This window comes from Aotus nancymaae, unplaced genomic scaffold (genome assembly GCF_030222135.1).
Source record: "Aotus nancymaae isolate 86718 unplaced genomic scaffold, 86718_ANA_hifiasm-v0.15.2.pri h1tg000020l, whole genome shotgun sequence".
Classification (NCBI taxonomy): Eukaryota; Metazoa; Chordata; class Mammalia; order Primates; family Aotidae; genus Aotus; species Aotus nancymaae.
This window is the reverse complement of record NW_026988432.1, coordinates 18,540,808-18,612,896: the sequence shown is the minus strand read 5'-3', so window position 1 is coordinate 18,612,896 and position 72,089 is coordinate 18,540,808. Positions and strand designations below refer to the sequence as shown.

At 43.4% G+C, this 72,089-nt stretch overlaps 1 protein-coding gene and 1 pseudogene across 1 annotated transcript; both read left to right on the top strand.

The window, feature by feature from the left end:
• Positions 1–38,806: 38,806 nt before the first annotated feature.
• On the top strand, positions 38,807–58,337 carry SEC11C (SEC11 homolog C, signal peptidase complex subunit). Its single transcript, XM_012446462.2, has 6 exons — positions 38,807–38,956; positions 48,213–48,322; positions 51,406–51,555; positions 54,568–54,687; positions 57,157–57,214; positions 58,132–58,337. Exons 1-6 carry the CDS (start codon positions 38,870–38,872, stop codon positions 58,183–58,185), a joined length of 579 nt encoding a protein of 192 aa, XP_012301885.1. The 5' UTR covers positions 38,807–38,869; the 3' UTR covers positions 58,186–58,337.
• Positions 58,338–68,825: 10,488 nt separating this feature from the next.
• Positions 68,826–69,585, top strand: LOC135276021 (signal recognition particle 19 kDa protein-like; annotated as a pseudogene).
• The last annotated feature ends 2,504 nt before the right edge of the window (positions 69,586–72,089 follow it).

Genomic DNA, 72,089 nt, shown 5'->3' with positions numbered 1-72,089 from the left:
TCATTTCAGAAAACTTGGAGAGCCTAATGGAAACAAATGGAAAAGAAATGAGCCAAAGAAAAGAAAATCATGCACTATTCTACTACCCAAAGGGGAGAGGAAAAGATGGCCGTTAATATCTTTGGTGTGTATATTTCCAGGAGTTTTCTCTATGCACACATTTTTTTCCCCAAACAATTTTAATATCTTATAAAATTGGATTCCAGGGTCACTTTATTACTTCATTTCTAAATATATCCATTTGCCAATGGTTTATTTTGATACCACAAGACAAATGATAACTCTGAAAACATGACAGGGGAAGTTTTTTCTTTGGTATTAAAAAATAAAATACATGCCTATGAGTTCACATAAAAAAGAAAGACTCCCTTAATGATAAAATGCATATAAGAAAATTAAAGCTGATGTCTAAAAAAGTCCTTTAGTATAGTTTAGTAGAAGTATGTGCTCCAATACAAGTACTTCGTATTCCCCAACTCAACAATTAGAGATGTGTGTTTACTTTACATATAATCCAGTCGGCCTGGCAGCTGGCTGTGTGATGTGAGCTGAGCTGTGCTTGCCACATGTGAAGTCAGGATTGCAGAATTCATCTGCTCTTGTTCGCTCTGCTCCTCCCAAGTCTGGTGCAGTCTGGCTCTGAAAGAATGCAGCTTGCCAGTGTTTCTTTCTTTGGCCATCTAGCTTACTCACAGTATTTCAATATCATACTTGGTTAAAGTACAAAAATGTTCTCTCTGGGCTGGGTACCATGACTCACACCTGTAATCCCAGCACTTTGGGAGGCCGAGGCAGGAGGATCACCTGATGTCGGGTGTTCGAGACCAGCCTGGATAACATGAAGAAACCCTGTCTCTACAAAAAATTACAATAAAATTAACTAGGCATGGTGGTGTTCACCTGTAGTCCCAGCTACTCAGGGAGACTGAGGCAGGAGAATCGCTTGAACTTGGGATCACACCATTGCACTCCAGCCTGGGTGACAGAGCAAGACTCGGTCTTGAAAAAAAAAAATAAAGGAAGTAAGAGGGGAATTTGGTTAAAACCCCAAGGTTGACTCCTGAATACATACCTTGTTTTTTCAGTGAGAAAATACATTCCTGGAAGGTGAAATATTTTTCTCCTTAAATTACATGCTCTTTAACCCCTTTCAACACTTAGAATCTACCTAACTCATTAAGTGGCACAGCTTCATTCGACTTGTCCTTTATCTTTCGTCCCTATACAGCAATGTCTTTTGTGTTCGTTTCTTAGAGCTACAGTAAAAAGTACCAAAAAGTGGGTGGGTTAAACAATAGACACGTAATGTCTCACAGGTGTGGCGGTCAGAAGTCCGAGATCAAACTGTTGACAGGAGTGGCTTCTTCTGTGGGCTGGGAGAGCAAACCGGTTCCATGTTCTCCCCCGGCATCCAGGGTTTGCAGGCAATCTTCAGTGCTCCGCGGCTTGCAGAAGCTCTGCTCCGATCTCTGCCTTCATCTTTATGTGGTATGTTCCCACTATCTGTGTCCACATTGTCCCTATTTATAAGGACACTTGTCATATTTGAATAGAAGCCTACCCTACACCAGTATGACCTCATGTTAACTAATTACATTTGCAATGACCCTATTTCCAAGTAAGGTTGCAATCCCAAGGTATGGGGGAGTAAGGGCTTCAAAATATGAATTTGAGGGGAACACAATTCAATCCACACACCTTTCAAAACTTTAAGTTTCTTTTTCTTTTCCAGTCATGGTCTTGCTCTGTCACCCAGACTGGAGTGCAGTGGTGTGATTTTGGCTCACTGCAGCCTCAACCTCCTAGGTTCAAGCGATCCACCCAGCTCAGCCTCCCAAGTAGCTGGGACCACAGGTGCACACCACCACATGTGGCTAATTTTGTTTATTTTTTGTAGGGATGAGGTCTCATTACATTGCCCCATTTGGTCTTGAACTTCTGGGCTCAAGCGATCTGCTCATCTTGGCCTTCCAAAGTGCTGGGATTACAGGCATGAGCCACTGCACCTGGCCTAAAATTTTAGGTTTCTAATAAAGCACTTCTAGGGGCTCTTTGAGACATTATTTACTACTGTGAAAGAGGAGGTATACGAAAGAAACTCTCGTAAAACACAGCGGAATTGCTGTCTACAAGATAGCTGCCTCTCAAGGCATTACAACGCAAAATTGCCCGGGGCAAACACCATTCCCTTTGCTATGCGAGATGACACCACCATTTTGGGCATGGGAACTGAGGGCACGTCCATCCTTGAGGTCTATTATTTTTGCAAAGAGTTTCAAAACAGGCAGAAGAAACAGCTGCTCTGGTGTGAATTTGCTTTCTCCCTCTGACTCCACCTCCAATTACCTGCTCAAAGACACCAGAAGGAAAGCACTTTGCTCTTCCTCTCACATACATGGAGCTTGTCTTCCTTTCAGATCAACTAAGTGGCAGTTTGCAGGAGGGCTCTGCAGAGGGAGTCGCTCTTGTTTGGCCTCACAATCTCTCTTAGTCTTATGCAGATTTCTCACACAGCCTGTTGTTCCTGTGGTCTTTGAAGGCACACGGGCCTGCAGCTGAATGGCACTGGGCAGGCCTGTGGCGTGAAATAACCGGAAGGCCACGGAAGGGCAGCTTTTACAGCCACCCCTCAACAAAGGCCAAATGTGATTCAGCCTGATGCACTGCAGGTGAGTCGGAGGACCACACACAAAGGACGAGCTGCCACTCCGTTGTGTTTTTGATGGGAAGGATTGGTGTGTGACTTGTCTTTTCAGGGTAGTGACATTTCCTTTTGCTTGTCCTGTTCAGCATATCATGGGGACTATGAACTTACTGTTCTTGCCACTGACATTCCCCTTTCTAGAAATCCAATCAGATAACTATACAGGTCTAAGGAGAGATGATGAGGAGATGACGGGGCTCCATGGATGGTAGAGAGGCCACATTCGGAGTAAGGCTGGACATTCACTTGGGCACAGGAGGCTGCTTCCAATACCACTCACGTGGCCTGACTGAACACCAAGGAATGCAGGGACCAAAGTGAAGAGTGGTGTCCCCAGACTGCCTTCATCCCAACTTTGCCCTGTCTTCATGTCCAGGCAGGTACAGCCACCCATCTCCTCTTTCTATTGTCTTCCTGAGACAGAGGTATGGAAAAGACCCTCTGATGGGCTAAATGTTTGCCTTAAGGTCGAGGGCTTCTTGTTTTTTGCTTTTTGTTTTCACGGTCATTTTTCTTTTCAACAACAGTGGACATGCCATTGCCCTGGCGCTGTGGCCAGCCTTCTCCCCTGGTTTCTTGACTTGTTTCTCTTGGCTCTTTAGAGAAGTCTGGCTGGCATCCTGCTTGTCTGGGATTCCTACTGTGTTTCAGTTTCCTGATTGTCCTGCCTTCCTCTCCAGCATTCATGTTCTTCTGTAGGTTCTGTCTCTTAACTGCCTGCTTGGCTTCCTTCACACCCGCTCACCTCATTGGAGTCCTGGTTGCTAATCTGGTTTTCACCATCCCATCCCTCAGAAGAGTCATTCTGGAATGTTTATACTGACTGGGAATATTGAAGCTAGGTACAGGGACCAGTGCTGATGTCAGACCTGGGCAGAGGGACTGAAGGAGAGCAGGGCATGAGTATGGAAGGGCCTGGGTCAGGAGCAGAGTGCCAGCCGTCAATGGTAAAATCTGAACCAAATAAATGACAAACTCCCAAGAAAACCCAAGAACAGAGATAGCTGCGGCTGGTGTGGATGTAAGTAAGAAACCACGTGTATTGAATCTGCCTGAAGTTAGTGGATTCTGAAGGGCCAGGGTGGTGTTTGAAGCCTAGCTTCTGGCATGCTGACCTCTTAAGCGATAATGTGCCTCTAATTCTGAACCATTCCATGAGCTTCTGAAGTCTGCATCTGCCTTGGCTTTCTCTTCCCAGGGCTCTTTCTAGGCCAGCCTTACCTTGGTAATCACTGAAAAAGGCAATGGATTTGTATTACCTGAGTTTGGCCTGACCCATGCAAAATAATTCAGCTAAATTGTGTTAGAACTGGATTTCCTCTTCCTAGTAGAGCACCTTTGGGGTTACGTGGATGCTTTGAGCAGGAAATCTTTGAATCACAAAACTTTATTAACATGGTAGCTCCCTGGGGCTTCTGCAAACAACTTTCGAGGAGTAGGTGTCACCTGAATGTGTCACCCAGCTCTTAGGTACATCTATCAAACATCTACCTTTACAATGCAGTCACAGTAAATGGATAGCATTATTGAAGTTTTCCTGAGATAATGGAGAAGAAGAAATTAATCAAATTCCCCATTACAGCATCTCAGTTCTTTCCTCCTAAGTCCCTCTCCTCATCTTTCCTCCTTCTATTTCATGTAGAGCATCTATGAATTCTCTTTTGCCCCAAGCAACTCCCGTTTTTGCTTCCTAACTTGCCTCTTGAGGGTCCTAATTTGCCCATACTTGCTTTCAGCTCCAACTAGGAATTGCTAGAGGCAGAGCACAGCTGACCTCAGCTGGACCCCCTGTCCTGGCTCCTTCAACCCTTGTTCTGTGAGCCACTGCTGCATAACCCAGCAGCCCTCTGAGCTTCTCTCTGCTCCAAGTGGTGTCTGCTGGGACAGGGAGGTCCAGGGTGGCTTCTTCACCCCAGGTCCGGTGCCCCAGCAAGCATGGCTCAAGTGGCTAGGGATGGCTGGAATGACTCTCTTGAGGTCATGTCTCTGGGACCTCAGGTCTTACCATTGCCTGGGTTCCTTGGTTCTTCTGCAGGTGGTCTCAAGCCTTGTGCTCTCCATGGTGGCCTCTCCAGCAGGGAGGGTCCAGAGTCTAACGTGGAAATGCAGGGCTCCCAGGTACACAGAAGTGGAGGCTGCCAAGTCCTCTTAAGGCTTAGGCTCAGAACTACACAGCATCCTTTCTGCCACTTTGTTGGTTCAAGCTGACTAGTCACAGGCCTAGCTGAGACTGAAGTGGAGGGAACCAAGCAAGGTGTGAATCAGGAGGTATAAACCCAGCAGCCCACCACACCCAGGCCCCACTGCTGAGCAGTGAAATCCCTATGCCTTGTGTTTCATTCAGATTCTGACTTCTTTTGATTTTGTTCTGTTTCTTTTTGCTCAATTTCCTGTTCTCTATTTCCTGATACTTACAGCTAAATTAAACCAGAAATCCCAAAACTTTGTTTAGTTTATGGGTATAGTGCAGACTCAGAAGACTTTTGATCTTTCTTAACACATTTATATTGATTTTGTGGTGGAATAAGGTATGATGAATGATATCGGCTTTATGGGTCTCCTCCTAGCCTGTAAATCCGTGTGAAGCAATGGATCAGTGGCTGCTGGGATCAATACAACATGGAATTGACAAATAGTGGAGAAGTGGTGTGCATGTGGAGTGGATCCTTGTCATATTTCTGATCACAGAGCCTGGCAAGGCAGAATGTTCCATTCTTGTTCACAGTATACACTTCACAGAGGCCTTTTACATAAATTCTTTTGCTTGCTCTTCCATAGAGCAGAGAGGGCTGGTAGAGTTACCCCACTTCACACAGGAGGACCCTGGAGGTCAAAGTCCCCTGCTGGTTAGAACCAGAGATGGCTGTGACTGGCTCCTGCTCTTCTCATCTTGTGTAGGACTCTGCAGTCCTGGAGTCAGTCCTGGAGTCAGTCCTGGTTGTTAATCTAGTTTTGATCATCCCATCCCTCAGAAGAGTCATTCTGGAATGTTTTACTGAGCAGGAATATTGAAGCTAGGGACAGGGACAAGTGCTGATGTCAGAAAAGTGCTGCTTTTCTCAGAGCAATATTTCTTAGATCAGTGGTTTGTTTTGTTTGTGTTTAAGCAGCAGAACTTTTTCTAAAAACAGAAGTAGAATCCAGTAAGTGAAACCATCATGAGCCAAACTGGTCTAGCTACCACAGGGTAACAATCTTGGAGTCTTGGGATTGTTTGAAGAAATATCACGTCTTTCATATGCTAGGTGCTGTGCAAAATTACCAAATTTACTCCTCAGATGGGCATCATTTCCTGATTTTAAAGAACCAAGGAGACTGGGCACAGTGGCTCATGTCTGTAATCCCAGCACTTTGGGAGGCTGAGGCAGGCGGATCACTTGAGGTCGGAAGTTTGAGACCAGCTTGACTAACATGGAGAAACCTCATTTGTACTAAAAATACAAAATTAGCTGGGTGTGGTGGCAGGTGCCTGTAATCCCAGCTACTCTGGAGGCTGAGGCAGGAGAATTGCTTGAACCCGGAAGGCGGAGGTTGTGGTGAGCCGAGATTGTACCATTGCACTCCAGCCTGGGCAACAAGAGTGAAACTCTGTTTCAAAAAGAAAAAACAAAAACAAAGAAAAACCCACCAAGGATATGAGAGGTTGAGAAACCTGTCCAGATCACTCACCTGGTTTTCCAAGGTGTATTAGTCTTTTTTTGCACTGCTAATAAAGACATATCCCAGACTGAGCAATTTACAAAAGAAAGAGGTTTAATTGACTCAGTTCCACATGGCTGGGAAGGGCTCACAATCATGGCTGAAGATGAAAGAAGAGCAAAGCGACGTCTTACATGGCAGCCAGCAAAGAGAATGAGAATCAAGTGAAAGGGGTTTCCCCTTATAAAACCATCAGATAGGCTGGGCTCAGTGGCTCACACCTGTAATCCCAGCATTTTGAGAGGCGGAGGCAGGTGGATTACCTGAGGTTGGGAGTTCGAGACCAGCCTGGCCAACATGGTGAAATCTGTCTCTACTAAAAATACAAAAAATTAGCTGGGTATGGTGGTGGCTGCCTGTAATCCCAGATACTCAGGAGGTGGAAGCAGGAGAATCGCTTGAACCTTGGAGGTGGAGGTTGCAGTGAGCCGAGATTGCACCACTGCACTCCAGCCTGGGCACGACAGAGGGAGACTCCATCTCAAAAAAGAAAAAATAAAAAACATCGTATCTTGTGAGACTTATTCACTACCACAAGAACAGTGCAGGGGAAACTGTACCCATAATTCAATGATCTCCCACCAGGTCCCTCCCACAACATGTGGGAATCAGATGAGATTTGGGTGGGGACAGAGCCAAACCCTATGACAAAGCGACTTGTGTTTCCCTCAAAGTTCAGATGTTGACAGCTAACCCCCAATACCTCAACATTTGACCATATTTAGAAATAGGGTCATGGCAGATGAACTTAGTTACGATAAGTTCATACTGGAGTAGGGCGGACCCTACTTCAACACAGCTGACGTCCTTATAAAAGGAAAATCTGGACACAGAGACTGCATAGATGCAGGGAGAACATGATGTGAAGATGAAGGCAGAGATGGGGGGATGCAGCAGAAGCCAAGGAATGCCAAGATCACCAGCCACTCACCGGCAGCCAGGGGAGAGGCAAGGAACAGAATCTCCCTCACAGGCCTTGGCAGGAGCCGACTCTGCTGACACCTTGATCTCAGACTTACAGTATCCAGAACTGGGAGATAACCCATTTCTGTTGTTTAAGCCCCCAATTTGTGGCACTTGGTTACAGCAGCCTGGGCAGATGAATACACCTGGTACAGACAGCCAGGAGGCAAATCCAGGCCAGGCTGCAAGGTCCCTCTGCAGACTTCAAGGCCAAGGTGCGCCATCCGCGTGCTGGGCAGGAAAGACAGAGTCCCCAGCAGTGCATCAAAAACATGTATCTGAGTGTTCGAGAAGAAGGGCTGGGAGTGAGCGGGGGCGCTGTGGGTTAATGGACGCTCAGGGCTTTGTTTTCCGTACCTTCTGTTTTCCTGGCACAGGCAGTGAGAAGCAGCAGGGAAAAGACAAACAGTTGCTGCCAGGTTTGATGAGAGACGCCCAGAAGCGCCATGGGCATGTGGGAAGGGACTTCTCAAGGAAGCATGCCCCAGACACACTCCACACGGTCTCTGAACAAACAGGTAATTGCAAATATGGTTTTGTCCTGTCTTCTACCACCTGGACTTCGTTTGCTGTTTGCAAAGGCTGGTCCCTATTAACCTGCGTGCTTCCATTCAGACACGCTCTTCTGGCTAATAGCACTTCAGCAGGCTTCCTGGAGACAAACAGATCTAGAATATTGTTGCTTTATTTGCCAGGTAAATAGCAGGAAGGCTGTGTGAGTACAAAGGCCTCCTAACGGCCTCCTAACTGGCAAGGCAAATAAAGTGATGGAAAATATATTATTTTGCAAATTAAAATAAAGTTCAACTGATCAGAGGCACTGAGGAAGATCTACTCATCAAATACTGAGAGTGTGTGTGGATTTAGATCCTTGCTTCAAGGTCAGGTAACCTTTAATCATTCAAAGGAAGATGCCCAAGTCAGTCAAAAGACGTAGGGAAGAGTGTAAGCAAGGCTACTGTCTTAGAATAAAAGAAAAGTATTTTCTAATAAATTTGACCTTATCCTCGTCCCGGGCAGACAGCAGGATGCATGATTTAAAATGTAGATGGTTGTTTTTATATGTAGCTCATTTGGTAAAAACAAAACAATAACAACATGCCCTCAAACCAGTTCCTGAAAGCAGAATATTTGGGGGGATAGGAGGGAGGGGATAGTAAATGAATAGATATTTTCATTTTCAAAATTCCATTTTAAAATTGCTCATCTGGGTGGGAGACTTTTTACTGCATATACTTTTGTACATTTTGAATTTGAATTTGGGAATATAGACCTACTTAGAAAGCAAAGCAAATGCCATTACAATTATTATTTTTTTTTTAAATTGCCTACTTTTCCAAAATATACCACTGGCTTCCTGCCCCAAACACACCCGCTCCAGGGTTCCTTCCCACCCAAGCTCCCTCTTGTTCTTGTCATTCATGTGCACAAGGGGAGTTCCCTTTCTTGTCTATGCTGACTTATGCTAGGTTTCAATTGATTTTGGTATCAGCTGTTTGCTGAACAATTGCAAAAGTCTCGATCCTAGATTAGATGGTTTGATGAAGAGGCGAGACAAGACACAGCCCTTGATAACCACCGCCTTCAAGGATGCGGAGAAAAGGGAACTCCTACACTGTTGGTGAGAATGTAAATTACTACAACCGCTATGGAGGACAGTTTGGAGTTTCCTGAAAACACTAAAAAGAGAGCGACCATATGACCCAGCCACCCTACTCCCAGTCCTATACCCCCGCAAAAGGAAATCAGTATTTTGGAGAGATATCTGCCCTCCTATGTTTGTTGCAGCACTGTTCCCAATAGCTAAGATTTGGAAGCAATCTAGGTTTCCATCAACAGATGAATGAAGAAAGTGTGGTAAATATACACGATGGAGTACGATTGAGACATAAAAAGGAATGAGATCCTATCGTTTGCAATAACACGCAGGGAAACGGAGATCATTATGTTAAGTGAAATAAGCCAGGCACAGAAAGACAAACATCTCATGTTCTCACTTATGTGTGGGATCTAAAAATCAAAACAGTATTACTCATGAACATGGAGAGTAGAAGGATGGTAACCAGAGGCCGACAAGGCTAGTCTGGGGCAGGTGAGGTAGGAGGGGCTGGCTAATGATTACAAAAAAATAGAAAGCATTAATAAGGCCTACTACTTGAGAACACAACAGGTGACTATAGTCAATAATAATTGTACCTTTTGAAAGAACTAAAGGAGTGCAATTGGATTGCTTGTAATACAAACAATAAATGCTTGAGGGGGTGGATATCCCATTCTCCACGATGTAACTATTATGCATTGCATGCCTGCATCAAAACATCTCGTGTACCTCCTGAAAATATACACTTACTATGTACCCAATGTTAAAAATAAAAAACTTTTTTTTTTTTTTTGGGGGGGGCGGAGTTTCACTCTTGTTACCCAGGCTGGAGTGCAATGGCGTGATCTCGGCTCACCGCAACCTCTGCCTCCTGGGTTCAAGCAATTCTCTTACCTCAGCTTCCTGAGTAGCTGGGACTACAGGTGTGCACCACCATGCCCAGCTAATTTTTTTGTGCTTTTAGTAGAGACGGGGTTTTACCATGTTGACCAGGTTGGTCTCAATCTCTTGATATCTTGATCCACCCGCCTCGGCCTCCCAAAGTGCTGGAATTATAGGCATGAGCCACCGCGCCTGGCCCAAGTTTTTTGTTTTTTGTTTTTTTAAAGACACAGCCCCTGCCTGCAGGATTTATTGAGGCAAGAGTCAGACCTGAAAATACAAGAAATATATGGTTGTCTAGTAGGCAATTAACCTTCCCCAAAGAGCTTTAGCACTTTGGCCTCTGCTCCAGAGGGGTGATTTCTAAGCCCTTGGAATGTCACGCCTGTTAAGAGCCTGTTTCTCTGGGGATTTTGAGTGGCACCAAATGGCCTAACAATATGATTTATGGGGGGCCTTGGGTCATACAGTATCAGCTTGAGCTTGGGAAGGGCTAGAAACTGAGTTCAGCCACATGGCAGCCACAAACATCCACAGGATGGAGACCCAGTCAGATCTCCAGACGCCAAGGCTTGGGTGAGCTGCTTTGGTTGGCAACACTCAACACTGTCACCGTCACACATAGTTGCTGAGAAAGTCAGTACTCCATGACTTCACTGGAGGTAGAAACTGCATGGTTGGAACCTCCCTGGCCTCTGCCCCAGGGGTTCTTTTTCTTGGCTGATTTTAGTCTGTGTCTTTTCATTGCGATTTTAGCCTGTGTCCTTTGCCTGTGAAAGCTGTTACCATGACTGTAATTGATATCAGAAGTGAGGTTCATTCATCTTGGGGTTCCCTGAACTCTGCAGTTCGTGTCAACTAAGTACCAAAGATTCAAAGAGTCTTAGGGGTTTGGTAATTACTCTTTAGTCAACGCGTATTGAGTACTTATTACACGCCAGGCACTTTAACACCTTGTCTCTTTCAAGCCTCATAACAAACTCTGAGGAAGATGTTATTGAAATCTTACAGATTAGGGTTTTGAGACTCTCAGAGATTAAGAATGCCATCCAAGGCCACACGATGGACAGGGCCAAGCTTCAGCTGGTGTGAGTGCTTGTTCCACTGCAGCCATTGCCCGTGCTGTAATTTCACTGGGGAAAACCTTAGTCTCCACCCTCCAGGGTCTGACTCAGTGTGGCGAGATGGGTGAATACGCACAGAATCAATACAAAGCACTAAGTTCTGTGGAGGATAGAATGGACACTTATCTTTTTGTCTGACCAGCAACCCCCATCCTTCCTCTAAGAACAGCTTCCCTGAGTCTTTCTCCTTTCCTGTTCCAACCTGTGGGTCCAACAGGAGCTCCTGCGTCCTTGCACCCCTGGTCCTGGAACAGGCTTGGACTCCTGACCCAGACTGGGCCAATGGTAAAACCCTGGCCATGACTGATGGTCTAGAGGTGAGCATCTGACCCAAGCCAGGTCTATCAGAGCTTTCCCTGGGATGGTAGAACTTGAAATAGAAACAGGGCCCCTCTCTCTTTCTGGTGTTGGAGTCAGAAAACATAAAACTTGAGAGCTCATAGCAGACAGATCTGTGCCGTGTGGAGGTAGCTGGTCTGTCCTGAGAGGGATGGAAAAGGAGAAGAGAGGGGAGGCTGGCGGAAGGGCAGGGAGTGGAAGGGAGGAAAATCAATAGCTTATCATTCCCTAGCTTCAGTTTTTTTCTGAGGTCCAGCCCCATCCCACCTGTAGCTAGTGTTCTAGGGACACATGTCCTTCAATTCTGGGTGACATCTCAGGGGTCTGCTAAAAAAAGCTCCCTGTTTCTTAAGTGTGTTGAAGTTAGGTTGCTTTTCTGTCATTTGCAATCGACCATTCTGGGGAGTCAAGGGAGGCTTTCTGTGTAGGTGACAATGAAAGAACAGCTATGAATAAGAGTCAGCCTAAAACACACACTGAAGGACATGGGAGCTCGGCCTGGAAGAGAGTGGTGGGGAGGAGTGCTTCAAAAGGAATTATTTGCTGGCTAAATAAAAACTATCATATACTTCTATAATTTTCTAGGACAAAGATGGCAGAAAATTGTTGAATTGTGAGTCTAGAAATTCTGCTAACTGGCCTGGCTCCACAGAAGTTTCCTAGACCTTCTTGAGGTTGCTTGTAAAGCTTAAGGGTCACTATGGGATATTTATTTGTTGGGTCAAAGCATCAGAGACTTTGAGCATCCCAGACTAAAGGACAAAAGTAGAAATACCATTGTTTTCTGAAGAGGCCACTCCAACCTCTGCAGCCTAAACAATGAAGAAATGAGAAAGGCAACTTCAAAAAATCTCATGTAGCAGGCAGGTCCAGAGACATGGCAAACTGTACAGTTATAACGTGTGACTCGGTGATGTCACGAGGACCCAGATTCTTAGGTTCTTGCCATCCTTGGCAGATTTTATAATGGTTCCCGAATGTTTACTGTCCCCTTTTGTGTTATGCCACCCCCTCTGTTCACTCAAGCTTAGCCATGTGATTTACCTGGGCTAGTGGAATGTGTAAAGGACATAATCCAGGTCAAACAGAAGCTTTAAGTGCCATATTTAAAGGTTGTATGTCTCTTTTCCTCTGCTAAGATGAGCAGGGCCCCCATAAGAGCTGTCTCCATAGACTGGCCTCAGAACAGAGACCCAGGCAAAGCCCATCCATGATGGATGTGCAGCATGAGTAAGCAATAAGCCCCTCGTGTTGTAAGCCACTGAGATTTGCCCTTCGGTATTAGCTTCAATCTCCGATTGGGCACGAGATAGCTACAATGATTCCAGAATCAACTCCTGGCATGACGACACCCAGAACAGGAAGAAAGACCTACTCTTCCCAGGGGGTTTCTCTAAAAACAAGGGATGTTGCAAGGAGACCCACACAGATGTTACCTCATCTTATTTGCTGCATGGGGGAGGTGGAAGGACATCTAGATTCCATTGGTACCAGCAGGGGCAGTGGCGGGATTCACCCCAGGTAGGAGGTTGGTATTGCCCGGTGCCTGCCCAGGGCTGAGGCTTGTGGCCAGCACACTCCCCCAGCAGGGCTCCCTTGAGTAACATGAAGGTCCCCTGTGCCCAGGAGGATTGCTCAACCACTGAACTTCTACTATTACCATTAACAGTAACAAAACATAATCAATAACCTGCAAAACTGCATTCCTAACTCCTTTCTGTCTGAAATCATATTCCTATCTAAGTTCAGGGAAAAAAAATCAGGACGTGTGTGACGAGTTAAATATTATGTATCTATGTATGCATTCTGGTCACTGAAGAAATAAAGGATAGTGTAAAACATACACCCAACCCTCAGAAGCAATTTCAGGCTGGTTAGGGAGAGAAAAGAATCACAAAGGACAAAGCAAGCCTGTGTGACCATCTCCTGTAGTGTAGACAGAGGATGCAGGAACTCTGAGCACAAGTGGCTTTTTCTTTTTTGAAGAAGTTTGTCACCTAGGCTGCAACCTCCGCCAATCTTGGTTCACTGCAACCTCCACCTCCCAGGTTCTAGCAATTCTCCTGCCTCAGCCTCCTGAGTAGCTGGTACTATAGGTGTGCACCACTACACCTGGCTAATTTTTGTATTTTTAGCAGAGACAAGGGTTTCACCATATTGGCCAGGCTGGTCTTGAACTCCTGACCTCGTGATCTGCCCGCCTTGGCCTCCCAAAGTGCTAGGATTACAGGCATGAGCCACTGCACCCAGCCCATGTGTGGCTTTTTTCTCCCATCCACAAGAGGGCAAGGAGGGACGAAGGAGCCAGCAGAGAGTCTGCTCAGCTGCGCTGTTCCTAGCATGCGGCAGGTACACAGCAAGTGTTTACCCAAGGGAAGCAAGGGGGCATCCAGGAAACCCTCATGCGCCCTCACTCTGAGCCTCTGCTGGTTTCCATACTGATGGACCTTAAAACGGATTTGTGTGTGTGAAATTTATCATGCTTACAAGAGGGTGTATAATGTACTTTTATAGCTCAAAGAAAAATAAATAACCATGTACCTGCCACCCATTTTAAGAAATAAAACATTTCCAAGCCCCTTGGGTCTCCTTGGGATCCCCACTGCAATCATTCTATTTGCTTTCTTCATAGGTAACCACTGTCCTGAATCTGAATTGTCTAAACTAATTTTCTTTTCTTTTCTTTTCTTTTTTTTTTTTTGAGATAAAGTCTTGCTCTGTCGCCCAGGCTGGAGTACAGTGGCATGACCTTGGCTCACTGCAACCTCTGTCTCCTGGGTTCAGGCGATTCTTCTGCCTCAGCCTACTGAGTAGCTGGGATTATGGGCGCCTGCCACCATGCTTGGCTAATTTTTGTAATTTTAGTACAGACAGGGGTTCACCATGTTGGCCAGGCTGGTCTCGAATTCCTGACCTCAAGTAACCTGACTGCCTTGGCCTCCCAAAGTGCTGGAATTACACGTGTGAGCCACTGCGCCTGACCACCATCACTCATTTTCATTCACTTCAGAGTTTTACCATAAATGCCTGTATCCCTAAGCTTTTGCTTATTTAGATTTGCCTGTTTTTAAACTTACATAAACTTAATCATACTGCAACCTGCTTTTGACCTAATATTATGCTTTTGAGGTATATCCATACAGATGGGAGTAAAATGTTTTTTATATTTAATATTTCATTGCTTGAATGCATCACAATTTATCCATTTTACTGTGGATGAGCATTTTGGTGGTTTGCGGTTTTGTTAGTAGAATAATGCTGCTATAAACATTCTTGTGTGTGTCTCCAGATGTGGATGTGTAAGAGTTTATCTAGAGTATATACCTGGGGCAGGTGGGTGCTTCACAGGTTGGTGCATCTCCAATTGTACAGTCTCACTCTGTCGCCCAGGCGGGAGTGCAGTGGTGTGATCTCAGCTCACTGCAACCTCTGCCTCCCAGGTTCAAGTGATTCTCATGCCTCCGCCTCCCTAGTAGCTAGGATTATAGGCGTGCACCACCCCCCTCAGCTAATTTCTGTATTTTTAGTAGAGACGGGGTTTTGCCATGTTGGCCAGGCTGGTCTTGAACTCCTAACCTCAAGTGATCTGCCCCCCTTGGTCTCTCAAAGTGATGGAACTACAGGCCTCATTTTTCTTTTTTTTTAAACTTTTCATATGAAAAATAAACTAGCCCAGCTAGTTTAACCATTTGGTAAACAATCCATTGATTTCCACTGAGTGGGTGCTAGCTCTGTTTGGTTCCCATATTTGTGTGAGTCTTTTTTGCACCTTTATTCTATTCTGTTTGTCTACTTGCTTTCCCTGCTGGTATTCCCACACCATCTGTATTTCTACTGCTTTGTAGATTATTTTATCTGATTCTTCTTCAGAAGTGTCTTAGCTATTCTTGACCTTTTATCCTTCCATATAAATTTTAGAAGTCAAACCTGTTGGAATTTTGACTTGAATTCCATACAGCAGATAGACAAATTTAAAGAGAACAGATATCTTTTCAAGAGGGAGTCTTCTATCTGTAACTTTGGCATATATTTTCATTTATTTAGGTCTTCTTTAAAGGTTTAAAGAAAAGTTTTTAGCATGTCATAGAGATCATTGATATTATGTATTAATTTTTAGATATAACATATCTAGATTATTGTAACAATTTTAAAATTTTCTATTTTTATTTAAAAATGTATTTTTAATTTTCCATATATCTGTCTCAGAATTATGTTTTTATTATTTATCTATAACCCCATAATATTATAGTCAAAGAATGTGATCTGTATGATATTGCTATGTTGAAAACTTTTGACACTTACTTTATAACCATGGATACAACCAGTTTTTCTAAAAGTTTCACATATGCTTGAAACTGTGCACGTTCTTCACTCCTTAGGTTTATTATTCCACATCTCTCCATTAGATTAAGATTGTGGATTTAATTTTTCTAGTCATATTGATATTACTGGCTGCTTGACTGATGAATTTTTTTTTTTTTTGAGATGGAGTCTCGCTCTGTTGCCAGGTTGGAGTGCAGTGGCACCATCTTGGCTCACTGCAAACTTCACCTCCCGGGTTCAAGCGATTCTCTTGCCTCTCCTGCCTCAGCCTCCCAAGTAGCTGGGACTACAGGCATGCACCACCATGCTCAGCTTTTGCAATTTTAGTAGAGATGGGGTTTCACCATGTTGGCCAGGATGGTCTCGATCTCCTGACCTCATGATTTGCCTGCCTTGGCATTCCAATGTGCTGGGATTACAGAGAGACGAGAGACGAGAGAGAGAGAGAGAGAGAGAGAGAGAGAGAGAGAGAGAGAGAGAGAGAGAGAGGTTGTAGAAATCAGTAGAAACGCCCCTTTGTGCCTAATCAGCTTTGAGTTAGGTTTCTATCACTTGTAACCTAAATATTTCTGACAAATTCTGATCTTAAGGACTATCCAAAGATTATGTAAATTTGTCAAGCTAAAAGCACTATGCAAATGTACAACAAAATTGTTATTGTTAAATGATCCTGCATTCAGGGGCAAGGCAGATGTAGAGACGCTTGACCTGGAATATATAGTTGTAGTGTCTGAAACACTCTCATAGACATGGAAGTGGACCGGAAGTAATCCAGAAATGGACCAAAATAGCCCCAGTGAGCACATTTGCTAGTGAGGTTGAGGCGTGAAGTTATGAAAATCCCTGAACTTGTTTGGACCGTGTTTCTTGTGTGAAACTGTTGATGGAGAATGGGTTCCTGCTGCAAATGCAAAGCGTGTGCAGCTGGGAAGCTCCTCTTGGCAAATTCAAAGTCATTATTAATTACTTCTAATCAAGATCTAATAAGAAAATTTGCAGCCGGGCGCGGTGGCTCAAGCCTGTAATCCCAGCACTTTGGGAGGCCGAGGCGGGTGGATCACGAGGTCAAGAGATCGAGACCATCCTGGTCAACATGGTGAAACCCCATCTCTACTAATACAAAAAATTAGCTGGGCATGGTGGCGCGTGCCTGTAATCCCAGCTACTCAGGAGGCGGAGGCAGGAGAATAGCCTGAACCCAGGAGGCGGAGGTTGCGGTGAGCCGAGATCGCGCCATTGCACTCCAGCCTGGGTAACAAGAGCGAAACTCCGTCTCGAAAAAAAAAAAAAAAAAAAAAGAAAGAAAATTTGCTTCAGAGAAAAGGACAGCTGTTAACTGGAGAAGACAACTAAATCTCACAGCATTTGTGTGTGTGGGGGGGCGGGGGAGTGGTTGCTTTACACGTTATTGAAATTAGCTAAGAAGAGAAGGAAAGCCGGTTTGATTATTGAGAACTGACTACGAACTGCAGGTAAAAATGCAGATAGAAATGCTGATGGCTCTCCCCTTTGAGTAGGGCAGGGAGGGTGAGCAGCATGAGGTCCAGGAAGGTGTGGACATTAGGAGGTCTGTTACTGAGTCTCCTGGGCTGAGTTACTCATCGGCAAAAAGCCATCCCTACATCAGGCATTTCAACATTGGGAGAAACATCTGATGTAGGTGACAGAGGGATGGAGGAAGCAAACCCCCATGGCATGTGCGCACCTGTGCAACAATCCTGCAAGATCTGCACATGTACCCCAGAACTTAAAGTACAATTTAAAAAAAGCCATCCTTAGGGCAGATCCCAGTTTGGTTTGGGGAGACTTTGGATGGATATTGGAGGCTCCCAGGGAAGCGCAGCTTTGTGGGGCACACAGTGTTCTCCTCCTGCTGTGGAAAATCAGGTGACAATCTGTCAGCTGATCTGTGACCCTCGCCAGCACTCTCTGGGATCCTGTTCAATTTTAACAAACACACAACCCTGATGTGCTGGCACTTCTGGCAAAAACATATTTTGGCAAAGGCAAAATTGCTAATGAAATTAAGTAACGTTCTATGTAGCATCTGTTCTGACCAATTTGCCAGCTTCTAAGTAAATTGGCACTTGAGGATGGTCCCAGCCATCAGCCTCAGATGCTTCTTACCTGGCTTCAGAGAGCCCCTGTGGGGAGAAGGGGTCAGGGAGGGACGAAGGGAAGAATGTTGCAGCCATCATTTCCTTCCATGATTGAAGCCCACACTGCCTTTCCCTTCTCACTGTTTCCATCTGGCTCTACCTTTACCATTGTAAGGAGGTTTTGAATTGGTTAAGACGATATTTATCAATATAGCAAGTGACAGAAAGCTCATTTAGTCCAGCTTAAACCAAAGGGAGACTATCATGAGGATGCCAGGGGGTCTCACTGAACAGGACAGGAATGCGGTTATGCCAGAATCTTTGGAACATGGAATTCAGCAGGGTCAGGGCAGGCATCCCTTCTCCCTCTTTCTACAAACATGTTGTCTCAACTTCTCTGGTTCATGGAGGAAACATGACAGCAGGTAGTGTAGCCTCAACTACCGAGGGAAAGACCCTCTGCCCCACATCCATCGATTCTGGGGAAAGGTTCACTGTGCAAGCTGAGTCAGGTCCCCCCAACCCAGACTGGGCATTGAGGTCATGGGAATAGGTGCTGTGTTCAGTCCAGCTGTGGTCAGGCATCTATGTGGCTGGGGCTGGCCATATCCTATTGGAATATGAGGCTGCTTCTGCAGCCATGTGGGTAGTGAGTGGAGGGGTAAATTCCAAAAAAAAAAAAGAGATGCATGGTAACACAGCCCTTTAGCTGTCCACTACACCACCTGACTGGCCACGTGGCCTAAGTCCCTACATCTCCATTCTACTCTACTTGCCAATGAATTGCTCTTCCTGAAGCCCATTCACCTCATGTGACTCCTGCTCAGAACGTTCTATGCCTCCCACGGCTTTGACAGTTAGGTCTCAGAGACCTAGGGTCTCTGACTGTGAGGTGCTTTAGAGCCCATCTCAACCTACTCTTTATCAGATGCATGAATTTCTTCTATTAGTTTCCCAGAAGTCTCTGCTTGTATACATCCAGGGACCAGGAACTCACTACCACTACAGGAAACCCTGTTCCATTTTCCAACTGCTAATGGTTAGATCTGTTTTCTAAGTGACATCTTTCACTCATTGATCCTGGTTCTTCCTTCTGGGGTCTAATGTCTGATGTCCCCTAGTTTACAACCTGAAAGTCTCCTTTTCTTTTTACTATATACATTTCTTGTGTATGTGTGTGTGGTTTTGTTTTGTTTTGTTTTTACAGAGTCTTGCTCTGTTGCTCAGCCTGGAGTGCAGTGTGGCATGACCTCAGCTCACTGCAACCTCCACCTCATGGCTTCCAGCAATACTTGTGCCTCAGCCTCCCAAGGCGCTGGGACTACAGGTATGTACCACCACTCCAAGCTAATTTTGTATTTTTGGTAGAGATGGGATTTTGCCATGTTGGCCAGACTGGTCTTGAACTCCTGGCCTCAAGTTGATTCACCTGCCTCAGCCTCCCACAGTTCTGGGATTAAAGGTGTGAGTCACTGTGCCCAGTTCCCATAAACATTTCTAATGTGCCATTACATTCTAATCCTCTCTGTTTTAAAAGCTCCTCTCGTGATGTGCTGTAGTTTGTCAAAGATCCTCTTAAAGTGTTTGTTCAGTACCGAAAACCATGTTCCAGGAAGACCTCCTCAGCCCAGAGAAGAATGGATCCATAGCTGCAGACATTCTGAAGCTGATATTTGCACTAACGACTCCCACTTTGGGCAATTTCATTGCACTCATGAGCACATTCAATTTCAGTCCATGGGAAGTCCCTCAGTTCCTGTGATTTAGTCTAGTGTTGAGCACGGGTCAGTTTCTGTCCCACTTCTTCCTGTCACAGCTGTCTTGTTCAGCCTTGTTGCAGAATCCAGAGCCATCTGACCAAAAGCAGGAAAAGCCCCTGCCCCATTGGTCTGGTGCTGGTTGACCCAATGTCTCAGTCTGAGAATTGCCTTTCGCCCTGTATTTAAGACCCATTCCTATCTCACACTCTACAGACATTTAGCAACTCGATCCTTGTGGGAATCAGCTGAAAATCCTGGCCCCCATATTAATGCATTTATGCTGGAGGTTGCAATGTTTTGAATTTTTGCATGAGTGAAAAACCAGACCTTGGTGACAACCTTGAGCAGTAGGGTGTAAGTACAGCTCCCATGTTTAGCATTCCAATGATGGAACACTAGGCATAAGTGGGTTTTAATATCCTAAAGCTCTGCTAGGTGGATGAGTTGCTTCCCTGCTGAGACATTTCCTGCAGATAATGAGCCTGCTTCCTGAACTTCCCCCATACCTGTTCCTGGCTCTCCCCTAGCTCTGTTGTCTGTCTGGTTACTCTGTTCTTAAGTGTTGGCCCCTGCAACTAAGGCTTGATTACACACACCCACTGTCTTCTCTTCTGCTACATAGGACACTGAGCTTTGCCTGTACTGTCTCCCATGACCTGCCATGGAGACTGAGAAGCCCTAAGCTGTCTTGCTCCAGTGGGTTGTTGTAAATTCAGATCCTAAATCTTCCCAAGTACCCTCATGTCTTTAAAAGTTTGTCAAAAGGAATTCGTTATGAAATCAGGAACATTTTAAAAAAATGCTTTTAGTGCACAGGTTAGGGTGTGTGTGGTAGATTATAAAAATGCACACAATTCTTCATTGTTCTAATAATGACGAAGAGTCTGTTTTCCTATCCCTTGAGTCTGGGTTGCCTTGTGACTTTCTTTCCTTCTTATTCCCATTGCTCCCTGTGCCCTGCCACCCTAACCCCCCTCAACCTTCTGAAGCAGTGATAGCTTTTTTTTTTTTTTTTTTTTTTTGAGACAGAGTCTCGCTCTGTCACCCAGGCTGGAGTGCAATGGTGCAACCTTGGCTCACTGCAACCTCTGCCTCCCGGGTTCAAGCGATTCTCTTGCCTCAGCCTCCCAAGTAACTGGGATTATACAGGCATATGCCACCACACCTGGTAATTTTTTGTATTTTAGTAGAGACAGGGTTTCACCGTGTTGCCCAGGCTGGTCTTGAACTCCTGAGATCAGGCAATCCACCTGCCTTGGCCTCCCAAAGTGCTAGGATTACAGGCATGAGCCACCATGCCCGGCCAGTGATAGCTTTCTATATGCTGTTATGGCCAATAACACAGAGTCAAATTATTACAGGCACTTTAAAAAACAGCTTCATTGAAATATAATTCACATAACACACAATTCACCCATTTAAAAAGTAAAAGTGTGATGCCCTTACCAGATAGTAAATCTGCTGAGATATTGATCTTGGATTTCTCAGCCTCCAGAAATGTAAGAAATAAACTCCTGTCCTTTTTAAGTTGCCCAGTCCAAGGTATTTTGTTACAGCAGCATGTACAGATTAAGATATGAGCCTACAGTTTAGCTTTTTGCTGTTAACAGGAATATTTTTTTCAAGAGCACCCTTTGGCTTGAACTTCCCCACATTCTGTTTCAAATAAAGTCGGTTCTCCTGGAGAATATTTTGGAGCTCTCTGTTTTCACATGCCACCTCGTTCCACTTGTCAGAATCTCTGACCTGCTATCCAGGGAACTGAGCAGGAGTAGTAGCCTCTGGTCTTCTTGGCTTATCTCTCTCAGCATGGAACCACTGCCTTGGGAGTGAGCTGGGACAAAGGTGACCAGCTCCAAGATGGGCTTGTGTACCTGGGGTACAGGCTCCATCCCATGAATGGGAGCTTGACAAAGGAAGGATGAAGTTATATTAACCTCTTGGTTACACTCATCAGAAATTTAGCCATTCAACTTGTAGTCGGAGAGGATGAGAAATGTTGATGGCCAGTCCTTCCTTGTGAGGTATGGCAACCTCTGATTGAATAAGAAGATGGAGCTCCATTTTCTTGGCCATACCCACTTGGAATGGAACTTCCATCGAGCTGAGCTAGGGTAGGGTGAAGGAGGGGTTGGGGTTCACATGCCATAAACTCTTACTCTTCTTAGTGACTTTAATAGATTTTCTTGAGTAAACGTTTCTTCATTTGTTGTGTGCCCTTTTGACAATTTTCAGACACTTTAAATGGTTTGTTTCAATAAATTTCACCAGTTTTTCTTTTTTCACTGGGGACTGCATCCATGGAGTTCCTCATGCTACCATATGGGAAGGGGACCAAGTTATTACAGACTCTTAAACTCCCAGGAGAGACCATAGTCTTGAAAGTCTGGACTTTTAAGAACTGGAACCTATAAAAGAGAAACGGCTTTTTTCTTTTTGGTCCAAAACCTTGGGTTTGAAAAGCAAGTGCTGAGGGGTCTTGAGGAGTGCTGGCTCTCTTTCAGTACATCTCTGTTTTCATTCCCTTTAGACTTACTATTGTGCAGTGAAAATTTGTATGTATGTGTTTGCGTTTAACACATTACACCTTGAATGTAATTATTTATACATGTCTCAGTTCCTTCCTTAATTTGTAAATTTTTTGGGGGGCAAACTTTGTTAGGTTTTGTAAACCCTAGAGCTCTTGGTAAGTGCTTATAGGATGAATTACATACCTGCATAAATGATGCAAATAAACACATCCCTGAATGACCTTCTGGTTTCTCCTATGTCCCTACCATCATCTCAACTTTGGGCAATGCAACCTCACTGAAATTCACCATTCTGTCTGTCTTTCTGTATGTGACTAATGTCTTTTTACTGCTCTGGTCATTTATCCATCTTTTGCAGACGGTCCTAAATGACATCTTTATACTCCGGGCTCTTTTCCTTCTCAGGGCCTTAGCAGTTGCTGATCCCTGTGCCCAGAATGCTCTTTCCCCAGGGCGGGGAATGGCTGGCTCTTTCTCATTACTTATAACAGTATAAATGTCTATAATTACTTTTTGTCTGCTAGTTTACTGTCCTTTTCCATACTAAAGCATCATATAAGCAAGGACCTTGACATGTGTACAGTTGAATCGCCAGGTTCTATAAAAATATAAGTACTAAGAATTTATAAACATATGTTTTTTAGTGAGTTTAGTGAGTTTTCTCAAAGAGAAGCAAATCTTTAATTTACCTTTTTTTTTTTTGAGACAGAGTTTCACTCTTTTTGCCCAGGCTGGAGTGCAATGGCATGATCTCAGCTCACTGCAACCTCCACCTCCCAGGTTCAAGCAGTTCTCCTGCCTCAGTCTCCTGAGTAGCTGGGATTACAGGCACCCACCATCACATTCAGCTAATTTTTGTATTTTTAGTAGAGACGGGGGATTTACCACGTTGGCCAGGTTTGTCTTGACCTCCTGATCTCACATGATCCACCCACCTCAGCCTCCCAAAGTGCTGGGATTAGAGGCATGAGCCACCACGCCTAGTTGCAAACCTTTAATTTAAAACTTAGATTTTTTTTTTTAAACAGAGTCTTACTCTGTCACCCAGGCCGAAGTATGGTGGCATGAATGTGGCTCACTACAGCCTTGACTTCTGGTGCTCAAGTGATATTTCTACCTCAGCCTCCCAAGTACTGGGGCCACAGGTGCACACCACCATACTTGGCTAATTTTTAAATTTTGTAGAGATGGGGGTCTCACTTTGTTGCCCAGGCTGGTCTTGAACTTCTGGCCTCAAGCAATCCTCCCACCTTAGCCTCCTGAATTGCTGAGACTACAGGCATGAACCACCACACTCAGCCTAAAACTTAGAATTGATATTTAACCAAGTCAAGTGATCCAGTCATAGAATTACCATACTGTCATATGTAGTATTGATAGTTTTGCTCCATTTCTCCACGTGTCCATTCTGCCATGTGAACCCCAGGATAGGGGTTCTATTCTTGCCCCAGTATAGACAGCCAGACATGAGTTACCTACTTTGGTGAAAAAAAAAAAGGTCTCTATAGTGTCTGAAACTAAGGTGGTGAATTCTTGACTTCTAAGCCTAAAATCACCATGGGGACGTAAGATCAAAAAGAATCAAATGGGGACAACATCTGGAATAATCCATTTTTCCTTCAAATCCCTTCAAAACTCTCTAGACTAAGGCACAGGGAGGGGTGTTAGAGGAGAATCTGGAGAGATTACAAGGGTGGTCTTTACTATGTCCCCTTTTCAGCTTAGTCCTGAAGATGCAGCAATGTATAAAGAGACCTGTCCTTTCTAGGATTGATAATTCCATAGTTAAAGTGTGTCACCTGTACCTCTGTGTGTCAGCAGCCTTGCCAGTGTCTCCTGAGCCACAGTGGCGTGAGGTAACAGAATAGAGCTGGGCTCAGGAAGTTAGCCAAGAAAGGCTCCAAAGAGAGAGGACTCAAAGAAACCTGGGGCTTCAGGTCCGACAGCTGCTGGTGCACGTGGGTGTGAGGACCACAGCCACAGCATGACCTCAGGCACTTCCATGGGGACAGTGCGGACAGGAGCCAAGGACTTGGAGGGTGTCACTGTGGAAGAGGTCACACTTGAGGCCCAGCTAAGACATGCTACCCTTCAAGGGATGCTAGAACCGGAGTGAGACAGATCAAGAGGGAGAAGCAAATACAAACAGCTGTCCCTGGAGGCCACAGTCCACCTCCCTTAACATCACCTGCCATGTGGGGAGAAAAAAATGTGGGGATAGGAGAGGATCTTAAAATAATCTTAAATTACTGAGATTATTGAGACCCAGTTTTAAAACTGAAAATGATGATATTCAGTTGTTGCCAACCAGGTCAAGGGGGCTGTAATATAATTTTTTTTTTTTTTTTTTTTAAGACAGAGTCTCCCTCTGTCACCTAGGCTGCAGTGCAGTGGTGCGATCTCGGCTCACTGCAACCTCTGCCTCCCCAGTTCAAGTGATTCTGGTGCCTCAGTCTCCCAAGTAGATGGGATTACAAGCGCCTGCCACCATGCCTAGCTAATTTATATATTTTTAGTAGAGACAGGGTTTTACCATGTTGGCCAGGCTTGTTTTGAACGCCTGGCCTCAAGTGATTCACCTGCCTTAGTCTCCCAAAGTGCTGGGAGTACAGGCATGAGCCAACATGCCCGGCCAACTTTTCTAAATTATAGGAAAATAAAGTTAGGTTTTTGCCTCCCAGAGGCCATGATTGCAAAATTTATACTTGCCACAGAACATGAGAGGCCACAACTTGGTTTTTACAGCTGAGAAAACTAAGGCCCAAGGAGTAAGATGGGTGGTTCGAGGTGACACTGCTATGTGTGGGCACAGCCAGGAGGACAGTCTGGATCTCCTGGTTCTGGTTCCAGGCTGCTCAGCGTCACACGGTGTTGCCTTCCTGCATCTATCAAACTTACGCAGAAAGTATTTCACTGATATATCAAGTATAAGAAAATGTCTCCCTAGCATTTAAAAGAATAGAGCGTTCAGTTAAACTTAGGAGCCAAATTTAAAAAGTTCTTGACTGTTTCATGGTAGTTAAGTAGCATGGGACATAAAATCAAGTTGAGCATCTTTTGCTGATGAACGTTAGCTTCCTTTCTGTCCTTTTGTCTCTCTCCCTTTCTCTAATTATTCCTGACACTTTTCTTAGCATAAAATTCCTCATGGGTGGTTGTAGTATCTACAAGGAAGAGTGAGGCAACCGGAACAGTCAGCTGGGGTAGAAGAGGGTGGTAATTTGAGAAACAGCCTATTTTGACAAGAGCACTTAGGCAGCAGAGGGGGAGATGGATTGAGGAGGAGGAAAAAGGCAGCCCAAATTTCCACCCTCTGATTATGACATCTCTAGGGAACAGAGCAGTTCTTCTGAGGCATAACCTTCCACAGACGCAAACGATGGAGAAGGCAGGGAGTGACTCAGAGAGTCGGTGTCTGGCCCCATTAACCAGCTGCTTCTGACTCAGATCTGAGATAATACAACTCATTCCTACCCAGACAGCTTGCAGTGTTTTTGCTAGGACTGACCAAATTCTCAGTCATTCATCATATGTCTTTCTGTTTGTGCTTCATTTAAGAATGAGTTCTACCTCTCTCCATTGAGAACAAATAGAACAGGATCCCTGAGTTTCTGCAGCATTCGTGACTTGGAGCTGCTGCTGGTCTCCCCACCATCAGTCTGTAGGCAATAACTTGAACTCACAAACTGGAAGCCTCACCAGAGGCTGGGTTTGCTCATGCAGCCCCCGGTGGCTTCTAAGGGCAGGAAAAACTGAGGCGAGGCTGTGCAGTGCAGCAGGTGACAGTTTGGATTTGGCAGACCTGTATTCAGTCTGGCACTGTCATCTCTTAGCTCTGTGATGTCAGCCATGTTGCTTATCATCCCTGCTAACTACTATCCATTTTCTACTACCTATTTTCTATAAAATAGGAATACTATACTATAAATAAAATAGATACGATACTATCTGGTATACTACAAAATAGATACTATACTATGTAGTGTACTATAAAACAGCCACAATACTATAAAAATAGAACACTACCCATTTCTACTACCTATTTCCTAGAAAATAGTTTTTTTGTAAGAATGAAATTGACAGTAAATATAAAGATGTACTTAACGGATATAAAATAAACATATAGGAAATGTTAGCTGGCATTGCTTCTGTAGCAATTACACCCCCCCCACTCACAAGGGCTACCCTGGCATGCTAAGCGTGTGTACCTTTGATGATGGCCTACCTAGTTCACCTGTTACACTGTCACAGATGTCACACTGCACAGTTACAGCTTTAACTGGATCCAAGGACAATGTCTTATTCACCTCTGGATTCCATTATTTTGAATGTAGTTCCTTAAAGCCTAGTCTAACAACTTAAGTTTCCCCTGCCTTCTAGATTTAGTTATTTCATGTGACATTGAAAAGTCATTGTTCTCTCTGAGCCTTAGCTCACCATCAGTTAGGTGAAAAAGTTTTACCCATGTGATTTCTAAGGTACCTTCTAACTTTGACATACCTTGACTGTCTAAAATCTTTTTTTTTTTTTTTTTGAGATGGAGTCTTGCTCTGTTGCCCAGGCTGGAGTGCAGTGGCATGATCTTGGCTCACTGCAACCTCCATCTCCTGGGTTCGAGTGATTCTCCTGCCTCAGCCTCCCAAGTAGCTGGGATTACAGACATGTGGCATCATGCCTGGCTAATTTTTGTATTTTTAGTAGAGACAGGGTTTCACCATGTTGGCCAGACTGGTCTCGAACTTCTGACCTCAAGTAATCTGCCCATCTTGGCCTCCCAAAGTGCTGGGATTACAGACGTGAGCCACTGCACCTGGCTAAAATCTTATTGTGTGGGATTAGAATTTAGTTTGGCCTTTCTGGAGGAAAATTAAAAATTTAAATGTTAATGCCTTTTGGCTAAGGGATCCAATATCTAGGAATTTTATCTTACAAAAGACTAAGGCCCCTGCCTCACATACTCCCTCCCCTCCGCCCCCCGCCACCACACACACCATGATATTGTTTCAATCGCAAAAAGTAGAAACAAATTAATAAGAAGAGGGAGGGGCTAGGGCTGGAAGAACACACTTCACACTTCCAACACTGAGAAGTAACTGGGATTGTATTGGGAGTGCAGTGGGATGAAGGGAGATTTCATTTGTGTGTAATTTGGGTTTTCTATGGGAACATCCATGTGTTACTTGCGTGACTGTATGAAAACAATCCACCCAGCTTATTAAGTCAGATATTGTGTTTGGTGGTTGGAGCAGCTTCTCCAATGATTAGTTTACACCAGTCAGGGTCCAGTCAAGAGACGAAGATCACACCAGTAATTTAAACGAAGAAAACATAGTATGTTAATAACTGGCAAGTAATAACAGTGGATTAACTACTAAGGGGGTAAAGAGAACTCTAAAGAGTACAGGATTAGCAGATACAGGGAGTAGCCACAACTTACAGGGCTGAGGCAGTGTACCCAAGAAAAGAACAAACTCAAAAGAGGCTCTGCCCCTGATGTCTGAGATTAGATTTTGAAGCTGTGGCTCAGAGAAGTTCTCTGAGGTGTGATGGACTGGGAGAGCAGGCAGGAAATTGCTTGTGGAGGTGCCAGTGAGATGCACGGGAAGGCCATCTGGGGCACTGGTGAAACTCAAAGGGCAGCCAATCTCTGTTTGGCCATTGCAACTTGCTGGAGGGTGAGCAGCATTGGGAATCATGCATGACACTGGTATCTACACACCACAGGAAGAGGGCAAGAGGGTGCATGAAAGCCTGTCCTCCTCTGGTGTCCCCACAGTGCTCTCTATTGGCAAAGCTTAGCATTGTGTCAGATGGCAAAGGAGGAATGTTCACAGGGTTCAGCTCTGTTATCACAAAGCAGGGCAAGGCAGGGTAGACTTGGATAGAGGCCATAAATTGTTCAAAGGCACAGGTTGCTCATTTAGCTAATCAGCTTCCATCTCCTGTACACATCTGAACTTCTGGACAACAATTAAACAGCTCTGTATGTCCAACGAACAAGGAGCAGCTAACCTTTGAATAAGTGAAAAAGTTCTCACTTTCTCCAAAATGAAGACATATGCGGTCCCAGTCATTGTATCCTTGCTGGCTCTATTAGTTATTTTTTAAATTCAGTCACAGTTCCACTGAATATTCTGTTACCTGAAGACTAAACTGTAAAGTTAACCCCTAAGAACTTGCATATAAACGGATAAGAGGTAGGAAGAACAACAAAATGGTTATAACCTGCAAATTAATGTGTACATATAATAGGCAAAGAAAAAATATGCACCTCTAATATAGCCCTCATTTTGTTAACTGGCCACAAGGTTAAGGTGACGATTTTCTTCTACCACGACCCATTCTATAGTTCCCTTATTTTCAGTGTGACAACTTGGCTGATGAGAATTGTCTATATTGGTGAAGTAATCAAAAACGTTGTTTCTCAAAGGTCTGAGTCCTCAATAGTTCTGTCTTTTAAAAAAGTTTTGGTTGCTGTAGCCTTTTCTATTGATCATGAAATAACTAAAAGACATCCTAGAGTACCCACTGGGTTTCAGACAGAGCCCTCCTTGGCCCCATTTTGTAATAGCAATCTGATTTTCGTTTGGTAATCAGAATCGATTATTCCAGTCATTTTTTCTGCTTTCTGATTCAGTGTATAAGGAGCCATTGCTGTCTCCCTAGCAGGAGCATTCTCCCTTGGGGAATGAGATTTCTAGACTAGGGGAGCTTAAAGTTGCCAAGATGGGAAGCAAATTTTTCAGCATATGTTACTGGGTATAATAGTGAGAGGAACCAATTTCACCTCCACTGTTTTATTTCTGGACTCATGTATTCTGGCGCCACATAATGGTTATCAATTGAAAGCATATACTGCATTCTATAAAACTAAAACTTTTAGTATTATTTCCAAATTGGTATCATTATCAAAGCTTCAGGGAGCCCTCCTAGTTTTCAATCAGGCCAGCTGCTAATTAGTGATGAGGTATGTAGTCAAGGCAGTTTATTCCATAGGCATGAACCAACACTGAATATGTTCTTTGCTGTGAAATTAGTTCCTTGATCAGAAGCAATAGTGATGCTGCATGTAATGCCATGACGACAGGCAAGAAATGCTGAGTCCACAGATGGTGGTGCTAGCAGAAGCATTCAATACAGAGAAGGCATATCCATATTTGGACATGTGTCTATTTCAGTGAGAACAAATCTTTTCCCTCTCTATGATAGAAAATATCCACCAACACCTGTGACTGGCTGTCTGACTGGTCCAACCAAAATATTTTGCCATTTTGGGGCTCAATGTCAGTCTCTGCTATCTGCAGAGTAGGCAATCAGCAGTGACATTATTCAGGTCAGCCTTGGAGAACAGAAGGCCATATTTTGGCCCATACATAACCTCTATCTTGACACGATGTCCAATTTAGCTACAGGCATATTGAGCAAGTACTGGGATGGTGGGGGAAAGAGGCTGATTGATATCCATGGAGAATATAATATTGTCCATATGGTTATTAAAAGCCTCCTTTGTATGATATGCACTAGATAAGCATTCACTTGGGACACAAATATCTTCACAATTTGTATCCATTTTGAGAGATTTGTCACATACCTCTTCCAAAGATATCCTTGTCACCAACTTTCCAATCCAGTTTCTTCCACATCCCTGAAGATCCAGTCAAATCATTAGCAAGTGTCTACAGATCACTGTAGACCCATGCTTCTGGCCCTCTCTCAATCCAGTGTATTACTTGAAGTTTCGCCTACTGAGATGATTTTCCTTCAGGGTGTCCTTTGGAATCACCTCTATGTGGGGCTGTTAGGCGGCACAACTATCCACTTTCAGGTGGTACCAGCATATCATGCAGACCCCATTGTAAACCAGGCTTGAGTTTTTCCTTTCTCAGTTAATTGCAGATGGGAAAATTCCCAGAAGGTGACTGAAGGTAATGACTAGAGAGGAAGCAATGCAGTAGTATTGAAGGAGTCTGAGCCATCTGCTTATTCAAATTATTCATTCCTTCTGGATCTGCCTAAGCTTGGTCTCTTATGTGCCATCTCCACTTGGTGGCAAATTGCTGCAGCATACATCCATCCTAATGACTAGGTGGGTCATAAAATACTCAGTACATGATAAGAAGCTTGGGCTGCATGGTCACCTGAGGTCCCACATTTGGATTTTCAGTCCCTCCAAGGACCAATGGCAATACAGAAGCTGTTTCTCAAAAAGAGAAGAGTTATCTATAGAGGAGGACGTAGATTTCCTCCAAAAATCCTAAAAATCTGTTCTGCGATTTTTCTTTGGCAGTTGCTAGAGTTTTCATATAACTTTCTTATTTGTCATCCACACTTTGAGTTATTATTTTATCTGTTGGATAAGGAGGTCTAGGTGGTATAGCAACTTTCACAGGAGCTGGATTTGGTGCAGAGCCTTCTCCTTTATGGTCCCTTCTTAAAACAGAACCTTCGCTTTTTATGCTCCCCTCTTAAATTTGGTGCAGAGCCTTCTCCTTTATGGTCCCTTCTTAAAACAGAACCTTCACTTTTTATGCTCCCCTCTTAAAACTGGCAGCCGTGTGGGTCACTGGCAGCCTATGAGTCACAGATGGGTTAAAGTAACACACTCAAAGTGGTCTATGTTGTTTCCGAATTCCAAAAAGACCTACCAACTGTTGTGCATCTTTATTTGTGGTAGTTGTTTAGAGATGTAACAACTCATCTTTCACCTGGGCAGTAATATCTCAAAATTATACAGACCATTGAACCACTAGAAACATCACTAAGATGGCAGATGTAAAATTTTTGTTTTTTTTTCTCACTCCTTCTCGTTTGCATATTTCTTATTAAGGCATCTAGTGTACTTTCTAGTTCCAATCCATCAGCTCCAATCAGTGTAATTTTATCAATGTAGTAGAAAAATGTGATGTTTTTCAGAGTGTCAAGATGATAAAGATTTCTGTAAATATATTATGGCAGATGGCAGGAAACTTGACATAGTCCCAAGATAAGACTGTATGGGTGTACTATTGGCCCTGCCAGGTATAAGCAAATTGGTTCTGCTGGTTCTTACAAATTGACATGAGTGGGGAAAGCATTTTTTAAATCAACAGTTGTATACCAAGTACCAAGGGCTGTGTTGCTCAAATACAGATCTGGAATAGCAACACAATTGGAATCACCATTTGATTAAGTTTCTAATAATTCACAGCCATTCTCTAATATTTACGCATATTCTATATAGGCCAAATAGGTGAGTTAAGTGGGAATGTGATGGATATCACAAACTATGTATCAATTTATCCTTTAATAGTGACCCTGACTTCTGCAATTCCCCCCCAGGGATGCGGTCTTGCTTCTGGTTCACTTGGTGAAGAGGGAACATTCTGTGGGTTTCCATTTAATCCTTCCTACCATAATCACCCTTACCTTTGGGTCAGAGAAAGAACTTGGGGATTCTGAGAGTGACAAATATATAAATTCCAAATATACATCCAAGAGGTGAGGAAAACACCATTGGGGGAAGGAAGGCATAGACCAATTGGTCCCACTGTGAGTCAGATTTGGGCTAAGGCCTAATCGACCACCTGACTGTTATAAGCCTCCACTCTGACTTCCAAGCACAGTCACATTTTAGATCTCTAGGAGTTCATCAATACATAGACAATGCCTGCTAATTCCCAACTGTCTGGGTAGTTCCTTTTCCCCAGTGTACAGCCACTCTTATAAATGACTACATGCCCCAATGGGAAAGCTTAGGAAAAAGGCTAATGTATACATTACCTAATTGAGTACTAGTTTTCCTAGCTGTGTCAGACTGGGACTGATAAAGTGGAAACTGTGCCTACTATGGTGCTAATGAGACTCCCTGGGAAGCCACACCCTGAGGTATAATTTACACTTGCTAGGGAATCACTCTAAGTGATACCAGTAAAACTTGCTGGAAAGCATATACCCCTGGGTGTCCCACAGGCCACTGGAACCAGAAAGAGAAGCCCTTTCCTCCTCTAGAGCCTCTCCAGCACCATCTACTGAGAAAGCTTAACAACATTCAAAGTTATTCCAGCTGACAATGGAGAAATGTTTCCAGTATCACAAAGCAGGATGAAGAAGGATGGATTTGGAGATAGGAGGCAAGAAATTGATAAGGCTATTTATTGTATCAGTTTTAAAAAACTGAGCACCTGATACCTGCCAGGCATGGTATTTGCTGCCAGACATGCAGACTTTAAGAGTTCCAATTGATGGCAGCGGCTGCCATCATGCTAGTTGCAGCAGGGAGGCACAGCTGGGTTTGCATGCTCCATGGAGCTGGTGGGAGTCCTGCTCCTTCTGAGTTGGGGCAGGAGCTCCCTGCTTGTTGCTGCAACCACCCAAACTGTGGTTGGTGGTTTGAATGGTCTGGTTCTGGCAGTTCTTACAAATTGATATGAGGGGGGAAAGGCTTATTTAAGTCAACAGCTGCATACCAAGTGCCAGGGCCTGTGCTGCTCAAATACAGATCTGGAATAGCAACATGCAGATGCGCAGGACCTGGGTGTCTCTGCAGCCTGTACCCTGGGGGGCCTGGGAATCCCCTCCTCGACCCCTGCAGGCTCTGGGTATCTGCTCCCATCGCCTGACCTCTCTCCACTCACTGTGCTGGCTCTGATCTCAGAGTGGGCTGTTGGGGTGGAGCCCTGGGGGCATGAATGGCAGCGGGAGGCAGACAGATTCCTGGACAGAAGGGGGCACCCATGAGGTGGTGTCCACATGCAGTTGGATTTATGGGTTCAGGTGTTGGAAGATCTTGCCTGGAGTATAGATTTGAGAATCTCCAGAATATAGGTGGAGGCTGCAGCATACAAAGGAGGAAGAAACTGTACATGAGTGTAAGCATAAGGCTCCCCCGCCCACAAAACTACCAGAATAGCGACACTGAGTTATTATAGCATCCCCAGCCTAAGGCCAAGAAGAGCAACTCAGTGCATCTTAGGAAAAGGCTTAGAATCCTTTAGAGTTCATGGGAAAAAGTACTTCATTTGGGAAGGGACCACCAGTGACGGAACAATGAAGAGAACACTCTTGTTCTCTTAATCACTTATCATCATGGATTAAGAAAAAAAATAGTAGTGACAATTCTTCCTACTGCTTCTGAGAGTCTATTTTGAGTCACGTAGGTGCTTTTTACATATTGCCTCACTTGATTCTCACGACATCCCTGTTAGGTAGTTTCATTAGCTTCATTTTATTGATGAAGATACTGACATTCAGAGAGATCACTTCACTTGCCTAAAGTGACCAGTTAGTAAATGGTAGAGTTGGGATTTGAATCCAGAACCCCATAAATAGTGCACCTTTCACTATGGTCTAAGCATGGAGTAAAAATTCATCCCTGAAATGCTTTATGTCAATTTCATGGTGGAGAAAGCACCAGCCCAAGGACCTGGCATCAAGTCTTGGCAGTGCCTAGGTTGGCTGTTTGTCATTGGGTGCACCCTTACCCTCTCCGAGAGGGGAAGTCCTCAGAAAACGACTGCAAGGATCATAGGGCAGGAGCTGTTACATAAAGTCACAACAAGGTCAGGTAAAGAGAGGGAATATGGCCAAACCAGGAGCTGAGAAATAGGCTGCAGCACAGCACACTTATCCCAGAGCCATCCACTCACGTCAGGAAATTCAGATTGAAGTTACTATTAGGGCAGCCTCAGGCAGGAAGAAAACTGCACCACAGAGCATCCTTCTACGTACGAGGGGATGGTTGGGTATTACTGTCTCCCTTCTCGTCCCCAGCAACAGTGCAGAGCTGGATGGAGTGGGCATCTTGATAAAAGATTCCCCACCTAGCACTGCCCCGTGCACCTTGCTTCATCACGGTGCTGGATACGGGGCAGGGGAGAGCCTACTTTCCTTGCTGTGGCCCCTGGGCTGGTGCCAGCTTCTATCTTAGCGGTGCTAGCCTGCCTCTGCTTCATGTAGTCCTCAGTGGTCTCCCTGTACTTCAAATCCTATTTTCTGATGACTCTCTGGGTTCACCGCAAATGGGTTCATGGCTTTCCAAAGGCAAAACAAGCATGGGAACAGCTCAGTAGTTAGAGGACCTGATGAGTGTTAAAATTCAAGTTTACCACGCATCTCTCTGGTCGGTAAAGCACCAAGTGTACGTGAGTTACACTAAGAACAGGCCGCACTTGCCATTAGAACATCTGTAATGCACACAGAGAGATGGTAAAGACCAGCTATGAACCCGAATGGTGGTGATCACTGAGCTGCTCCTTGGTAGTAATTTAATAATGATGAAGATGTCTAACATTTAATGAGCACTATTAAATGTCATGCACTGTTTTATGTGTCTTACATATAAAAATGACTTAATAACCTACTCCTGTGAGGTAGGTGTAACCATTATCATAGTAAGAAGAGGCACAGAAAGGTGAGATAACTTACTCAGGGCTGCACAGCTCGTAAGTTTTCGAACCTGGATTGGTACCCAAGGTTGTCTTCTGCTAGAGCTTAGGCTCTAAACCTCTCTGCTAAGCGATTACTCCAGTATACAAACTGCATGTTATGGGCTGAACTGTGTCCTCCAAGAAGAGACATTTTCAAATCCTAACACCTGGTACCTGTGAATGTGACCTTATTTGGATATAGGGTCTTTTACTGCAGATGTAATCAAATTACAATGAGGTCATATTACAGTAGGGTGGGTTCTAACAAATCTGACCATTGACCTTAGAAGAGAAGAGAAGAGAAAAGACAGATACAGAGTGAAGACAGCCGTGGGAAGATGGAGGCAGAGACTGGAGTTATGCTGTAGAAGCCGAGGAATGCCTAGGACTACCAGAAGCTGGAAGAGGCAAGGAAAGATCCTCTTCTAAGCGATTCAGGGGGAAGCAAGGCTCAGAAAAGCCTCCAGAACTGTCAGAAAACAAATTTCTGTTGTTTTAAACCATCCGACTTTGGCATTTTGTTATGGCAGCCCTAAGAAACAAATACACTGCGTATTAGTCACAAAAGTGGGGAAGACACCTCTGCAGGGCCCATGCTCCAATGGCTCTGTGCAGGCCAATGTGGTTTACACGTCCGTTTCCAGGGGCTAATTCTCCGCGTGACATATGCTTGTATCTAACATTAATAAAATTTACAGTTTACAAAGCATTTTCACGTATCCAACCTGCCATTGTCATAACCATCAGGGCAGATACTATCAACAGTTGAAAAAATTTTTAAAACTAGACTTCATTTTTATTTATATTTCAATAGTTTTTTGGGATACAGATGGTTTTTGGCTGCGTGAATGAGTTCTTCGTGGTGAATTCTGAGATCTTAGTGTACTTGTCACCCGAGTGGTATATGCTGTACCCAAAATGTTTATACTTTAATTTTTTGGGGAGCAGTTTCAGGTTTACAGCAAAAATGAGTGGCAAGTGTAGAGATATCCCCATCTACTCCTGTCCCCCCACATGCACAGCCTCCTTCACTACCAACTTCCCCTGCCAGAGTAATACATTTGTTACAATTGGTGAATCTACACGGACACATACTTATCACCCAAAGTCCACAGTTTACATTAGGGTTCACTTTGGGGTTGTACAGTCTATGTTTTGACAAATATATAATGATACATGCTCATCATAATATCATACTCTCCTCTCTACCCCTGGCAACCACTGCTCATTTTCCTGTCTCCATAGTCTTGCCTCTAGAGTTCATGGGAAGGAGTACTTCATTGGGGAAGAGGCCACCAATGACAGGACAATGAAGAGAGCACTCTAGTTCTGTTAATTACTTATGTCCATGGATTAAGAAAAAAATATTAATGGTAACCATAATTCTTGTTCTGAGAGTGATTTTGAGTCATGTATGAGGGTTGTGTTTTTTTTTCATATTATTAACACCTCACTTGACTCTCACAACAGCCCTTGCCCTTTTCAGTATGCCATATACTTGGGATCATACAGTATGTAGCTATTTCAGATAGGTTTCTTTCACTTAGTAATATGCAGTTCAGCTTCCCTCCTGCCTTTTCATGGCTTGATATTGCATTTCTTTTTGCACTGAAGAATATTCTATTGTCTGGATATCCTGCAGTGTATTTATCCATTCACCCACTAAAGGACATCTTGTTTGCTTCCAAGTGTTGACAATTATGAACAAAGATGCTAAAAACATCCGTGTACTGGCTTTTGTGTGGACATCAGTTTTCAAGCTGGTATTTGGGTAAATACCAAGGAATGCAACTGCTGCATCATATGGTGAGAGTATGCTTAGTTTTGTAAGAAATTGCCAAACTGTCTTCCAAAGTGACTGTAACAAATACAGTTTTTATTTAGTGGATGAGCAAAGGGTTCATGGAGGCGAATACATTAGTCTAAGACTGGACAATATGCAGGGACTTCTACCCAGTGTCTTCTGTGTTCCTCCCCGGCCAGTACTCAACCTAAGCAGGAAACTGGAGGCTGGGCCAAAGGTTCTGACCTGAAGATATCACACTGGGTTCTAGGTTTACTGGTCACATTTTGGACTCTTCCTCTTCTCCCACAACCCTGTTCCACCCACAGCTTTCCTCATTGCAGTTGAGGGGAACTCTAACCTTCTAGTTCTGTAGGTTAAAAACCTTGGAGTCGGCAGGACACGGTGGCTCATGCCTGTAATCCCAGCACTTTGGGAGGCCGGTGCGGGCAGATCACGAGGTCAAGAGATCGAGACCATCCTGGCCAACATGATGAAACTCCATCTCTACTAAGAATACAAAAATTAGCTGGGCATGGTGGCACACGCCTGTAGTCCTAGCTACTCCAGAGGCTGAGGCAGGAGAATCGCTTGAACCCAGGAGGCGGAGGTTGTAGTGAGCCGAGATAGCGCCACTGCACTCCAGCTTGTCAACACAGTGAGACTCCTCTGTCTCAAGAAAAAAAACAACAACAAAAAACCCCCCTAACCCTGGAGTAAGCCTCAATCTCTTTTCTTCTTTCATACCCTATACTTATTCTTTCAAAAAATCCTGAAGACTCTTTCTTCACAATGTATACAGAATCTGAACCTTTAGTGCTGCCATGTTAGTTTCAGCAATTATTAGTGACAGTGTTAACTATCACCGTATTTATCCATTCACACACTATCACCATATAGTTAACACTGTCACTGATGTACTGAGAAGCACTGTGTCTTCCACTTACAATTTTATATATCTGACATTTGGAAGAATTTTACACAGACTGCCTTCTGGATCTGTACATTTCAAATATGTGGGTAGGAGAAAAGAAACAAGCTAATCTTCTTTCTGAACAAACCAAAATGACTGAACGAACCAAAGGTAATCTAGGATCAGAAGAAACAAGGTTTCTTCTCTCCTACCCACATATTTCCAAGGCCAGGTGCTGCAGAACACTTTCATATCAGATGCCACCTCCAGTGCAACTTCCTGCCACGATGCCAGGTTAGTTGGCACAGTGGATGGCAGCATTCCCAGAAGTCATTTTTACATTTTACAACAGGATGGCAGGAAAGACCATGAACCACATAAATATATGCACTAAACCCAAACTAAATGTATCTGCAACTTGTTTCCTCCTTAGCTGGACCCCCAAAATTCTCCTTGTCCCTCCAATAGGAGGGGAAGTGTAATGGAGGTGAAGTTGGAATACAAAGAAACAGAACTCTTAACCAATAGCAATCCCAATACCTTGCTTTGGAAAATTTTACACAATTCTATGGCCGAGTTTCTCCCACACCTTGGAAAACACCTTTGCAATTGAAGGGTCCCAAAATTTAACTTTCATCAGCTTCATGGTAAGTCAGCTTCTGGTATATGTTAAATTGCAACCTGATCCTTTCCCTCAGACCTCCCCATTCAACTTATCTGCTTTTCTTGTTGCCCTAGTACCACCATTCTTTAGGTACTGTATAATTATCTATTATGTCTTCCTTCGGTAGAAGATAAGCTTCATGAGGGCAAGAATCTTTGCTTGTTTTGTTCACTGATGTTTCTCAAGTTCCTAGAACAAGGCCAGGTACATGGTAGGTGCTCCATAAAGATTTGTGGATAAAGAAGTACAATAAATAATGCGTAAATGGGTGACTGAACGAACCAAAGGTAATCTAGGATCAGAACTGTGATGATCTAGGACTTCAGAATTTAAAACTTTGAGTTCTATTCCAGACTCATTTCCACTTAACCTTGGCCATGTCAATCGACCTTTCTGGGCCTCTGGTTTCTCTTGTATGAAATTAGGTGGTTATTCACTTAATTAATATTCATTGCAACCCAACTATGATCAAGGTATTCAAAGATACTTCCTTGTATTCAAGTAGTACCACTCAAATCGCGGAATTCAGCGGCGTCAAAAGTCCCGCCTCTTCCGAGCCCCGCCTACCGCACGTCCATCTTTAGGCCCCGCCCCCAGCATAGAAGCACCACGTTTCCTCCCGCAGTTATCCAATAGCTGAGATACACGGCTAGGTGGTTTGCGAGCGGGTGTTAGGTGTCCTCTTGGCGCCTGACCAGAGTGGGGAAATTCAGTTCCTCTTGAGTAGTCCCTTTCCCGAGTTGCCCCCGAGGTATACGGGGGCAACGCACTGCTCCATGTTCTCTCCGAAGGGTCGGACAAGGCTCTGGAGCCCCGTAGCTGCCCTCCCTAGGAGCCCCGGGTCTTCACTGGCCGAGGCGCCCGCCCCGCGGCATTCTGGGAGTTGTAGTTTTCTTCCTTCAGATTCCTTTCTGGCCAGCCAGTGCCCAAGACTAGCGAGACTACGATTCCCAGACGCCCAAGCAAGTCGCCAGTCACGTGGCTGCAAGGACGCGGGGCTGGTGGGCGGGGGGCCGGCAGGTGCTCCGCAGCCGTCTGTGACACCGAGCCGGCGGGCCGCTCGGTCCCCAGAGACCCCGCCATGGTACGCGCGGGCGCCGTGGGGGCGCATCTTCCCACGTCTGGCTTGGACATCTTCGGGGACCTGAGGAAGATGAACAAGCGCCAGGTGACAGAGGCGGGTGGTAGGCGCGCCCCAAGCCGGGACTGGCTGTGGTTGCCGGGAGTCGGGGCTTCCCAGGCAGGGCTCCGGCAAGGGCAGCTCCCGGTGACTGGGCCGGGCGGCCACCCGAAGCTCCGGCGCTGGGCTGTCAGGCCTGGGTTCACATCCTCCGAGACCCACGTGTGGGCATGGGTGTGCACTTCCTCGCCCTGACAGGAGCGCCATTAGGGGAGGGTGCGGGAAAGGGGAGAATAGAAACCCTGTGCCATGGCTATCAAATGTGGTTGAGAAAGCCACAGCCGCGCTGTGGGAGAGATGACTCGGTGCGCGACAGCTGTCCGCACGTACGTGAGGGGCCACCCGGTGAAGAGGGAACCGATTTCTCTGTGGGGCTTCAGAGGCCTGACTGCCCGCAGGTGGAAGTGGCAGAAAGGCAGGAGAGAGGGGAGAACTTTCCTACAATGGGAGCTGTCCAGCTTTCTCTGTGGGGCTTCAGAGGCCTGACTGCCCGCAGGTGGAAGTGGCAGAAAGGCGGGCGAGAGGGGAGAACTTTCCTACAATAGGAGCTGTCCAGCGATGCCTCCCAAAGCAGTTTCCTCCCAGCCTGGGCAGTTGTTTTTCCCCTGACCATGGGTCGGAACTAAATAACGTTCCTTGTGCCTAGAGAGCTCACAAGCAGTGTGCAATCATTGTGGACTGAACCAGTGTTCCCAGTGGGATTCCAGAAGCCTTCTCGAACTTCTTTCTGAGATTCCATCATTCTGGCCGCACTATGAATATAGGAGGCAGTGTAGGGTCTTTGAGCAGCTGGGGTGGTTGAATTCTCTCTCCTTTATGAGAGGACCTCAGAGGAAAACGTTCCTCTTCCTTTCTCCTTAGCCACTTACTGGCCATCATCACTGTCTTTGGGTCTTTATCTCTTCACTATAAGGTAAGAGTGAGTAGGGATTGGAAAGGAAGACCTCTCAGTTGGGAAATATACGATTATGTGAGCTTCTAGGTAGAGAATTTGGGGGACCTAGGGGCCTAAATATGGTAGATACGAATGCCACTATTACTACTGATAAATTGTGCTAAGAAAAATGGGACCTCCCAACCAGGGAGTTTTGATTGTCTTTGAAAAATGTCATTAATCCTCATTATTTTGATGGCATCCAGTTTCATTTGCTCCATTATGTTGAGATGTGGGGTGGTGCTCATGACAGGACACAACTTACTCCTTTAGGCATATGTGTTTTTTTTCCTCTCTCTCACTCTCCTCCCCCTCCTCCAAGTAGAATTTCAGACTAGAGCAGTGGTGTGGGAAAGTTTGATAATTTCTATTTCTCCAACAGTGCTTAGGATGTGGTAGTGTCTAGGTGTGCAAAGCTGATGAACTGTTTCTGGAAGATGAGTTGTAGTAGAGATTATCACCAGCTTAAAAAAGTAACCGCTAATGTCCTGAGCATTCATGCTATTCACAAGAATATCCTCCTGGAAGTAGAGCTTTGTTTAAAACTCTAGACTTAATGGCTGGATTTTAAAAATGTCTCTAAAATTGGTACTGATTACTGATGATTATAATTGCCGACTGTCAGAAAAGGCCTTCTTATGAGTGTATTGATCCCTAAACCAGTTTGCCCTTTGAAAGATCAGTGTGTTTTTGCTCTCAGTGATGAGGCCTGCCGGTAGCTGCCTGTATTGCCTGTTTTGCTAGTCTTCAAATTAAAATTCAACAAGCTCAAATCTACTCCTTCTTGGTACTTTTTAAAAAAGCTTTGTTCTTTTGCTTTTTTTTGCTCTCTCTGTTCTTCCCTCCAAAATAACATCTTATGACACCTTGTCAGGCCTGCATGCTCCACCAGTCTGGAAAGCAGGACTTCCTTTCTCTGCTGCCCCTGCTTACTATTAATTAAGGCAGGACCCACATGCAAGACAAGGGCTCTTTGTTTCTGCAGTGAGGAAGAGAGGAAGAAATACAGCTACTGGCATTGCTGCTGCTCTGTCAGCCAAAATATTTGGTCTGAGATGTTTGCTTAAAACTCTTAGACAATGGCTGTTTCACCCTTGGTTGACAATGACTGAGTGTGGACTTATTTCTACACTCTGTTGTGACCACTAAATGCTGAGCATACGAAGTTGGTAGGCAAAGCTGAACAACAACAAAAGCACCCATGAAACGTGGTGGTTGGTTTTTTGTAGACCTCAGTCAGCTTGTCAGTAGTTCAATCAAAATTACTTTTCTGGATTCCAGGATTTTAAAGCTAGAATCTGATTAGTAGGTTTCTTAAAAGTTAAGGTGTTGTAAGCATGATCTGTGGTTTCTTAGTTCGATTTTTAGATTTTTGTGTATTTGGCTGTTTCCTTAGCAGGTAGATGGCTTGCTCAAAGGAAGTTTTCTTGAGGAATTGATTTTACTTCCCCTTAATGAAGTCTTCAAGCATAGAAAATAATACTGGCAGATATATTCTTGGTACGAGGTCTTTATTAGATAAGTGGCAAGATTTTATAATTTGCTTTATCACGGTGGAGGCAGATGGTTTGAAAACTTGTCTAAAAATGGCAATCTTTGTTTAAAACCATGGTTTGGGGCTTTCCCAATCAGATCTGTAAATCATAAAGAAACAGCGGTTATTTATCAAGCCCTTTAAGTCAGCCAGAGCAGGTGGGGAGGTTTTTGAATGTGAACAACTTCTGCTTTAGAGTGATGTGACTTGCAAGGCTGATTTGACTTTAGACGCAATATTGGTTGATGTTGGAGACTCAGTATTTATTGAAGGAAGACATGAATTTTTTATCTAACTGCTCACTTGTTTGCATTCTTCAATATTTGCTTTGTGCTCTTTGATTTTTTTTTCCATTATGCTGAAATGGTGTAAAGACTTAGATTGCTTCATGGCAACTTTCTGGTAAACATTCTTCATTTGATGAGGGATAAAAGACTACACATTGGGTACAGTGTACATTTGCTGCGGTGACAGGTGCACCAAAATCGTAGAAATCACTGCCAAAGCACTTATCCATTAACCAAAAGAAGGAATGGTTTAACGTATTACAGCCCAAAACTTTGACATGTCTGCTTAGCACTCCAGTTTCCTTTTTCATTCTCCTGACAATATAATGATAGTTTCATAATTTGCTATTGACACAGTAGCCAAGTCTCTTTTAAAAATTGTGTGTAGGCTGGGCACAGTGGCTCACACCTGTAATCCTAGCACTTTGGGAGGCTGAGGCGGGTGGATCATTTGAGGTCAGGAGTTCGAAACCAGCCTGGCCAACATGGTGAAACCCTGTCTCTACTAAAAGTATAAAAATTAGCCAGGTGTGGTGGCACATGCCTGTTATCTCAGCTACTCAGGAGGCTGTGGCAGGAGAATCGCTTGAGCCTGGGAGGCAGAGGTTGCAGTGAGTTGAGATCGCGCCATTGCACACCAGGCTGGGCAACAGAGCAAGACTCTGTCTCAAAAAAAAAAGTGTCTAACTTTAATGGTGAATTATATTTATTTTCCTATTCTCATTTATTGCACCAAAATACATGAACAATTATCTTAATTCACTTTTTATGTCCTCACTTTCAGTTGTATCCTTCATAATGACCTCAAATTACCTATTTTCACAGTTTTAATATTAGCAAGAGATAGTTTTGAGCTCTGCTTTTCCTACCTTACATCAGTCAGAATATGTTTTCAGAATAGAGAATAGTTTAAAGAAGAAGATTCAATGACTCATAATTTCACCATCCTAAAATAGCCTCTCTCAGCATCTTGGGGCATCTCTTTGTGTTCATTTGGTGAGATTTTACTGCAGCTTACATTTTTCACTCAACATACTGTAAATGTTTGGTTATGTCATTAAAGTTCCTTTTTTTTTCCTCCCCCAACCCAACCTGCTTTCTCCTCCACTCCTATTAAATTCTTTATGCATTGTTTTAAATAGTGAAGTAATCTGTCATTTTCTTTCTTTCTTCTTTTTTTTTTTTTTCTTTTTGAGATGGAGTCTCGCTCTGTCCCCCAGGCTGGAGTACAATGGCACTATCTCGGCTCACTGCAACCTCTGCCTCCCAGGTTCAAGCGATTCTTGTGCCTCAGCCTCCTGAGTAGCTGGGACTACAGGTGCCCACCACCACACCTGGCTAAGTTTTGTATTTTTAGTAGAGAAGGGGTTTTACCATGTTGGCCAGGCTGGCCTTGGAACTCCTGACCTCAGGTAATTCACCCACCTCGGGCCCCCAAAGTCTTGGGTTACAGGCATGAGCCACTGTGCCTGGCCCCATTTTCTACTCATTATTTCCCTATTGTTACTCATTTATTTCCTTTTCCACATTATTAGAATTAAGACTGTAATGAATATCTTTGGGCCATAATTCTCAACCTGCCTTTAGTTTAGATTGAATTCCTAGAAGTAGGATTACTGGGCAAAGAGTAACCTTTTAATACTAATGCCAAATTGCTTTTATAATGGTTTATCAAATCATATCCCCATCACAGTATATTGTTGCCAGCACTAATTATTAGCATTAACAACAACAACAACAAAAAAAAACAGACTCTTTAAATTTGTTAGGCAAAGGCTAGGTGCGGGGTTTACGCCTATAATCCCAGAACTTTGGGAGAATTGCTTGAGGCCAGAAAATTTAAGACCAGCTTGAGCAATATGGAAAGACCCCATTTCTACCAAAGAAAAAAATTTTTAGAGTAACCATGCATGTCAGCACACACCTGTAGTCCCAGCCACTTGGGAGACTGAGGTAGGAGGATCCCTTGAGCCCCGGAGTTTGAGGCTGCGGTGAGCTATGATTTCACCACTGCATTCTAGCCTAGGTGACAGAGTGAAACCTTGTTATCTTAAGAAAAAAAAAGTTGCTAAAAACAAAAACAAAAAAGGGGTTACAAGGAGGGTGGAGGCAGGATTATTGGTTTGGACATTTTTTATGTTTATTTGCCACTTGTATTTTCTCTTTGGAAAATTATAATTTTAAGCTTTTACCTTTCTTTGTTGGGATTTTAGTGTTTTTCTTACTGCTGATTTGTTTGTACTTACCATGTATTAAAGATATTTTATTACTATTTATTCTACAAATTGAATACTTACTTTTTGCCAAACCTATGTTGAATCTTAAGGATACAGCTATGAGCAAGGCTTAAATGATCCCTACTTTTGTGGAATTTAATATCTAGTGCAAAAGATGCATTAGGTAATTATATGCATAATTATGATGCTGATGAAAGATATAAATATATACAGGATGCAGTGAGAATATATAACAAGAAGACCTAGGCTGGCCAGAGTGGAGGTAGGCAAACTCCATTGCACCAGCCGTTTTTATAAACTTTTATTGGCACACAGCCCATGCTCATTCTTTTACATACTGTCTATGGCGGCTTTCCTGCTACATTGGCAGGGCTGAGTAGCTTCAATGAGACTATGTGACCTGTAAACATAAAACATTTGCTATCTAGCCCTTTACACAAAATGTTTGCTGATTTCTGGTCTAGCAGGTCAGGGCAGGCTTCTGTCGGGCACTGACATTTAAAGGTGAATGTAAAGGTGAGTGTCTGGTAAAGTAAGGGGTCCAGGGAGGGAGCCTTCTGGGTGAAGGCCTGGGGCAGAAAGAAGCATGTGAGGTTGAAGCATGGACAGATTGGGGTGAGGCAAGCTTCACCAGCTGAAGCTGGGGCTTGGGAGATATATAAGACAGGGCCTTAGAGGCCATACTGTAGTTTAGTTTTCATCCTCAGAGTAGTGGGATGCAATCAAAGGGCTTTAGGCAGGGCACAGACGTGACCAGATGACCGGATGTGCATTTGAAACCCAGTGCAGTCAAGCACCATATCATGTTTCCATCACTGATGGCCCACATACATGATGGTGGTCCCATAAAATTATACCATATTTTCACTGTGCCTTTTCTATGTTTAGTTACACAAATACTTACCAGTGTGTTACAGTTGCCTGTAGTGTTCAATACCGTGCATGCTATATAGGTTTCCAGCCTAGGAGCAACAGGCTCCATCATATAGCTTAGGGGTGTAGTAAGCAACACCATCTGGGTTTGTATAAGTACACTCTGTGATTCTCAAACAACAACAAAATCACCTAACAACGCATTTTCGGGAATGTGTCTGTCATTAAGTGACACATGACTGCTCTGAGTGTGGCACAGCGCATGGACCGGAAGAGGTATGCATGGGCATTAGGAGACCTGCTACGAGGCCCTCACAGCAGCCTGATGGGCCCTGTGGGTGATCATGAGAGTGGCGGCATGGGAATAGAGAGAACTGCACAAAGTCCAGACATGTTTGGAAGCTAGAATGTATAGAATGAACGGGTAGAAGGTGGCTCCAAACAGCAGGGTGATAATAATGTCATTTATTGAGAGAAAGATCACTAGCACCAAAACATTTTTGGAGAAGGTAAGTTTAATTTTGACATGTTGAGGATAAGGTATCTTTAAAGATATCTAAGTGGAAATGTCAGGTAGGCAGTTGGAAATCTCCGAATTGGGAGTAGTTAGCATGATGGGACCAATGCCAGCATTCAGGTAGAGAAGGAGGTTCAGGCAGAGGAGGAGGCTCAGGCAGAGGTGGAACAATGGGCAGGAAGACAAGAAAGTGGTCAGAAGTGGATGGCATGCCATCCTGGAAGGCAGGGGCTAAGGTTTTGAAGCAATGATCATCTGTGTCAAGAGCTGCTGGCAGGTCAGGTAAGGTGAGGGCTGGCAGTTATCCTTTGGATTCAGTGAGCCTGTGACTGATTATGTAGGTTGAGGACTGAATATAGATGGTGAAGAAGGGGAGCCACTTGGGGTAGACACTGTTTTGAGAAGAGCTGTGAAGGAGAAGGGAGAGTGTAAAAGCTGGAGGAGGGTGTGAGGTGGAGGCAGGGTTTGCGATGGGAAAGTCTTTAGCTGATGGGAGGAGGAGGTATAGAGCTGTGGTTCAACCTTCACTGCACCTCAGAATCGCCCACTCCTCCCAGTGATCCAGCTGGTCTGGGACGGACTTTCCAGGGCTTCCCGAATGATTCTAAGGTGCAGCCAAGGTTGAGCGCCAATGGTACAGAGCAGTGGTTCTCAAACTGTGGTCCCTACACCAGCAGCTTTCGTGTCACCTGGGAATGTGTCTGAAGTGCAGTTCTCACACATCGCCAGCTGACCCTAGTGCATGCTGAGGCTTGCAAGCGGAACTGCTGTAAAGAACCGTCCATACACTGAGAAGTCAGAGCACATAGAACCACCTGGCAAGTCTCTATCTGGACTTCCTGAGTGTCTCTCAGCCCCACTTTTCCAGGCCTTGTGTATTTTAAACTATTTAAACTGTGTTTAAAACTGTATTTTAAGTTGTACTCAATGCTCAAAAAAAGTTCCTACCACCACATTCCACCTCAGTGAAAATTTAATTTGGATAAAATGATGGTGCCCAGAGCCACGTGATTGAGGTCCTCACTCCAAACGCAATTCAGAAGGATGTTCTGGAGAGCTGATGGGAGCTAAGGTGGGCTCTGACCCATCTAACACCACTGCCTCTAACACATGAAAACTATTTAATAGCAAGGAGATTTTAGAAGTTATCAGTTATTCCAGGATAAGTCAGGGAAAGGAAACAAGATCAGCCAAATACTAGAAGCTGGAAAACAGATGGAAGATAGGAACTGGCACAGCCAGAGAAAGCCAGGATCCGAGCGTCCCGGGGGGAGGCTGTGGCTCTTCAGTTTTGTGAGGCAGAGAGAGTCCTCAGAGACCCAGAAATCAGTGTCCCAGAACTGGAGGCGAAGGGAAGGAAGGGCTGAAATAAATTTGATGGGTAGAAAAGCAGAGAAGCAGTGAGATCCCTTGCTCTCCTGTGTCTTCCACTCAGAGGCCTCACCCTCCTCAGCAGAGGTCTGGGAGTTCATTCCCTGGAGAGGGGAACAGAGATCTCTGGAGGAAGGACTGCCTCGCCTGGTGGGGTATGTGGCTCCTGCCCCGTCACTGTGCACACTGCATACTGAGGGTAGAAAAACAGAAATGAGGGGTAGAGAAACTGACAGAATACAGGTTCTCAGGTATAGGCGAGCACAGATGCCAGGAGAATAGGCACCTGCGGCCCAGTGGACGTGGGTCACTGAACCAGAGATGTGGGGATAGAGCCGTTTCGGTTCCAGGGTGTGTTGCTGAGAGCTTATATCAGAATAGTCCTGGTGGAGGGAAGGGCGCTGGAGATGTGGATGGGGGTCCAGGAATTGAGACAGCACAGTGTTGATGGACCACCCGCCTGGCTCTGCAGATCACTTCAACAACTGCAGGGTTGTGAAGAGGAAGACTGAGGCAGGTGACACAGTAAGGAGCCTCCCTGAGGTGCGCTGGCGCTGCCACGAGGGCTTTGATTTTGAATGGCACTAGCCACAGCAGTGTTAGTCCCTGCAGTGCCTGGAAGAAAGGCGGATGTTTGGGCTGATAGGTCAGCTCCAGCCCGACAGGGTGTTGGCACATGGGCAGGTGTTGTTTACTCCTTTGGCCACCAGGAGTTGGCAGGTGCAGCAGGCAGCTGTCGGCAAGGAAGAGTCTGTGTGTCAGCTCGTGCCATGCTGCAGGGAGCAAGGCGAGCCCCATGGGTCTAAACACAGTGGTTTGAGGTGGAGCGGGTGGGCAGCCTTCTCAGAGCTAATGTAACTAGTGATTATGCATCACCTCTTGTGATCCTCCCACCTGCACTCTTAGCCAAATATTTGTTATTTACCTTTTAAAACATTTATGAAAGATTTAAACATCCAGGTGTTTAGAGTTTCTGTTCACTGGTTTTAAAATGTCATTTTCAGATGCAGGATGGCCTCATTGCCAAGCACTGCAGGACTCTGAAGCTTCCATTTAAGGCTATAGGGTAGTTCTAGGTGAATCCACAGTGTGTGGATCTGGGTTAGACCCATCTCACTCTGCTGCACTGTGTCTGGGACTAGCCTTCATCGGGAGGCTCTTGTGGCAGGCCTTGAGTAGTGGAACTTTCTAGGGTATAAGGTGCTGGGAAATATCAAAGGGGTGATGCGGGCCTCGTCCAGGCTTTAACAAGGCAAGCCCCACAGATTGCTCTTTTCTTCCTCCCCTCTCTCTCACTTAAGAAGAGATGATATTTGCAAGGCTCTTTCCAGGGACAAAAGTTGAAATACTGCGGAATTTTGTACCTTGTATGTGTTCATTTCCTGTCCTAAAATCACATCTTTGAAAAAGTCTGATAAGTGCATCTCCAGCTTCAGGTTGGTGGATCTTCTGCTATCGGTTTTCATTGTGGTTTTCTCTTTTTCATTCCAGCTCTATTACCAGGTTTTAAACTTTGCCATGATCGTGTCTTCTGCACTCATGATATGGAAAGGCTTGATTGTGCTCACGGGCAGCGAGAGCCCCATTGTGGTGGTGCTGAGGTAGGTCCCGCAGGCTGGCCTCCAGCCTCCATCACAAGGTCCCCTGGACCTGAGGAGTAGGATAGCCTTAAGTGAAAACCTGCATGACAGCTAAAATTCAAGATTTTAATTGGATACATGTTGATATTCCCTCAGAGTGGCTGGCAAAATATTATGGGAAATATTTAGAGAAAGTTATAGATTGTAACCTCAAACCTTTTAGAAGGCCAAAAGGTTTTATTGAGGCAGGTTGAAAGCAGCCGCCTCGTTAACATTAGCATCGGAAAGAGAGAGAGAGACTGATACATTATTAGTCCTTATTGATATCTATTTTGAGAATGTCTCATTTTTTTCTGGCTTTGGAAAAATCTTATCTTTCTTAATAGACATTTAAGAGCTTTTAACCATGTTGATGCCCATGCGCCTAATCCATTTCAAATGACAATTTAATAATATGGTATAAATGCATTATTTGTATGCAATTTGATTTTTAAACATACAACTAAAAGTGTTAGTTCATTTTCTTTGTACCCACTAGGCAGGGAGTGTGTCTCCCCAGAGCACAGCATGTGGCTAGTATTTTTTTCATTTCTTCAATAATACTGGTGTATTGGTGGCTACTGTCTTCTTGAGACTGTGATGCTTATAAAGTACAGCATGTTTATTTTAGAAAAGTTAACACTAGAGTTAACTTCACACAGCCATAAAGCCGTCCAAGGGGAAAAACTTCACATCAATTTGAAATCAAATGGCCGTGTTTGGGAACTGGTAGGTGCTTCAAGATGCTCTCTGTCTGCTGCGTCTTAGGTCATCAAATCTGACTGTTGTTTTCAAGGTGGCATGGTGAGCAGTGGCAGTAACTTGGGCAGAGTAACAGCCTACCAGTCAGGAGCCGAGGCCAGAACACAGGGCTCTTAGCTCCCAAACCAGTGCCCTTTTCCTCCGCTGGGTCTTGCCACCACCTCGCGGGGCCACAGCCATGATCCACACTTCACCAGGCCACTTTCATGTGGTTGGTCAAGGGGCACACTTCCAGAGATAGAATTTTCATGAATTTAGAAGCCCAAGGCCAGCCTAGCTCACAGCAGAGCTGTGGGGCCTCTGACTCACTCGTGTTCATGCTGCGCTTTGGGGACGTCCCTGGGGTCTGGGTGGGTAGATTAGGAGAAGGGAACCACACTCATGGATTCGTGAAGACTTAGCCTTGCTTCACATGTAACAGCTCCACTTTTATGTGTTTTATGTGGTTATACTTCCTGGTAAGATTTCATTTGAAGGAAGGATTTTAAGGCTTTTTAAAATTTATTTTTATTTTTATTTTTTTTAAGAAGGAATTTAAAACCTCAAATTTAGATGGACCCTCTCCCTTAACAGATAAGGAACCTGAGGCCCAATGAGGCCAAGCCTCAGGCACCTCCCGGTAACTTTTGGCAGAGCCAACACTAGATCTTAGATTTTCTGGCCCTCCTCAAATCTCACAGACACACTTGCACACAGAAGGTAGTGTGAAATTGCTCCACTTAGGGACTTTTTTTTTTTAAAGCATCCTTTGTAATATTAAAGCAATTTGGTTTGTCAGCATAAACCAGTGACATCCCTAAGGGATGTGTGGTTTTGGGGGAATCTGGCCCATGAGGAAAGCAAGTAGACATTGAGATTCATGAAACACTCAAAAGAACTGCTCTCCTGATGGGACAAATAATGACCCTTGATGTCAACTTCAGGACACGCTGGCCTCTGCAGTCTGTGCAGGGATCTTTTCCTAGCTGCAGTTCCCTTAACTGTTACTTTTCTATCAACATCTTCCCACTGTATCTTCAGGAATTTTGTTGAAGGAGTAAAGATGAAGCCACAGATGAAGCAATTATCTTAAACATTTGACTTTTTTTTTTTTTCACCCTGAAACAATGTTTTGTTTTCAGAAGGAGACAAAATAGAATTTCACATTGGGGGACAGGAAAAACTCACATTTGTTTTGACTTTGATGCTTTCTTTTTCTTTCCCTCAAGTCAGTTGTATTTCTAGCCCTTTTCCCTGTCATTCAGATTGGCTGATTTTGAATGCTGCATCCATTATCATACTTAGTGGCACTGGTTTCACTTAAACATAAACCTGTTAGCAGGTACTTAGTGACAGGCTGCATTTCTTCTTGCCATCTTCTGCACCTGCTGAGATGTTCAAGGTGGGCCAGGCTGGAGGGGAGGGAGGGCCAGTTTCCTGAACTGCTGTTGAGAGCGAACAGTTTCCTTTGTTTCTGCTAGAGCTCCACGGGGCTTCAGTGGTTCTTTCTCCACTTTTCTTCCTGCTCAGCAGCCAATACTCATCCTTGGTTGCACAGACCCGGTCAAGCTGTATCTCTAGGTCTTATTTTCTCACGTATTAAAACAGCATGAGCACATATATATAATGAATATTTTAAACTTCAGCTTCTAGCATATTGCAATTTACTCTGAATCTACCAAAGATTTTGGCACAGGTTTACACGGGTGTCATGTGGAATTATTTATTGACTTCCACAATAACTTAATCAGTGTTTGTTAGAATTGGGCTTTTGTAGAGTGTGGTTGAAAGGATGCTGCTGCAGGAGGCAACAGACTTGGGTTCCGGTTTTGTCCCAGCCCTCAGCTTGGCATCAGGGCGGGTTCTGCTCCCAGGTGCATTCATTTGTTCCTCATTTCTTAATCAAGTAATTATTGCAGTATCCTAAGTGCTGGGATCTTCTATAAAATGAAAGGATTGCCCTAGACTATTAACTAGCTGTAAGTCTGCAGTTCTGGAGGAAAAGACTACTGTATTTGTAGATGCAGGACTTCTTTTAAAGCCAAAATTGGGTGCTTTTACTTCAGAGTCAACATGAATCCTGGTTTCTTTTCTACCTGATACAAACTGCAGAGGGTCCTGCCAGTGCACATGACATGTTAAATCTCAGTAGAAGTCATTTCCTTTCACACGTTACCACCTTGAGCAGTAAGAAGGAAACCGCAGTGGCTTGTTTTACAGCTCCTGAGACCTCCTTAACTGTTGAGTTTCACCTCTGACATGTTTATTCTTACCGCCTTCTGGACACAGGGTAATGCTGATACTGACTTTGTGCTTCTTTCTAGTGGCAGTATGGAGCCGGCCTTTCACAGAGGAGACCTTCTGTTCCTCACAAATTTCCGGGAAGACCCAATCAGAGCTGGTGAAATAGTTGTTTTTAAAGTTGAAGGACGAGACATTCCAATAGTTCACAGAGTAATCAAAGTTCATGAAAAGTAAAGAGGCTTTACTTCTTTTTGGTTTTGTTTTGTAAATTTTTGGTAGATTCATGGCCAATTAGAAACTCTCGTAAAAGCACTGGATTATGTCCTGAGTTCTGCCATTGACTCACTCGGGGACTTTGGACCAGCTGCTTAACTCTTTCTGTAGGATGGGAGTTGTCATAGTTAAACCCATAGTAACTCACAGAGTGATGATGAGAATTAAATGAACTAATGTTTACTAAAGCAATTAGGAAACTTAAATGCTGCACAAATTTAAGGTGTGATATATTATGACATGTTAGTTATTTGAAGGAGCTCAAAGAAAATCAAATCACATTGCAACAGAGGATGGTTTTGATATGAAAATTATTTTCTGAAATGCAAAAAAAAACTTAGCAGTTTTTCTATGTCACTTGGGCCAAAGTGGCATTCTCAGCAGTCACATTAATCCTGGATGGATAAAAACTCCTTTTCCCAACTCATCATGATTTGGTCATTGCATATTCTGCATTAATTTTCCACCACCCCATCCTCCACTCCCCAAACAGCCTTGCTGTTAATAACAGCCATGACTTACTTATTAAGACCCTTTCTTGGAACCAGAAACATTTACTTCTTGCTCAAATATATGAAGTTCCCATGAGAGAGTACTTGGCATGATTAGTAAAAATGTTACGTTTCATATACTTGGTTATTCATTTACCTTTATGCAGCTTAGTATAGATGTTTATCTGTATGAGTTACAGAATTAAATTCAGGTATGCATACGTATGTTTTTAAATAATGGAGCATTTCTCACTGTGTATGTGTGTGTGTGTTTGAGTTCGAGAGGGAGAGAGACAGGTAACTATTTGTATGTATCTGGTATTAGAGTCCCATTCCATTCACTGCTTCTGTTTTTGAGATGGAGTCTCACTCTGTCACCTAGGCTGGGGTGCAATGGCTTGATCTACCCTCACTGCAATTTCTGCCTCCCAGATTCAAGTGATTCTCCTGCCTCAGCCTCCCGAGTAACTGGGACTACAAGCATGCACCACCATCCCTGGCTAATTTTTTTTTTTTGAGATGGAGCCTCACTCTTGTCTCCCAGGCTGGAGTGCATTGGCACTATCTCAGCTCACTGCAACTTCTGCCTCCTGGGTTCAAGCAATTCTCCTGCATCAGCTTCCCAAGTAGCTGGAATTACAGGCATGCGCCACCACACCAGACTAATTTTTGTATTTTTAGTAGAGGCAGGGTTTCACCATGTTGGCCATGCTGGTCTTGAACTCCTGACCTCAGGTGATCGCCCACCTTGGCCTCCCAAAGTGCTGGGATTACAGGCATGAACTACTGCGCCCACCCATTTACTGCTTCTTTATGGTGTACCCCTACAGATATTGATACTTAAAGTATTGACTTCACACTACTCTAAACATGAGAATAATCCAGTTTCAACCTGGGCTGATAACACTGGTCCTTTACTAATGGTTACTTGATGCCTACCTGTTAGATTCCTGAGGAAGAAGCATGCTCAGTCATGATGTGACAGTTCTTGCACTGACTTACAGTTAATTTCTAAAGATGATCAATTGTTCCAAGTTGAGGAAATGATGATTATTTGCTCTAATTTGCATGAATTATGAGAGACTGTCAGCATTTTTATCTTCTTGATTTACTTTTTAACCGTGGTTGCAAATCAACTTGCTCTTCTTGATATGGTTTCAAATCTTTGGGGGTTTGGCATTTTATCTCATTATAATAGTGCATTCCTTTTTCATTTGTCTTATTGAAAGAAGACCCTCTATACAGCTCCATTATACTACGATATTATGTTTCTAGAGACAAGGCTATCTGAGCACCAGTTTAGAATGCTTAAAATGAATCCCACATTTCTTTCTAACACACTGGTTTTATGCCATTTGTGATTCTTGTTTCTTTACAAATTAGACTTTATACCACTGTGGTCAGTGGTGAAGGAAATAATGCAGTAACAAATTCTTCATTTGGCAAGGAAAAGTAAATCTAAGGACAGCTTAGAGCACACTTGCATTTAAATTACCTTGTGCTCAAATCTGTTTGATCTAGGATCAAGTTTATGTCTAGAGTGAAGAGGAATATAATCCATGTTAACAAATTGGTCCATGAGGCCGGGCACAGTGGCTTATGCCTGTAATCCCAGCACTTTGGGAGGCTGAGGCGGGTGAATCACTTGAGGTCAGGAGTTCTAGACCAGCCTGGCCAACACAGCGAACCCCATCACTACAAAAAATACAAAAATCAGCTGCATGTGGTGGTGCATGCCTGTAATCCCAGCTACCCAGAGGCTGAGGCAGGAGAATTGCTTGAACATGGGAGGCAGGGGTTGCAGTGAGCTGAGAAGTCATTGCACTCCAGCTTGGGAGTTTGAGACTCCATCCCAAACAAACAACCAACCAACCAAAAAACCAAATTGTTTTATGAGCTCTAGGGAATGAAAGCACTTTAAGTCCAACACAGGTTGTTAAACCAGCTTCATGTCCTGACTTCTGACCTATTCTGACTTGAGGTGAATGACTGAAGTGAGCCTGGAAAAGCTCCTTGTCAGCGGCCTTTTGGTGTATTATGAATCTGGACTTGAAAGAATTGCACAGTGGTGATTCACATGATTTTGCCCACTGATGAATGACACTAATGCACTTGTTTTCGATTTAAAAATGTTAGGTACTAGTTTATTCTTCATTCCCAGAAGCCATGTGGTGAGAAGGAATTCGTCATTGTGTGCTGGGTTGGAAGCAAGTCATTGCCCTTGTGCTTGGCCATGCTTTTTGTTGTCAAGGTTACTTGAGTGTTTTGGAATGTAAGTCTACAAAATTGTCATTAGATCTGTGCTTCAGTTGAATGGCTGTCTGTAAGCAGTCATCTTAGACTACAGGAAGGTCAAGTTGTCTTTGACTGCTTTTCTGAATGCTCCTGTCTAACAGTAAAGTCTTGGGTAAACTAATATTTTTCTAAATGATGCTGTGCTGAAAATGATTTTTGAGAAGACATTATTTTGCTTTCCAGAGATAATGGAGACATCAAATTTCTGACTAAAGGAGATAATAATGAAGTTGACGATAGAGGCTTGTACAAAGAAGGCCAGAACTGGCTGGAAAAGAAGGACGTGGTGGGAAGAGCAAGAGGGTGAGGATTCACCTTTATGCTATATGAAGTTTCTGAAAAACGTTTAGAAATGAAGAAACTAAACAGATAGGCTAATAGAGTTGTTAATTACAAATATGACATATCAGGAGCGTTCTAAGCAGTTCTAGTTTATCCTGTAAAGATTAAATACAACTTAGAATTTCCTAAAGACCTAAAATCTAAAACTGAACCCAATTATATTATCTATATGATGGGCTCAAATCTGCTTAAAAATAAATCCAGCCAGGCAGTGGCTCACACCTGTAATCGTAGCACCTTTGGGAGGCCGAGGCAGGAGGATCACTTGAGCCTAGGAGTTCAAGACCAGCCTGAGTAATATAGGGAGACCCCCCCCAATCCCTCCTAATAAAAATTAAAATTTGGGGCCAGGCGCATTGGCTCATGCCTGTAATTCCAGCACTTTGGGAAGCCAAGGCAGGCGGACCATGAGGTCAGGAGATGGAGACCATCCTGGCCAACGTGGTGAAACCCCGTCTCTACTAAAAATACAAACAAATTAGCTGGGCGTGGTGGTGCACGCCTGTAATCTCAGCTATTCTGGAGGCTGAGGCAGGAGAATTGCTTGAACCGGGGAGGCGGAGATTGCAGTGAGCTGAGATCATGCCACTGCACTACAGCCTGAGTGACAGTGCGAGACTCTGTCCCAAAAAAAAAAAAAAAAGAAACTATCTTTAATTAGCTTTGATGTATAGACCTACTAGATTGTTAGTATTCAGGTTTTTTGTGTAGGTTTCAAATTGTTATGGAAATATATCACTACTTAAAATATGTGCTGTTTACCTCTTAAAAACAAAGCCTTGACTGGGCACGGTGGCTCATGCCTGTAATCTCAGCACTTTGGGAGGTCAAGTTGGGCAGATCACGAGGTCAGGAGATCAAGACCATCCTGGCCAACATGGTCTTTATTAAAAATACAAAAATTAGCTAGGCATGGTGACGCGTGCCTGTAGTCCCTGCTATTCAGGAGGCTGAGGCAGGAGAATCGCGCCACTGCACTCCAGCCTGGGCGATGGTGCGAGACTCTGTCACAAAAAAAAAAAATTTTTTTTGTTCTAAAAAACAAATAAAAATAAATCCTCACTGAGAGATTAGTTGTTTGTTGAGACATTACAAGAAAGTCTCCCAGAGATAACCATTGTTTAACATTTTAGGGAATACTGTAGGTACTCTCAGGACTGGTATAGATGTATGTTATGCGTATATCTAATTTGACTTAAAATTTGATTGTTTTTCACCCAACAGGAAGTTGGAAATAGCTTTTCGTGTCAAATCTACATCTGTATCTTTTTATGTGGCTACAAGCTGTTTTATTGCAAATCATAATTTATTTAACCAATCCCCTTTTGGTGGACATACAGGTTATTTTGTTTTTCAGAACTAAGAACATTTCTGTGATACATCTTTTAGTATTCATCTTTGTATAGTTGTCTGGCAGAGAGTTCTGCTTCTGATTGACACAGCAGAGAATGTATCCTTATTAAAAACCAAAAAAGGGAATTCTTCCCCTCTCTTGGCAACCCTTTTTATGTTTAACAATCATTAGAAATGTTTTTTTATGTTACCTAAATCTCACCAGCTTCTTAAGGCTGGAGAGACTGGCTACGATTTTGTAAGATTTAGCTTTATTAATCAGATCGTGGCTTAAGGCTTCTTCCTACTCCTTTAATCATTTTCCTTTGGTGCATTTTCACTTGAATATCTCCAGGGACCAGGAGGGTTTCCAGCTAGTCCATCCTGTCTTTCTAGATGCTCTGGTGAAAGGTTTTAGATGAGAGAGAGGCTGGAGCTACCGATTTATGAAAGACTGGAGGGTACTATGGGTGTGCTGCCTTGCTTCCCATTAGCAGAGATGATTGAGGCTGGGTCAATCTGATTACATATTTCTGTTAATTTTGTCAGCATAATCATTGGCTGGTTTATGCACTGAACCTCCTCTCTCTGGGATCATAATCATATTTGAGTATAAGTTTTGGTATTCACATTTGTATTTGCTACCCCATACACTTATTTATTATATCTGAAAAGCACTGGGAAATGAAAATAATTATTTGCATTACAAACTCATTATCCATGTACTTTGAAAACTTTATCTAACAGCAGTTTTTATATAGGCTACCTAAATCTTCTAAGTAAGAACTAGATTTGTGAAAGTTGTCTATTCTTTTTGTACAAGTGGCTCAACTATTTTAATTGTAGCAAGTGAAGACAAGCAGCATCACTATCTCAACTCAAGCGCCTACTTAAAAAACTTGTCCTGGCTGCCAGTGCTGATGCTCCTTACTAATAAAGCTGTTTGAGACAGGACTGAATACATCCTTACAGCCCTGGTCAGAGGCACTTCCATGTATGATTCATTTCCTAAGACTGATTTATATAGTGTTTTCAGATGTTGCCATCGTCATGTTATAAACAATTTTTACATTTCTTGCTTTTTATCCCGCAATTTAGGTTTTTACCATATGTTGGTATGGTCACCATAATAATGAATGACTATCCAAAATTCAAGGTAGGAATTTATGTGTGTCTATATTTATTTACTTAGTTAAATATTAGAGCTTTTACTTGTACAACTGTAAAGAGGCAGTCTTCTTAAAACATGTTGCCATTAATTTGACTGCAGAATATCTGTAGTTAACTACAAATTAATGTAGTCATTTAAAGTGGCAACACTTAAATTATTTAAAATAGCTACTTACCCCTTGTGTGTTCAGTGTTCTAAAATGCATTTATCTAAATGTTGCTTTTTGTTATGGAAAATTTCATACGTACACAAAAGTAGTGCCATAAACTACTAATGCTTACCTCTCAACTTCAACAAAAATGGTATCTATCTATCTATCAATCTATTTTTTTTTTCTTGAGACGGAATCTCGCTTTGTCACTCAGGCTGGAGTGCAGTGGCACAATCTTGGCTCACTACAACCTTCACCTCCTGGGTTCAAGTGATTCTCCTGCCTCAGCCTCCTGAGTAGCTGTGATTACAGGCATCTGCCACCACACCCAGCTCATTTTTGTATTTTTAGTAGAGACAGGGTTTTGCCATGTTGGCCAGGCTGGTCTTGAACTCCTGACCTCAGGTGATCCACCTGCCTTGGCCTCCCAGAGTGCTGGGATTATAGGCATGTATCTATATATTAAAAAAAAAAAAAATCACTTGAAATCAACAGTGGGAAGCCTACACAGGAGTCAGCACTGCGTTTGCTTGTGTGTTCGCTGTCTGATCTTTAGTCCATCAGTATATTTTTGGGTTTTTGACCATAATGTGGCATTGAACAGCTTATTTAGAGAACAAGGCATGGGGGGAGGAGGTCATCTTTTGATTCTGTCCTCAGCCCAGTATTTAACAGACTTCATCTGAATACATTTACAGACCAAATTTATTTGTAGACCTCACAGTGATTTTCCATTGTGTTTTCTTTACAGTATGCTCTTTTGGCTGTAATGGGTGCATATGTGTTACTAAAACGTGAATCCTAAAATGAGAAGCAGTTCCTGGGACAGATTGAAATGAATTCTGTTGAAAAAGAGAAAAACGAATATATGTGAGATGCTCCATTTTCTGTATAAAAGGGAACAGTGCGGAGATGTTTTTTGTCTTGTCCAAATAAAACACTCCTCGGTAAAGATGGCTTTCTTTTGTGGACTCTGATTTGAATCTGCTCAGTCTCTCTGCCAATTGTATGAGACTCTACACTGAGTATGAGGGTCTGCACCACTTCAAGAACCAGCAGGCTGTTTAGGGCCTGGCCTGCTGGTGGGGCAAGGTATGGTCCACATGTATAGTTGTATGTCTGAATTTCAAAAGTAAAATTCTTAATATAATGATGCTTCTGGGGGGCAACAAAGAGGCCCTTAAAAGGAGATGGTTTCTTATTAAAGTGAAATTTGATAAACTAAGAAAGCCTAAAACCTTTTAGAAGGAAGGGATGTCATCTGCTTTGTTTTGTGGTATGATGTATCTTGAGATAGTTTGTTAAATTATTTGAAAAGTGTTTAATAAATTATTAAAAACGGTGCATACCCCTTTGAAAAATTGCAGAAACTCCACAAGAGTAAAAGGTTGAAAATTGCAAACACTACAAAAGGTCTCTTTCCTCAGTCTTCCCTTTCTACTTCCCAGGGATATCCACCATGAAACTAGAGATTTGCATGATATATAGTCCTGCAGAGAAAATAGACCCTCTTTCAAGTATTTATCAAGCACTTGTATCCCAGCCATTGTCTGATGTGCTGGAGGTACAAAGTCCCAGCCCTGATGGAGCACACACTAGAGTAGGAAGACCAGATAACACACGAGTCTGTGGTTTCAGGTACTGGTCATTGCTGTGAAGAAAGATAAAGCATGTGGAGCAGATAGAGGGTGACAGAGGACACTGCTTTTCAGATGGAAGTCGGGGAGACCTCTCTAAGGAGGTGACATTAAGCAGAGTTCAAAGAAATGAGAGGGAGAGAAGCACATAAATCCTGGGAAGTGCACTGTAGCCAAGTGGGAACAGCAAGTGCAGAGGCGCAGAGGAGGGAGTTGGTGGGTAAGAGGGTTCGCCTCACGCTTTGAGGAGGACACAGCCAGCAGTCTCGTTCACTGCTGATGCAGACTCAGGAGGTTTCGGGTGAGCCTGACTTTCCGCACGCCTAACATGCTCCCAGGGAGCGCTCATGCTGCTGGTGCCCAGAGCACACTTTGCATAGTGAAATGTTAGAGGAATCAAAAGGAGCCCAGTGACTTTTTAAAATACACTCTTCCGTTTCCCTTTTCACCAAACACAATTATGTCGACATCCTTTCAATCAGGACTGACCAATCTACCTCATTCTTTTAAGTTTGTTCAATTCTGATCTAAGAATTTAGAAGCCCTAAAAGTCACTTAACCACCTATGTGGCCTCAAGCGAATTACTTAACTTCCCTCAGCCTCAGCTGGAGGATAAGACCTGCACTTTCCAAATGGGGCTGTCATGAGTAATAAGCCGCATGGTCCTTGACGTATCCATAGTATCGGCCCAACAGATGTCCCCCATTGTTGCTCATGGTTTCCCTTTCAGCGTAAACCTGGGCCACACCTGTATGGTTACGTTTCCTGCGTGAGCGCCTGGCTTGTAAGGACCAGCAGGAGTGATCCGATGGGGGCAGCTTGCCCTTTAATCCTTTCTCTCTACTGAAATAGGCTATTGCAACAATAATGGACCTTATCCTGTTGAAATCAGCAAAATGAAAGAAAAAAGATTTATGGAATACTTTCTAAAAACATTATTTTCTTGTGCCCTTCAATAAATTGTTTTCTTAAGAAAAATGGATTTTTCTTCCCTTACCTAAAAGTGGTATTTTAAAATGTTGGGTCAAAACTGTATTATCATGTTCTTGGGATTCTGTAGTTAAATTAAAAAAAAAAAACCTCTTATCACGGCTAAGTTTTTTGGTAATTCTTTGAACATGCCTAACATTCTGAAATGAACTTTACAAAGACACCTAAGAATCGTGATGGGGCTCAGCCAGTGCCATTGAGTTGTGGATTTTAGCGACAAAGTCTTTTGACCTCCCTGATGCTGTCGGTCCTTATAAAATGGGAGTAATGGGAATTAATGTTGGATTGAAGTTCTTTTATCTGCGGGTCTCAGTTGCAGCCTCAGTGTCTGGAACATATCAACACAAACTAAGGATGTGTCTGAGCAGACAGAATTAGCACTGGAACATCCAAGCTGCTTGGAGTTTATTCATTAGGTAGAACCTCTTTTTTTTGAGACAGAGTCTCACTCTGTCGCCAGGCTGGAGTGCAGTGGCTCACTGCAACCTCTGCCTCCTGGGTTCAAGCGATTCTGCTACCTCAGCCTCCTGAGTAGATGGGACTACAGGCATGCACCACCACGCCTAGCTAATTTTTGTATTTTTAGTAGAGATGGGGTTTCACCATGTTGGCCAGGATGGTCTCGATCTCTTGACCTCGTGATCCGCCCGCACCGGCCTCCCAAAGTGCTGTGGGATTACAGGCGTGAACCACCGTGTCCAACCTAGGTAGAACCTCTTATTGGGAGCCTTTCGATATTCATGTGACACATTTCTCACGTGGTTACACAACTGCTTTTCTACCTTGAAACAGCTTAGAAGCATCAGAGTAGAGGGTTTCTGGTAGACAATGGCCAGACAGGTAACTACACCCACTGAGAAGGAAGAATAGAAACTATACGAAACAGATGCAAGGATTTCAGGATGCTGCCTGGTATAGGGACAATCCACAAAGGTGACACTATGCTATAAGAAGACAGGAGGAAGTTACATGGCATTTACCATACTGCATTTAAGATCGATTTAGGTTTTCATCCAGACTGGAAAGTTTCTACTATGAGGTAGGGTAAGCTAGAACCTCTGACTGATTTCCTAAGCAACAGGCCTGAGTCCTGCTCCTCTACCCCTTTACCCCTCAACAATTAATATGTTAATATTATGCAAATTCTGGAGAAACAATGCTCCTGCACAGATGCACAAACACTCCCACAGCCAGACTGTGGACACTAAACTACCCCTCTATTGAGATTCTGGACCCCCCACTGTCCGAGCAAATCTGGGCAAACGAAGCATGGCTGGTAAGAGGAGGAAGCCTAACCTTTCTAAGTTAGCAAGGCAGGAGAATTTCTGAACTAGAGGAGGCAAACCTGGGCATCTGCTCTTTAAAAAAATCTACCTAAGTGACTCGTGTGGTCAGAACTGAGAACCATCGAGAAACAGATATATTAGTTGAGAATAAATGTGATTAGGATGCTTGACTGTGCATATCTTCCTTCTTGGCTTCATGAAGTTATTTTCAGATTGCATAAGAAAAAACCAGAAACACACTGCCGTCTATCTGTCATCCTTTTGCCACCATTTCCCCCATTAAGATGATGCCAACCTCTCTGAATGATCACTTGATTTCTAGGTGAGACCTCATCTTACAAAAGCAGCCTTTGGCCCAGGGCACTGGGCAATCAATTTAGTCTCATCCTGAGATTCTGGGCTGAGATCCATCCTTCACCAATTGTGTTCATTAGGTTCTCTTCATTTCAAACGAGGAGTATGGGGTGGGGTAGGATAGAAGGAGGGGTTGGGAGTCACACCGTGGTTTAAGCCCTGCCTCCACCTACCACATAGGGAATCTGTAACAAATTCAGACTCAGTTTCCCTATCTATCTCCAGAATTAGCACCAGGGCAGGTCAAGAGTTTATTGGATGCCTGGATTTAATCAAGTAGAGATTTACTATTTCTTCTTCAAGATCACTTGAGTTTGAATTCTTAGAATTAATTAAAGCCTCCCAATCCTCTTGAACCCTCTCTTTCCTATTGTCTTTGGCCATGAAATTCTACCCATATTTTCTCTGAATTGTAAATCTGCTTGCCTAGATTGTTGCAGACATATCCTGTGACAGGGACATTTTTTCCTGGAGACCTTGCTTTTAGCTGCACGAAGCTTCAGGACAGTTCAGGGGAGCAGAAACCCCTTTTACACTGAGTCTTGGTTCTGCGCCAGTTCTGTGCCAGTAGGAGAAGGAGCTCTCCCTACACATGTGCTGTGGCCAGGCCTTCTGTTGTAGGCTCCCCTCTGGCCTTCCTCTCTTCTTCAGTTCATCATCCAAACACTCTCCTTCATATGCCTCCTCTCAGGTTTAGTGATTTCCCTACTACTGTTTAACTTCTGCCATGCTGCAGGATATTTTCTTTAATAGGCTTTATTTCTTAGAGCAGTTTTAGGTTCACAGCAAAATTGAATGGAAGGTAATGAGGTTTCCCATATGCCCCCACCCCTACACAGGCACAGCCTCTACTACTATTTTGTCACCTCACTAGAGTCGTTCATTTGTTAGAATCAATGAACCTACACTGCTGCATCATTACCACCCAAAGTTCAGAGTTAACACTGAGATCCACTCTTGGTACCGCACATTCTGTGGACTGGGACAAATGTGTAATGACATCTATTTTCCATCATAGCAACACACAGAATAGTGTCTGGCCCTAAGAAATTCCCTATGCTTCACCTGTTCAGCCCTTTCTACCTTCAACCACTGATCATTTTACTGTCTCCACACTTTTCCCTTTTCCAGTATGTCATATAGTTGGAATCACAGTATGTAGCCTTTTCACATAGGCTTTTTTTTTCCACTTAGTAATATACATTGAAGTTTTCCCTGTCTTTTTTTCTTTCTTTTCTTTTCTTTTTCTTTTCTTTTTTCTTTTCTTTTTGAGGCAGAGTCTTGCTCTGTTGCCCAGGCTGGAGTGCAATGGTGCAATCTCGGCTCACTGCAACCTCCACCTCCCAGGTTCAAGCGATTCTCCTGCCTCAGTCTCCCAAGTGGTTGGAATTACAGGCACCCACCACCATGCTTGGCTAATTTTTGTATTTTTAGTAGAGACAGGGTTTCACCATGTTGGCCAGGTTGGTCTCTGACTCCTGAACTCAGGTGATCCACCTGCTTCGACCTCCCAAAGTGCTGGGATTATAGGTGTAAGCCACCACGGCCAGCTAGTTTTCTCTATGTCTTTTCATGTTTCGATAGCTCATTTCTTTTTAGTGCTGAATAATATTCCATTGTCTGGATGCAGCACAGTTTATCCATTTACCTGCTGAAAGAAATCTTGATTGCTTCTAAGTTTTGACAATTATGATTCAAGCTGCTATAAACAACCACGTGCAGGTTTTGTGTGGACATCAGTTTTTAGACTCACTTGCGGAAATACCAAGAAACGATCCATGACTGGTGGATCATCTGGGGACTGTGTTTAGTTTTGTAAGAAACTACCACACCGTCTTCCCCAGTGGCTGTACCATTTTACATTCCCACCAGTGATGAGTTGATCAGTTTTTGTTGCTCTACGTCCTCTCCATAATTTGGTGTTCTCAGTGTTTTGGATTTTGGCCATTCTAATAGGTATGTAGTGGTATCACATTGTTTTAATTTGCAATTCCCTAATGACATATGATATTGAACATCTTTTCATATTTATTTGCCATCTGTATATCTTCTTTGGTGAGGTGTTTGTTCGCGTCTTTTGCCCTTTTTTTTTTTTTTTGAGACAGAGTCTCACTCAGGCTGGAAAGCAGTGGTATGGTGTTGGCTTACTGCAATCTCTGCCTCCTGGGTTCAAGTGACTCTCCTGCCTCAGCCACCCAAGTAGGTGGGATTACGGGTGCCCACCACTACATCCAGCTAATTTTTTTTTTTTTTTTTTTTAAGTAGAGACAGGGTTTCGCCATATTGGCTACGCTGGTCTCAAGCTCCTGATCTCAAATGATCTGCCTGCCTCGGCCTCCCAAAGTGCTGGGATTATAGGCATAAGCCAACATGCCTGGCCCCATTTTTAAATTGGGTTATTTTCTTACTGTTGACTTTTAAGAGTTCCTTGTATATTTGGAATAATAGTTCTTTTTCAGATATGTCTTTTGCATGTATATTCTCCCAGTCTGTTGCTAATCTCATTCTCTTAACATCTTTCACAGGGCAGAGGTTTTTAATTTTAATGGAGTCCTGCTTACCGATTATCTCTTTAGTGGATTATACCTTTAGGGTTATATCTAAAAAGTCATCACCATGTCCAAGGTTATCTAAATTTTCTCCTATGTTATCTTCTAGGAGTTTTATAGTTTTGTGTTTTACATTTAGAACTGTGATCTATTTTGAGTTAGTTTTTATAGGTGTAAGATCTGTGTCTAGATTAAATGTTTCTGCATGTGGATGTCTAGTTCTTCCAACACCATTTGTTGAAGAGACTATCTTTTCACTATATTGATTTTGCTCCTTTGTTAAAGATCAGTTGGTTGTATTTATGTGGATTTCTGGGCTGTCTATTCTGTTCTATTGATCAATTTGTCCATTCTTTTTACCAATACTACCCCATCTTGATTACTATAGCTTTATAGCAAGTCCTGAAGTCAGGTAGTGTTAATCTTCCAGCTTGGTTTTTTCCTTAGATATTTTATTGGCTATTCTAGGTCTTTTGCTTTTCTCTATAAACTTTAGAATTCGTTTGTCTATACCCACGTCATAGCATTTATTTATTTATTTATTGACGAAGCTTTGCTCTTGTTGCCCAGGCTGGAGTGCAATGGTGCGATCTTGGCACACCACAACCTCTGCCTCCTGGGTTCAAGCGATTCTCCTGCCTCAGTCTCACGAGTAGCTGGGACTACAGGCATGCGCCACTGCACCCAGCTAATTTTGTATTTTTAGTAGAGATGGGGTTTTGCCATGTTGGCCAGGCTGGTCTTGAACTCCTGACCTCAGGTGATCCACCTGCCTCAGCATCCCAAAGTGCTGGGATCACAGGTGTGAGCCACTGCACCCGGCCAATCATGGCACTTTTATTAAGTGTTTATGTCTGGAGAAAATATGCAGTCTTCCATTGCCATATTCCTTTGTAAGTCTCATTTTTCAAGCCCATCTATGACGCAGAATTCCTCTCCTTTTAAAAAATATCAATTTAATTTTTATCTGTTTTCCCTGATTTGTGCAACGGTATAGGAACACCTGTGTTTCTTCTTCCCCCTGAGAATTATTGGGAGCTTCCTCTGTTATTTTTCTGCTTCACTGGACATGCTTGATATCCTTTATAGCATCTGGTTAATTTCTTGTGTCTGGGTGTACCTTCTCCCTCCCTCTTGGTTATCAGTTTCAAGCTCTCTTGATTCGATCAGTGGATTTAAAGGCAGATGGATTGATTTTGACTTCTCACTAAGGAAGGAACAGAGCCTAACAGAATCAGCCTGCCATTTAGGGCTAATCCTACCTGGTAGCACAAAGAACAGTCAACTGCCGCTCAATAGTGGATGAAAGACCCAAGCGAGCCCTGTGATTCATTCTCAAATTTCACAAATCATCCTTAAGATGGTACATTTTAGTCCCTCATTCCTCATGGTCCCACTTCATTCATTGTTCATAGACCAGATGCCTTTTCAATTAACATGGGAAACAAACATGAAAAAGAGCATTGAAACATTATTTTTCCTATTTCTATCCCTAAAGTGTTATGTTTTCTGCTCTTAGTTATAATGGCTAAGTGAATAAAGAAAATGCTGTGAAATATTTTTTAAACCCAACAATGGCCCATACAAAAGCTTCCTGACACATGTGTAGAAAGTCATAGTCTACAAAGGACTGGCTTCTTATTTGCTCCCTGGCCATCGGGAGCAAGGTGGGTTGCTGCACTAAAAGGCATTGAAAGGAATCTCAACTGTAAGAAACTAAGTGGAAAAACATTTCCCATAGAAAATCCCCACTTCCATGTTTTTAAATTTTCTTTTCTTTATTTTCTTGTTTGAGATGGAGTCTCGTTCCATCACCCAGGCTGGAGTGCAGTGGCACCATCTCGGCTCACTGCAACCTCCACCTCCCGGATTCAACAATTCCTGCCTCAGCCTCCCGAGTAGCTGAGTAGCTGGGACTACAGGTATCTGCCACCACACTTGGCTCATTTTTGTATTTTTAGTAGGAATGGGATTTCACCATGTTGGCCAGGATGGTCTCGAACTTTTGACCTCAGGTAATCCACCCACCTTGGGCTCCCAACGTGTTGGGATTACAGGCATGAGGCACCATACCCGGGTTTAAATTTTCTTCTCTTCTCTTCGATTCGCTTCGCTTCCTCTTCCTCCTCCTCTTCTCTTTTTTTGAGACCAAGTTTCACTCCGTTGTCCAGGCTGAGTGCAGTGGCATGATCTTAGCTCGCTGCAACCTCTGCCTCTGGGTTCAAGCAATTCTGTGCCTCAGCCTCCTGAATAGCTGGAGGTTGATAGACCATATAGGCGTGCACCACCACACCCAGCTAATTTTTGTATTTTTAGTAGAGATGGGGTTTTACCATGTTGGCCAGGCTTGTCTCCAACTCCTGACCTCAGGTGATCCGCCTGCTTTGGCCTCCCAAAGTGCTGGGATTACAGGTATGAGCCTCTGCACCTGGCCTAAATTTTATTTTCAAAGAACCTCTTCAGTCTGTTGCTTCCAAGATGATTTTTCTGGCCACATGCTGCTCTTGAGAAGGTATCTCTTCACAATTCTAGACTTTCTCCCAGACTAAGATCCTTAAGATGGAAAATTTAGATGAGATGATCCTTATAAAGTCCAGAGAAGTGATGGAACTTCTAGGGAGTTGTGGATGCCTGATGTTTAATATGTAATGGCTTCTCACCTTCCAAATGCATTTTGATATGGGAATCTGTTAGGTTCAGTTAGCAGAACCACCCAGAACATTCCTCAAGGTATTAGACTAGAGAATAACCTGGGATTATCCACAATAATTTCCTGTTTCTCAGAAGCGAAGGAGACAGAACTTTGGGGAGCACCAGCATTGAAAGGGTGAGTGGAGAAGTCCACAAAGGAGCATGATGAAAATGGCTGAACTGGAGGAGGAATCCAGGACACAGGGGTGATATGGACTCCTCCTACATAGAACCACCCAGGGAGGGAGAGTTCTATGTAGTCATGTGCTGCCAAGAGATCATGTAAAAAAGAAAAAGCATCTACTAATTCTCACTGGTGACCAGGGTCAGAGTTGGTTTAATGGAGGGGCAGAAGTCAGATTTTGGTGGGGTGATGAGTGAATGATACCAGAGGCTGATCAGTGCTAACATTTTGTTTTAGTGTTATATGCAAGGCACTAAAGCCAGGCAGCAGCCCCCCCGCCCCTGCCACCCCGCTAGCCTTGGCTGTCATCCTATATGTTACTCATGGCAGCAATTTCCTGTTTTATTTTGATAGCCCAGACACCTGGTGCACTTATCTTACTAAACAAACATATTCACAAACTGTCGGTGTACTTGGAGTACTGACATTAATCCAAAGCTTGCATTGTTGTATAACAGCATTCAGGGTTTGGGGAGCAGTCCAAAGGGCTGGATCTTCCCACTCTGGGGTTCTCAGAGAGTCCTGCTTTGCAGACAACTATCAAACTCCCCCAGGGACTGGCTGAAGTGTTCTCTTTCATGTAACATTTTGCAGGTGTGTTTTTGCTACTGAGTTACCCCTGAGAGCACACAGCAAGGGCCCTCAGACTTTAATGAGCATAAATAACACTAAAAAATGCAGATTCATCTTTGATGTACATAGATGCAAACATCCTTGACAAAACACTAGCAAACAATTCGATAATCCATGAACAATACACCCTAGGCCCTATTCCCAAAGATTCTGACAAGGCAGAAGGTCTAGAGCGGCTCATCAAAAAAAAAAAAAAAAAAAAAAAAAAAAAGTCACTGACACAAAAGAAGTGGCCTTCACATGTTTGTTTTCTTCTTGTTGTCGTTAGCTAGGGACCAGCAGAGGCTAAATGAGACTGTTTCTAAAGTCAGGGTCATTTTATAAAGAGATCAATTCAGCAAGAGCATGTGACAACTGTGAATATATATGCACCCAACACTGGAGCACCCAGATATATGAAACAAATATGATGAGAGCCAAAAAGAGAGGCAGACGCCAGCACAATAATAGGGACTTCACGCTCCACCGTCAGCACCAGAAAGACCATCTACACAGAAAACCAGCAAAGAAAGATCGAACTTGATCTGCACTACAGACCAATTGAACCTGGTAGACATTTACAGAACATTTTTATCCAACAGCTGCAGAATACACGTTTTTCTCCTCAGCACACGGAACTTTCTCGAGGACAGACCATATAATAGACCCCAAAACGAGTCTGAAGTAATTTTTAAAAATTAAAATTATATCAAGTATCTTTTCTGAGCACAATGGAATAAAAGTAGAAATCCGTAACTAGAGGAACTTTGGAAACCATACAAATACGTGGAAATTAAATGTGCTTCTCAATGGCCATTGGTCAAGAAATGAAAAAGGTAATTTTAAAATTTTCCGAAACAAATGGAAATGGAAACACAACATACCCAAACCTGTGACACAGCAAAAGTGACATAAAGAGGAACATTTATAGCAATAAACACCTACACCAAAAGTACAGAAAGACTTCAAATAAACAACCTAACTAGAAAAGCAAGAGCAAACCAAAGGCAAAATTACTAGAAAAATTTATGATCAGAGCAGAAATAAAAACACCGAGACTAAAGAAAATTACAAAAGATCAATGAAAAAAACATTTTTTTTTAAATAGGTACACAAAGTTGTTGTTTGGACTCTTGTGAAGATGGTTTGTGCTGCCACGCAGTTCCCAGCCAACCAGGACAGGTATATTTGTCTCTATCCTGCTTATTTAAATAATACCACCGCAGAGGGAAAGTGAATCCCCATAAGTAAGGCTGTTGAAAATTCTATGGCTCCAGAGATTCAAGATGTATGTTCAGCAGTTGGACTTAACATATTTCTTGAGAAAAATGAAATGTACCCTAGAGAATGGAATTGTGACATCCAATACGGAGGCAGAGTCTGAGTCTAGCTCAAACAAGAAGATGGCAGCCTCTGCCTTGTACGGTTTTCCTATCACGTAAGTCAGTAATGCTGTATGCAGCAGAAATGATACCTAAACTAAAAACAAGGACACAAGGCCAGGCACAGTGGCTCACGCCTGTAATCTCAGCCCTTTGGGAGGCCAAGGCAGGCAGATCACGAGGTCAGGAGTTCAAGACCAGCCTGGCTAACATAGTGAAACCCCATCTCTACTAAAAATACAAAAAACTAGCCAGGTGTGGTGGTAGTGGTGTGCGCCTGTAATCCCTATTCAGGAGGCTGGGGCAGGAGAATCCCATGAACCCAGGAGGTAGAGGTTGCAGTGAGCCGAGATCACACCACTGCGCTCCAGTCTGGGCAGCAATGTGAGACTCCGAGACTCTGTCTCCAAAAAAAAAAAAAAAAAAAAGACACACAAAAAAACAGGAGGTGGTGACCAAAATCTTCAACAAGGACACGGAAATAAAAAATGGGAAAGGAAAGAAAAAGAAGTAACCTAGCATCAGCGTCAAATACGTGGTACTACTGTAAGACACATGATTGGAGGTTTCTAATTTATATTGAAGGGAAATGGAAGCTGTTTGTTTGCATCGTTTAACTGATCTATGAAGCCTTGCGCCTCTCATCTTTATCATTGGAATTGCCAGTGAAACAAATTTACATCAGAAGTTTGCATCTCACTTTTATGCAGTATAAAAGTATTTTTTAGTCTTTCGATACAGTTTTTTTGGGAAGAAAGAATATTTTTTAATTGACAATGGACTGTACAATGTTACTTGAAATAAGTTACTTGTTTCAGATAAATTTTAAATAGATTTGAAATAAACATTTTGTCCACCTTTTTAATGAAATAAAATTTGAAATTGAAAAAAAAACAAGTAAAGAAAATTGGCACACCTTCAGCCACACTAAGAAAGAAAGAGAGATGACCCAAATAAAATTATAGACAGAAGGAGACATTACAACTGTTACCACAGGAATTCCAGGGACCATCACAGACTATTATGAGCAACTACATGCCAAAACACTGGAAAACTAGAAGAAATGGATAAAAGCTCTCAGCAAACTGCGCATAGAAAGAATATACCTCAACGCGATAAGGGCCGTATTTGACAATCCCACAGCTAATATCATACTGAACAGGGAAAACTGAAAACCTTCCTTAAGATCTAGAACAAGGGAAGGATGTCCACTTTCACCACTTTTATTCAACATAGTACTAGAAGTCTTAGCCAGAGGAATTAAACAAGAGAAAGAAATAAAGGACATCCAAATTAGAAAGGCAGATATCAAATTATCCTTGTTTCAGATGACATGATATTATATTTAGAAAAACCTGAAGACTCCACCAAAAAAGCTATTAGACGGGATAAATTCAATAAAATTGCAGGATACAAAATTAACATACAAAAATCAGTAACATTTCTATATGCCAAGAGTGAACCATCTGTAAAAGAAACCAAGAAAGCAATTCCGTTTATAACAGCTACACATAAAATAAGAGAGCCAGACCCAGGAGACTGTACCTGTGATTCTAGCCACTCAGGAGGCTGAGGCAAAAGGATCGCTTGAGCCAGGAGTTCAACGTTGCAGTTGCCTGTGGTCACCCCACTGCACTCCAGCCTGGGTGACAGAGTGAGACCTCCATCTCTAAAAAATAAATAAATAAATAATTATAATAAAAAAAATCTAGGAATAAACTTAACCAAAGACGTGAACGATCTCTACAATGAAAACTATAAAACACTGATGAAAGCAACTGAAAAGGACACCAAAAAATGGAAAGGTTCCATGTTCGTGGATTGGAAGAGACAATATTGTTAAAAGTAGCTCATCAAATTGCCAAGAAACGCAGTCTCAGAAAAGGGAGGAACAGAGGGAGGTTAAATTTTTAGAACCTTAAAAAAAAAAAAGGTCAGACTACTAATAGTTCTATGAATACACTGTGTCTACCACTTTAGATCACATGATTCTGGTGCTTTTATCAGTACCCGCGAACCCTGGACAGTGGATGCAGTCAGAGGCATGGCAGCCACAGTGTCTCTGAAGATGAGGTGTGGCTGCCTTGGTCATCTTCTTTCTCTGCTTTTTCAGAGGCAAAAATTCCAGATAGGTTACATTTGATTGGCTGAGCCTTGGGAGATGCTAATGCCCTGATGAAAGGAAGGCTGAGAAATAAAATATCTCAGATTTTCAGCTTTTATAGAGGGAGGAAGTCTCTACCTCCCACTGATACTCATATGGTAGAGCTGAAGGAAGACATAGAAAACAGGTTCCAATAATGAGGCACGTGGGGCTGGGTGCGATGGCTCATGCCTGTAATCCCAGCACTTTGGGAGGCTGAGGTGGGCGGATCACCTGAGGTCAGGAGTTCGAGGCCAGCCTGCCCAACAAGGTGAAACCCCATCTCTACTAAAAATGCAAAAATTAGCCAGGTGCGGTGGTGGGTGCCTGTAATCCCAGCTACTCAGGAGGCTGAGATAGGAGAATTGCTTGAACCGGGAGGTGGAGGTTGCGGTGAGCAGAGATTGTGCCACTGCACTCCAGCCCGGGGACAATGCAAGACTCTGTCTCAAAAAAAAAAAAAAAAAAAAAAAAAGTAAAAGGAAAGAAAAAAGAAAATAATGAGGCACATGGCACATACATACACATATGAGTTGTTCTTCCAAATAATGAAAGTATAATTAAAACATCATGAGATATTTGTGACTATTTTATGAAGGGTCATGGATAGGTATGAAAGGAGGATACTGCTTTCCATTCTATTGTCTTTTGACCTCTGGGCAGTCTAACTGTACCCATGTACCCAATTTCCTTTTCAGTGGCTTTCTTCCTCTAGCTAGAGAAACTATTAGCTGCGGAGGTCAGAGAACATGACCGAGTCTTTCTTTGTGTCCCTGAGCATAACCCAGAACTTTGCCGACGGGCTTCAGGTTGCTAACCTAGGAAATAGAAGGTACATTCATACTATGCTGAATCTGTCTCGCTGGTTTTTGGTAGAAAA

Coding starts and splice junctions, on each gene's coding strand:
- SEC11C (XM_012446462.2), top strand. CDS start 38,870: ATGGTACGCGCGGGCGCCGTGGGGGCGCATCTTCCCACGTCTGGCTTG. Junction 38,957..48,212: donor GGAAGATGAACAAGCGCCAG/GTGACAGAGGCG, acceptor TTTTCATTCCAG/CTCTATTACCAGGTTTTAAA. Junction 54,688..57,156: donor GTGGTGGGAAGAGCAAGAGG/GTGAGGATTCAC, acceptor CCCGCAATTTAG/GTTTTTACCATATGTTGGTA.